We start from the raw sequence: 72,089 nt of genomic DNA, 5'->3' as shown, positions 1-72,089 counted from the left end.
TCTATTTGCCAGCGATGACTTCTTAGTCAAGTTGCTTATGCTACTTTGGCCTGGTTTTTCAAACTGTTAGTGAGGATATTATACTAACTATCCCATAGATTTTTTTGAGAATTAAAGTAATTAATATATGTAAAACACATTAAAGAATTTGCTGTACATAGAATTACATTAGCAGTCACTTTTTTCATATTTGATTTGCTCCTAAATTTTTATCCTCAGATTAGTAATTATTGTTAGTTTTTGAACAATTAATGCTTGATTAGATTTATTCATGTTTGTTAATTTCTTTGCCTACCACTGCTTCTTGCATCCTACAACTTCCTTTATTAACATAAATTTCTAACCTTCTCCTGAATGATGTCTTCTAATCATTTCTTTGAGTATGTATGCGTGATAAGTTTTTAAAAATTTGAAAATTTTTTTTCTTTACTTCTGAATTGTAGTTTAGCTAAGCATAGAATTTTAGGTTGAATATTTTAACTCAATATTTGGAAGATTCATTGTCTTCTTCCTTTATTACTGCTAATGAGCCATATTCTAACAGTCTGTTTTTGTTTGCCTGCAGATAACCTGTCTTTTTCCTTTGGGTGCTTAAAAGGCATTTTCTTTGTTTTAGTGTCTGGTTATTTCAAAACATTATGTTTATATATATACACACACATACTTAAATATAAGACTCCATGTTTTCCATTAATTGTGGGTTATTTTTAATCATTATGTCCCCCGCTTCCACAAACTAGTTTATCATATATTTCCTGTAACATAACAAACCATATATTTGAATAGTGTTAGTAGCTGAGGAAACTGAAACCCAGAAATACATGCTTTTTCTAACAGCAGAACTAATTTAAAAACATTATTATTTAACATTAATCAATAAGTGAGTAACTTAGTAATCATGATAATAATTATTATCATCACAGAAATGAACTCATTTTTTTCTGAGCCAAAAAAATCCATGATTTAGTTTTATTTTATAAAATGGCAAGCCAAAAAGAAAAAGTATTTGAAAGTGAGATTATCTTGAAAAAATAGATCTATTGAATGTTGTAAACGATTTTACTATCTCTGGTGTCAGCATGCTGGAGTTATCTCGGGGAGAGATTGATTCCAGTGGCAGGTTGTGGGGAGGTTTTATGAGGCCCTAGGAGGGAAGTCCAGGCTTCCCTGGTAGCTCAGGTGGTAAAAATTCTGCCTGTAATGCAAGAGACCCCAGTTTAATTCCTGGGTCGGGAAGATCCCCTGGAGAAGGGATAGGCTACCCACTCCAGTATTCTTGGGCTTCCTTGATGGCTCAGACAGTAAAGAATTTGCCTGCAATGTGGGAGACCTGAGTTTGACCCCTGCATTGGGAAGATCCCCTGGAGGAGGGCATGGCAACCCGCTTCAGTATTCTTGCCCGGAGAATCCCCATGGACAGAGGAGGCTGATGGACTACAGTCCATGGGGTCGCAGGGTCAGATACGACTGAGGGACTAAGCATGTGCTGCATGCAGGGGCAGCAGCTCTAAGTTTTGTGTCTGAAGACTCTGGCTAGAGTTTTTTTGATGTTCGTTAATGATTTGTCTTTAGGCAGTCCAATGATTGTCCTTGACAATAAGCTAAACGATGGTTCCCAAAAAGACATATCCATATTCTAATCCCCAGAACCTGTCAACATTACCTATTATGGCAAGAGACATGATCATGAATTTTGAAGGTAGGAGCTAAGCCTAGATGATCCAGGTGAGCTCTAAGTGCAGCCACATTAGTGATTAGTATAACTGAGAGGCAGAAGACATTTTGGGACAAGAGGGTAAGGCAGGGTGACTACAGAGTAACATGGTCATAAGCCAAGGAATGCCTGGATTCATCAGGGAAAAGAAGGAGTTTTTCCTTGGGATCTTCAAAGGGAGAATGGCCCTGGAAGACACCTTGATTTCATAATTGTGAACTTCAGAACTGTGAAAGAATCCATTTCTATCATTCTGTCATTTGAAGCCACCAAGTTTGAAGCAATGTGTATGGCAGCCGTAGGAAACCAATATATCCCCTCTCTGAGACACTCTGTGTCTCACTCTGTGTGTTAAATACACTCTGTGTATTAAATACTTTGGGGCTGGGGTTTGGCTATAGGTTTGAAGGTTTGTGTTTCTCCCCCCACCCCATTCATGTATTGTGACCCTAACCCTCAGTGTGGAGATTGAACCTTTGGGAGGTGATTAGGCTATGAGGGTGGACTCCTCATGCGTGGATTCATCCACTTATGAGATCCCAGAAAGCTCCCTTGTCTCTTCTGCCATGTGGGGTTACAGAGAGAAGACAGCCACGTATGGATCAGGTAGTGGCCCTCCCCAGAAACTAGAACTGATAACACCATCATCTTGGACTTCCCAGCCTCTAGAACCATGAGAAATAAAAGTGTCCTTAAGCCATCCAGCCTATGTTTTTGTTACAGTAGCCTGTATGGAGTACTTATTTCTTCTGTAGTTTTCCAGTGTTTCACCGTTACTCCTGGTATTGCTGCTGCAGTCTGGCACTGCTGAGCTTAGAGAAGGGGGTACAATATCAAATGGTGGGGGGAATCCACAACCAGGGGGCTTGACAGTAGGTCTGATATGAGGAGACTAGGTTGGTGTACACTGCGGTGTCTCTCACCCACATTCACACAAGGACACACAGGGTCATTCCACTGAGCAGCTGTAAGTTGTATTTGAAAGATGAGTCGATTTTAGAACTAGAAAGGGTAGGATTACAGGTAGGAGGAATGGAACACCGGCCAGTAGGGACATACTTGTTCTGTAGTTTGTACAAGGTCTTGGCTGCTCTTACTTGACTTGATCTTGTGTTTGGGGCTGATGTATCAGAGTGCACCTGCAGGGCATGTCTCAGACACTCACAGTCATATCAGAGGAGAAGAAAATGTCAGCTTCTTAGACTGCGGAGGTGGATTCATGAGTGTTATTGCATGGTGGTTGTGTCATATAAACTTTATAAATAATCATATATGTGTTCTGATTACATATTTTTAAAACATTTTCTACTAGCCAGGGAGTTACAAGCAAAATTGACAATAATTACTATTCCTTAAAATAAAAAAAAAATTAGTGCATGCCTTTAACTAGACTGCTCTGTATGCAGCATCTTTTGCATGGCGCTTGCCAGCAAGTTTAAACGAATAATGCTGAATAATGATATCCTACATCCTCCATCACTGCAGACCCCAGGTGTGGATTGACACTTTCACTTCAGTCTCTGATGTTGGAAGATCTCCCTGGCTCACCTCTGCAGTTATTAGGACAAGATCCCAGACTGACTTTAAAATGAGCATCATGCAGAACTGTTCACAAACCATGAGCATGATTTATCTACCTATGCAAGATGGTTTCATGGAGAGGCTGCACTGATTTCCTAGAAGGGTAGTATTGTATCTTGATCGTGATACATGCAGTGAGCCACTCTGGAGTAAATGCACATGATTAAATATAACTTTAGTCATCACACAAAGTATGAAATAAAACTAACAAAAACTATAGCATAGACATAACTATTCATTTTGACAGCATTGTCAAAAATCTATGTGAAGGGGCTCAGAATGTTTTCAGAGTGAAAAGGATATAAACTACCAAGGCGTGTGCCAGGATTTTTGGCACAGCCTATTGAACACCGGCATTTTGCTCTGAGATGTGACTAAGAAGACTTAGTATTCTTCGTATCCTTCATAGGGAAATTTGTGGATTGAGGCATCATTTTGGTGAGACATGTCAAACTGTTACTAGAAAAACCGGTTCATCCCCCTCTTACTATCAGATCTTTCCCAGTATCCCCGCTGAGTGATGACCCACTCTCTGTATGCATTGCCAGTCTTCGCAGTAGAGCTCTCACCGTTCATATTTCCATTAGTGAAGAGCATGATGCCTCTCCTTCAGTGAAGCAAGTCCTCCGATACTTTGTCTCACAGTTTCTGAGAGTCAAGGGCACATCTGAGCTGTGTCCTCTGCTCGGGGACTCACAGGCAGTAAACGAGGTGTTGTCCAAATGATATTCTTTTCTGGGGCATGGGGTTCCTTTGCAAACTTGTATGATTGTTGTCCGAATCAGTTTCTGGTGACTGTGGACAGAGGTTCTTGTTTCCTTACTGACTGTTGGCAGTGACTGTCAGCTAGAGGTCACACAATGATCCTTGCCACAGGTTTTGTCTCAGCATGGCAGTTTTCTTTCCCAGATCTGTTTTTTTAGACAGCGCCTCTCCATCATTTTCTTGCCTTTCTTTTTTTTCTGGTAATACCTGTTAGGTGTATATTGAATTTTTTTATTTTGTTCTCCTTGTGTTTTTATTTTGTTCTATCCCTTTTTATTTCTGGTCTTCATTCTGGACAATTTTTTTCTTATCTATTTCACAGGTAACTAATTCTGCCTTAGCTATATTTAATCAGTTTTTTTTTTTTTGTTAACCCTGAGTTTTTAATTTAAATGTCTATATTTTCCATTTACAAATATATTCTCCATTTGCTTTAAAATGGTCTATTATTTTTTTTTCTTATGCCCCATTCTTTTTTTTTTATTTCCCCTAAATATTTATATATTTCTTACCTTTAAGTATGCTTGTTAGTTTCTACTTCCATGATTATACATAATTTTAGACTTAGTTTTTAAGACAAGTAAATGTTAGTTATACAGTCATTAAATTGTTTCCTACTTTAAAGCCCCATACTGAAACTATTGAAGTAATAAATTTATCTTAATGATTCATTTGAAATTGTGTTTTATTTTGTCTAAATAAAAGCAAACTTACTATCTTCTGTATTTTCAAAAGCTCCTCTTTTGCCTAGATTTCCTCTCTTGGTTAATGGCAATATTATGAACTCAGTAGCTCAGCTAGATATGTTTAGGTCATCCTTAACTCTTTCTCTATATTTCTTGTGATGTCCTTTGTTGTCAACCTTTCCTGAATCCTTGTCTATAAAAGATAAAGGACAAGCTCTTCAGCATAGCTTAAAACGTCCTTCATAATATGGTCCCAAACATCTTCCCAATTTGTTTTGTTAGCACTTGCATGTTGTCTATGGCCTCATATGGTAAATATTCACTATTCTGTGTATCCGTCATGCTTTTGAGCATCACTGGCTTCACACTTGCTGTTCTCTTTGATGGAGATAGTTTCCTTTCTTTTCCAAGTGGTAAACTATCATTTATCCCTTTTTTGACAATTTTTTTTTTAATTGAAGTATAGTTGATATACAATATGGGTCTTCCCAGGTTGAACTAGTTGTAAAGAACCCACCTGCCAATGCAGGAGACATAAGAGGTATGGGTTTGATCCCTAGGTCAGGAAGATCCCTTGGAGGAGGGCATGGGGACCCACTTCATTATTCTTGCCTGGAGAATCCCTTGGACAGAGCAGCCTGGTGGGCTACAGTCCATGGGATTGCAAAAAATTTGAACATGCCTCAAACGACTTAGCATGCATGCATGATGTACAGTATAAGTTACAAGGGTACAATATAGTGACATAATTTTAAAAAGTTCTACTTCATTTGTAGTTGTTATAGAAATATCAGCCATATTCCCTGTGTTGTATGATATATCCTTGTAGTTTATTTTATACATAATAGTTGTACCTGTTAATCCCCATATCTCTATATTGCGTCTTCCCCTTCTGTTCCTTCTCTAAGATCCAGCTTAAAAAAAAGTATCTTGTGAAGCTTTCCCTAGTGCCTATTCCATTCTGTACTCACATAACACATATAAAGAATATTTTTTAACAGTGTATATTAGTTATTGATTGTCTATTTCTTCCACTAAACTGAAATACCACCATATCTTACTTTATTCACCTCTGTATCTCAACTTATTCATTTAGGGCTTCCCTCATGGCTCAGATGGTAAAGAATCTGCCTGCAATTCAGGAGACCCAGGTTCAATTCCTAAGTGGGGAAGATCCCCTGGAAAAAGGAATGGCAATCCATCTAGTGTCCTTGCCTGGAGAATTACAGGGACAGAGGAGCCTTGTAGGCTACAGTCCATGGGGTTGCAAAGAGTGGATGTGATTGAGTGACTTTCAATTTCACATGGTAGATACTCCATGAGTATTTTTATTAAGTGAAAAAAATGATAACATTTAAATCAGCCTATGTTGTGTCCAACTATTGTGACCCCATGGATGATAGCCTACCAGACTCCTCTGTCCATGGGATTTCCCAGGCAAGAATACTGGATAGGGTTGCCATTTTCTTTCCCAGAGGATCTTCATGACCCAGGGACCAAACCCATGTCTCCTGCATATGGGCAGATGGATTCTTTATCACTGAGCCACTAGGGATGCCAATTCTACAAAGTAATAGAGTACAATTAAATAGTTACTTTTATTCTGCACCCTGACACATTTCACAGAGATAAATCTCTTGAGGAAAATTGTTTGTAAATGAAATTGGAAATTGGACCATAACTCCATGTTTTCCAGGTTGCTAGATCTCTACTTTTGATAAATTCTCAATCATTCCTATCAGAGTTGTATCTGATCCATGACAAAATAAAAAAAATAATCTTTAAGAAAATATTTAATGCACTGTGGGATTTGCTATATTTAAAAATAACTGCTATGAATCCTTTCATAAACTTCAAAATTATAATATGAATAATTACCTCAAATTGTAGCTTCAGAACTTTTTAGGCTGTGGAATATAATAGCAAAATGGACTGCATTTTCTTTTTTTTCAGTCAGGACTGACTTGAAACAATTTTTTGCAATGATTGATATATTGAGGACACTGAAACTCTATTCAGTAGTTTAGAAATTTCTAACTTTATATCATAGAGTCTTTACTTATTGACGATAGTTGTTTTATTTCTCACTGTTTTTCTTCTTCAGGGCAACTTATATTAAATTGGATGATTCAAAGTTCAGGTTGAAAAGTTTTGTACTTATGAAATATCTTCTCTTGTTTCATTCTTATTTTCTTTCTTTTTCCCCACCTCTCTTTTAATTCTCTTCCAGATTCAATACCAAATATGATGCCATTAAAGGGAGATTTTTTTAAACAATTGTTAGAAAATCAAAGCAGGCAATTATATTGAAGTATTAACTTCTACTGACACTTAAAACATAAAATACCCATGTGTCTCCGTAGTCATTTGAAGAAAAGAAATATTTGAATATCAAATGAAGGATGATTCAGTACATTTTACATTAATGCAATACATGTTAATTAGCAGATAATACTTAAAATGACTTCAAAATATGAACACTAACATTAGCTCTTAGAAACTGGTAAAAGATGACTCATAAAATTAATCCTTAGGATAACTGTTTTTGTTTAAGTTCTTCTATATGTGTGAAAAATAGGGAACATTGCTTCCTAGCTAAAATTTACAAAATGGTCAAAGAAAAGTCTTTTTGTGAAAGGATAAACCCTTAAGTTGTTTAGTTAAAAAAAAAGTCAAGAAAATGAACTCATTGCTACTGCTGCTTCTTGTCAACTTTTCATGGAAATGAATATAGTTCTCTTATAAAAATAAACATGAGATGAATTGCAAGGTTCACTGTTCATTTCCTTGCTGTTGGAGGTGCTGTTGTTTTGTAGCTGTAAATGATGCTAAAAGAATGCAGACTCGAATATAGTGAATTTTATGCGAAGCAATCACAGAAGCAAGCAAACTTTCCCCTGTCATCCTATTTATGGAGGGATTTTTTTGAAGCTATTGATACAGAAAAGTCTATAGAATTCATAATATTTGAATCAATATGTCAGGCAAAGTCTATGTTTTTGAGTGTTACAGGCTCTAGTTTCTGTATCTGTGTTTATTTTGAAGATATTAGAAATTAAAAAGAAGGGATACCTTTTAGGTGAGCTAATACTACTACTAGATTATACTTATGGGTATCTGCATAAGCACAGATCTGCTGATAAAAGCCCAAGTGACTTATCACTCAGTACAAATATGCAGTAACAGCGTTTACTCTGAATACACTGCTTTAATATGTGAAACAAATGAAACAAAATTTATATTTTTAAATGGGGGAAGGCATTTTTATTTCCACAAAGAATGAAACCTAAAATACTAAGCTTACTTGTTTCAAAAAGGTCTCAAAGCTCCAAACAGCCTTTAGTCAAAAGTAATTGTTCAATACATAACCATGCCTCTGTGGCTTCTGTGAAGGGCCAGTCACTTGATCAAATATTTTGTGCACTCATCTTAGAAACAGAAACGGAAAATTGCTTCCAAGATATTATTTTTGGATGCTTTAAACAAAACCACAGACATGTTTTATATGGTGGCCATAATGTGCCTGAGAGAATATCTGTTTGCACTCAGGGGTATTCTTTAAATGGATTAAATTTAGTGTATTTGCATATGTAAAAATTGAAGAGGAATGGAAGTAAAGTTCTACACAAATGTCGGTTCTATGCACTGTGTTAAGTTACAATAAAATTTTAATATCTATTTTAGTTTTTTTTTTTTTCCAGTTAATCATATGTAGAGCATTTAGGTATGAGGCACTCAGGGAAAGTAAAATGGGAAGAATATGGTCCTGCCTTTGAGAAGTTAGTGATCTAGTTGGGAAGAGTCCTGCAGAATTGACTACTTTGCTTGTAAGACAAAGCTGGGCAGATGGTTTATAGGTGTACCAGTGGGTTTTGTAATGGCCACCAATTTATCAATCTCATTTGGTTTTTAGTATTTGGAAAATCATTAGTCAAAGTACACATGAGATTACAACAACCAGCATTTTGAAATCTTAGTTGTGTGGATCTAAAGTTACTCTTTTTTTAGAAAAAAATGAAGTTTAGTTGATTTACAATATTGTGTTAGTTTTAGGTATGCAGCATAGCAATTCAGCATTTTGCAGATTATGTTCCATTATAGGTTGTTAAAAGATAATGGGTATAATTCCCTGTGCTGTACAGTAAATCCTTGTTGCTCATCTATTTTATGTAGAGCGGTTTGCACTTGTCAAACCCATACCCTAATTTGTCTCTCCCTCTTTCCCTTTCCCCTTTGATAACCACATTTGTTTTCTGTGTCTGTGGGTCTTTACTGTTTTGCACATACTTTCATTCATATTATTTTTTAGATTTCACGTATAAGTGATGCCATATAATGTTTTTCTTTCTCTGTCTGACTTAGTTCACTAAGCATAATATTCTCTAGGTCCATCCACACTGCTGCAAATGGCAGTGAAATATTCGTCAACACTGCTGGAAGAACGATCAGTGCTGCATCTATATTTTTAGATTGATTTTGGTGTAAGTAATGAGATGGCAAAATTTCAGAGAGACATAAGTGGGTTATGTTACTAAAATGCATTGGAGCTGAGAATATTATTTCTAAAAACTCACTTTTGAATTAAGCACACTCATTGGTATTTTTTTTTTAATAAATAGTCTGAAAATGAATATTCAGCATTTATGTGACCATATGCTGCTTTTGAAAGACTGATAAAAAAGCCGAAAACAAATAAGATACAATTGCAAGTGTATATATTCTGCAAATGCTTACAAAACTGATTGGACGCCTAATGTTAGTGACTTATGAGTTTGCAACAAAAGAATCTACTTCAGTGTAGCATAAAGTCAGTGTAGTATTACGTGAGCTAGCTGAGAAGAGTGCTGCAGAATTGACTACTTGACTTGTACTGGGAAATGGTGAGGGACAGGGAAGCCTGGCCTGGCCTGCTGCAGTACACGGGGTCGCAAGGAGTCAAACACGACTTGGTGACTGAACAACGACCACAGTATTATGTGTGCATATACTATCTAGGCTTATTTCTATGAACTGGATGTCACGTTATCTATCATTAATGACTCTGGTCATTAATGAGGTTTGAATAACCCAAGAAAGTTTTAATAAACTAAAGGAATTCAGTTACCTTAACCAACATGATATCTAAATGAATGGACAGAATTTCCAGGAGTTGTGCTAATATAAAAGAAGATTCAAATCTCATAGTAATAATATTTGATAGTGTAGGAAAATGCTTTGAATACAATGGAAGGAGGGTAGGTATCATTTATCTCCTATTCTTGCTTTGATTTTGGCTTGTTTGCAAGAATGGTTTTGGGGTTGAAGTGGATTTTACTTACATAGTTGAGGTTTTTTGAGATGAAAAATTTGGTCTGGAAAGAAAATACATGTTTGATGCCAAAACAGCAACAATAAAAAATGAAAAATACCAGTTCTAGTTCATGTTAGTCCTTTATTATTTTAAACACATGTCACTTAAATAAATTGCTTTATTTTCTTTAGAGATAATTATTGAATGTTCATAGAATATCTTATTTGTTGAATTTATTTGCTGCTCTATAACATTATTTATTATTGAAAATGTTTTGAAATCAGCTCATTATGGTCTATAAACTTCCTTCCTTGTAATGTCAGAAGCAACTGTATTGGTTAAAGAATATTTTACCATGCATATACATTTGGTTGATTCATTATGAAGTAATGTGAAATTTTAATTTTATACAGTTAATATCATAATGCCTTAAAATCATCTTTGAATTATAGGATGAAAAGAAATGCTTTTATATTTTCTTACAAAGACTCTGAAGTTTAGCTTTTCACATTTAAATCATGAATTCGTGCAAATTGTGTGTGGAAAACCATCACCGTAAACTGAAGGCAATCTCATTTCCCCAGTGATGTGACATGCCACCTCTCTCATTTGTTTTTTCCATTTATATATGGATCTGCTTCTGGACTCTCTAGTTCATTCCATCAAGCAATTTGGTTTTCTCTTAACTTATATCCCATTGTCCTAATTCATCTAACATTATAATAAGCTCTATTTTTCCTGAGAGCAAGCCTGCCTTTCTTTTTCTTTGAGTGTTCTAGGTATGCTTGGCTCTTTGCTCTTCTATGAACATTTTAGAATTGACCTCAAAATTTACAGCAAATCTTATGGTGATTTTTATTGAGATTGCATTGAATCTTTGCGTCAATTGGGAGAGAATTGACATTTTAAAAACTGCCTGTTCATGCACACACTGTGTATGTTTTCATCAGTTTATCATATGTACTGTTTTTTGTACTTTTATAATTTTTTATCTGTGGGTCATGGAACAATGTTTGTTAGATATATTCTAGGAACCTTACAGTATTTGCTGCTGTTGTGCTATTTTTACATTTTATAAAATGTTATGTTTACAAGCAAGCCTCTTTCCTGTTTGTTCATGGGTTATAAGAATGATTTTTTAATATTAATCTTACAACAAACCATGTGGCTCTTTTCTCATCAATTCCTACAAATTTTGGATAGTTTTTTTTTTTTAAGTTTTCTTGATTAAATTATCTATGACTAATGAATTTTGCCTCTTTCTTTCAAATCCCAGCTACTCATTTGTTTTCAAGCCTGATGCTGCCAGCCAGATATTCTCACTAAATGTTGAACTAAAGCAGTTTAATCTTTGTCAAATGTTTGACTTTGAAAAAGATGCCTCTTAAATGTCACTCTTAACAATAACATTTGCAATATGCTTTTGTTAGACTTAACAGGTTAAGTTCATTTCTTTTGCTGTTGCTAAGAGTTTTTATCCTGAATCAGTGCCTATTTTTTTTCTCAAATGCTGTTTTTCTGCATTGATATGATCATGTTTTTCCTTTTCTGTAATTTTATTTATAATGTTCAGTCATTCTTGAATTTGGGATAGATCTAAATTGTCCTTAGTAGATTACAGAGCTTATCCATTGTTTGATTTTGACTGCTAGTATTTTGTCCAGAATTATCATCTCTGTGTATATAAATTGTTTTTTTTTTTTAAACAATATTTACTGAATCTCTATGTCAAGGAGAAACTTCCAGACCAGTACACTGGTCTCACTAATTTGGGCAGTAAGCACCCCTCCTTTTTTCCACAATATGGAAGACTTTATGTAAGATTAGATAGATTTAGAATGCATATTAGAAACATATTAGAAAGCATAATAGAACTTGCATGGTAAATCACCCGGACCTGGGATTTTTTCTTTTTAGTTATTAATCAATGTTTATGATAATTCTTGACTTTGAATTTCATCATAAGAGTTTTCAGTTCTTGGACATCCTTCTGATTGGTTGGTGGTGAAGTAACTGGGTGATGTTTCAGGAATCTCAGTCATCAACCTTCTGTTCCAACCTTTCAGATCTACATGCTAGAAGTCAGCAGTTAACTTCTTCCAGCTGAGAATTTTAGTCTCTGCAAAACAACTCAAGGATATGGCTCAGGATATTATCTGTAGCCTTTGAAGAGGAACTACAGGCCCTTGATTTGTTTTATGGCTAAACTATTATTATTTTGTCTTGCTTGACTGTTTTCCTTTATTTCTATGTTTACTTATTTCTGAGATTAAATTATTTGCTCTTTATAACTTGGAAAAGGCCTAGGAAGTTAAAAATTTTCTTCAAACAAGAGGCAGGGGACACAGGAGGGTTGTGTCCTTGGGAAGATCTCCACAGGGTCCTGCTCAGTTTCATTAAGACTCTAGTTAGAATTTATTGGATCTTTTCATTCCATCTTCCCTGTCCAGGTAAACCTTATTACCTCAGAGATATTGCAGGTTCAACTCCGGACGACCACAATAAAGTGAGTAACATAATTTTTCTGGTTTTCCAAAAGTTTACACTACACTGTAGTCTGTTAAGTGTACGATAGCATCATATCTGAAAAAAACCAATGTACATACCTTAATTAAAAATATTGTTAAAAAATGCTAACCATCATCTGAGCCTTCAACAAATTGTAATCATTTTTGCAATAGTAGTATTAAAGATCACTGACTACAATTCACTGTGATGCATATAATGATAATGAAAAAGCTTGAAATTTTGCAAGAATTACAAAAACGTGACACAGAGATATGAAGTGAGCAAATGCTTTTAGAAACACGATGCCCATAGACTTGCTCAATGCAGGGTTGTCACAAATCTTCAGTTTGTAAAAAATGCAATATCTGTGAAGCACAATAAAGGAGAGCACATTAAAACAAGGTATGCCTGTATATATTTCATTTTTATGTTTTCTGTCCCTTTCTATTTCTTTTTGTTGTGGAGAATTTTCAGATACACCTTTACTAATGTCTCTTTGGCTATGTTTATTCTGCTATTTAGCTTGTTTATTCACCTCTCACTGCTCTCACATCCAACTCAGTTTGCTCCTTTTGAGGGAGGGATGACGGGCTTCCCTGCTTCTTGTGAGTACTGCATGCATAGAGAACTCTGTTGTCCATTATCTAGTTTATTTATTGTAGAAGAATCTCTCAGACAATTTAGTCTGCCACACTGCCCCATGGAGAACGCTCACACTCATTCTGGAGGATGGTTGAACTAGTGTAGAATTCCTCCAGCTCTTTGCAGCTGTCATGTCACTTACTTCCTAGCATTTCGTTTTTGCTAATGAAAATTCTCCTGCTAATGCAATTATTATTCCTTGGTGAATAACCATCTTTTCTTTATGGTAACTTTTAATTTGTATTCTGTTATGCCATTTCAAATTGGTAGTCTTAAATTCTAGTTTGGTAATTGGAAGTCCTTTTGATTTGAGAGGTCTCTTTCCTTTCTTCATTTTGGGAAAAAACAATCAGCCATAATATCTCTAATATTGCTTCTCTTTCACCTTTTTTTGAGGGGTGGATAAATTCCTTTTCAACCTGTCTTGGAGACTCTCAATTATTTTCCATGTCTAGAAAGTTTCTCTCCTCCCTTTCTTCCTCCCATTGTTTTTCTTTCTTTCTTTCTTTCTTTTTTAATGTATTTTACCCTCGGCCCGTGTTCATAGTGAATATCACTCTCTTCTAATTTAATAATTTATTAACTCAAAATATTATATCTGGCCTATCAAGTTTTAATTTCAGTGACTATCTTGTCAATTATTAAAAAACATTGATTAGTCAATTTTCATTTCTACCTGCACATGTTTTATGACATATTTTTGAAGAAGTATTTGTTTTGCTTTGGTTTGTTCGGTTGTTTGTAGCGTTAGTCACCTTCACATATTGTGGGTTTTACTTCGCGCCCTGTCTTCCATGAGATACTGTTTTCCTCTCTTTGCTCTTCTTGGCTAGTAGTCTCGTGGCCGCCACCACGTGGCTCCTGGACCCTCTTCCACAAAGGGGGTCTTACTTCAGCAGTTCATTTTTTTTTTTTTTTCTGTGAGGGCTTTTGGAGAGTTTCACAGACAATGCGCCCCGTCCAGTGTGGCTTGGCTGAGGATCCAGTTTTGAAGCCATGACCTTCCTTCTTAAGTTGGTAGTTTTATGTGAACTGTCCCCACATACACCAGAGCATGTGCTTGATGTACAGTGAGGTCCGACAATACCAAAACGTCAGAGTTAGGAACAGAGAAATAGTTTCTTTTTTCAAGTTTATTTATTTTTCGTTGGGGGATAATTGCTTTACAACACTTTGTTGGTTTCTGCCATACATCAGCATGAATCGGCCATAGGTATACACATGTCTCTTCCCTCTTGAACCTCCTTCCACCTCCTGCCCTATCCCACACCTGGAACAGAGAAGTGTTTATTGCAGAGCCAAGCAAGGAAAATAGGGTGGGGGGTTCATGCCCCCTAAACCCCTGATATGTTTCAGCAAAGCATGTTTAAAGGCCAGGTGAGGGAAAGGGGCCTCTTAGGATATGTGAGCATTTTGTGCACAGTTCTCTGACTATTTTGATCTTGAGCTAACAGGGCAGTTAGCATCAATCCTTAGACCCCATAGTCCTGGGGGCAATGTGTTTATAATCATCAAATATTGTAGTTAATTTCTTCCGTTTTGTGGTGGTCTTTAGCCTCTGAAAAACTCAGGAAATATGCATGAGTTACTATTATCTGGGTCCTTCAGAGAGGAGCTAAAGCAGAGGATATGGGGGAGGGAGTCTGTCTGGGGAAGGCCCCATAGGATCTTGCCAGTTACATTTTCTGGAACAGTTTGCCTGCCTCCTCTTAGGCACCAAGAAGGCCAGTCCTGGCTCATTTCTAAGCGGTTACTCCGGTTAAGTTTCCCTTCTTCCCTTCACCATGTTTACTCCCTGGTGCTTGTTCCTGCTTCTGGACTCAGAGCAAGGAGGCCTGCAGCTTAAGAACTATTTGCCACTTGATGTTCCTCTTCCATTTTCTGTTCACAGAAGTATTTCTTAATTTCTGTGAAGGTATTTGGATTTAGTTATAGTTGATTTAAATATGTATATCCTGGGACATAGATAAACCATTTTTATGGCAATCTTTAATGCTTAATTTTATGATACTAATAAAATTATTTTGAAAGTGATGAAAATTAATTGACTGTACTTGCTGTGTTTAGTAAAAGTTTAAATTGCATACTACTTTAAAAAATATTTTCAAATGTTCTTTTTCAATGTAATTACCTCTAGAGGTATCTCATTATACATCCTTGGATAACTTTATTTTGGATGTTATCTAAATACTGCAATATGATGTAGTGAAAGCAAAAATGATTTTATTGCCAGGCAGAGGTAGGTTCTCATCTCAGTTTCAATAGCCAAGGGATTGAGGAAGTTTCTGTGTTTTCTTTCTGAAAACAAAACGTCACTTCAAATATGAAAGAGGAATTAGATCAACAGGCAATGTAATTCTCACTCAGCTTTAGTTCATAAAAAGACAGAAACTACTGTACTTGGCATACAGATCTTCACTTACTTATTCCTCTTGTGGTCATGGCAGGAGTCACTAGTTAAACTTTGTAGTTTCCATCTGAGCCAAGATCGACTGCAAAATTTTCAGCAAAGAGCTTCTACTAGCCGATAAGAGATGACACTGCAGAAAACTGATATATGATTTTAGCTCTATCCGATCCCTTTCACCTTTATCACTTTTTTTTCTAATATACTGCTTTTATTTATTGCTGATATGCATCTAGCAAATAAATGTATTCATCAGGCCAGGGAAATGTTGATATCTCATATGATTTAATTTCAGATGTGTCACTTTTCTTAAACAGACTAGGCTACAGAATAAATCATTTTACAGAATGCATTCTATTTGAGTGGCAATAATTATCAACTGGTAGAAAAAGATATGGATAAGAAATGGCTCAACAGAATAATAGTTTAGCATAAAAGCACTTGAGAGAGCATATTCTACCAACGGTGAATAGGTGTTGTCAGAAAAAAATTTTTCATGAGAAAATAATTTTATGATAAAAGTCTGCATTTAATGATGTTGAGATATATATATGTGTATATATATATATATATTTCCCTGATAAGAACTCCCAAGAGGAAGAAATAATATTTTCCCGAAGCAGTTTAGCCGTGAAACAATTTTTCTTGGGATTTAAATATTTACATGCCCATTATGTTGCGCTTGCCAATCCTTTCCAACTCCTGGTCAATCTTAATAGTTTTTGTCTGTTCCATACCACTTGCTAAGCATTTTGTAAATCACATTATACAGAATATATTTTAGAAAATGCTATTTGAAAGGTTGTGTCACTGATGAGTAAATATTATATAGGATTGGGGACATTCATTATATTTGTCTATTTTAAATCTTTTCAAATTTGTTAATTTTTGCAAAATAAGTTTAACTTTGTATGTAGGTTGCTATGTGACATATAGAGTGACATTCTAGGCATTTTGTGTGTGAAAATGCATTTATTTGAAACACAAGCAATTCACGTTCAGTAGAGAAATTTTGGAAAATGCAGATAAAGAAGAATTTAAAAATTAAAATTAAAAAATCATTTTGGGATATTTTGCCCCACTCCTTTTGATTTTTGCTGTTGTTCGGTCGCTAAGTATGTCTGACTCTTTGTGACTCTGTGGTCACTGTAGTTTGCCAGGCTCCTTCATCCGTGGGATTTCTCAGACAAGAATACTGGAGTGGGTTGCTATTTCTTTCTCCAAGGGATCTTTCTAACCCAAGGATTGAACCTTGTTTCCTGCATTGACAGGCAGATTCTTTACCACTGAGTCACCAGGGAAGCCCAGTACAGCTATTAATAAAAACACTGAACATTATATATTAAACAAACATAAGAGAACTCTGAAACATAGAAGGCGGAAGGCAGATTGCCAGGAATATTGAGACCCGAGAAACAATATAGTGATGAATTTCTTAGGAGAAGCAGGAGAAGCAAACCATTTGAAACATCAAGGGCAGAGACCTAATTGAAGATCAAACAACAACAACAAAAAAAACTTTTACTCTTTTAAATCTCTCAAAACACTGCAATCCCACAACTTTTCTGCTGAAGAATACCCTTCTTTCAAAAGCCATCAATGAATTCTATATTTCAAAATTCAACACATAGTGTATTAGTTTCCCATTCATGTTGTAACAGATTACCACAAAATTAGTGGCTTATAACAATGTAAATTTATTATTTTATAGTCTTAGAGGCCATAAGTATGAAATGAATCTGCAGGACCACATTCCCTTTCTCTAGGGGAGAATCCATTTCCTGGCGTCTTCCAGCTTCTGCAGGTCTTTAGTAATCCTTGGCTCATCTCTCTTTATCACCTCTCCCTCTTCACATCTCCTTCTCTGACTCTGATGCTTCTATTTCCCTTTTATAAGGACCCTTGTGATTGCATTGGGTTTGCCCAGATAATAATCCAATAAAATTTCCCATCTCAGGATCCTTAATCATAGTTATAAATTTCCTTTTGCCCTTTGTGAAGGTATCATATTCACAGTTTCTGAGAATTAATACCTGAAGATTTTTTGGGGCCATCATTTTGCCTATCAAAGATTGCTTTCCTTGAATTCCATGACTCTATACTGCCTTAATTTATATTTCTTAAATAACTGGTCATTTCTTTTCAATTTTCTTTCCAGGATTTTATCCCCTATTCTTTCCTTATTGGGTCTTTTCAGGTTCTCTTCTTCTTTTCAGGTTCTGCTCTGTCTTCTCCTGGGCAATTTAGATCATCTTCTATGTGAATCCTAAATATGTCTATATTTCTCACTCTGACATTGAAATTTCACACAAATGACACATCTCAAATATAGCCTATCTCAAATTGGGATCATTTTTGTATCATCAAAGTTAAATCTTTTTGCATCCTTAGTGAATGTCACCTCCATGCACTCTTTCCCAAGTCAAAGATAAGTTATCTTAGATTTCCTTGTCTGCTTCACTTCCCATTATCAATTAATCCACAAACTACATTGTTTAATTCTTCTATAAAGATCCACATAAATAGCCACTCCCCATTTTAGGTCTCCTTGTCTTTTTCTCAGATTTTGGCAACAGACTCCCAAGTTTTGTTGTTGTTGTTTCGTCACTAAGTCACCTCTGACTGCTTTGCAACCCCATGGGCTGTGGGCCACCAGACTCCTCTGTCCTTGGAATTTGCCAGGCAAGAATACTGGAGTGGGTTTCCATTTCCTTCTCCAGGGGATCTTCCTGACCCTGGTGTTGAATCCGCGTCTCCTGCATTGGCAGGTGGATTCTTTGCCTCTGAGCCACCAGGGAAGACCCTATCCAAGTTTGTTTCCTTCTAATTTGTTCTCCACATGGTAGCCCATGACTTTCCTATTTAAAACCCTCCAGTGACTTCTCAATGATGTAGGATAGAGATGAAACCACGTGCTCAAACTTGGGGTAAAAACTATATATTTAGTTCACTGGCTTTCTCTCTAGCCTCATCTCTCACTGTATTATTTCATTACAGGCGCTAATAATGGCTCTCTCTCTCGTTCTGCCACCATCTGTCTTTCCTCTTGAGGCTCCCGTATGCAGTTTATGCTATTTCTTCTGTCTAAAAGATATTTTTCTCACCTGACACCTAACTAACTAATATTTTCTTTTAAGTTTTCCAACTCTTCCAGGAAGCATTTTCGGCCCTGACTTCAGGTCACGTGTATTTTCTTAAAGGCTCCTGTAACACTAGTATGCTTGTACATTGTTATTCTCATGCCCTTTCATAACTGCCCATCAGCAGCAGTAGACTGTAAGCATTGTGAGGGCAGACATATAGAGGTTGTAATAAGCATGCATTCATTATCTGGTGAAAGAAGAAACACATTATAATATATTATGGAGTACTAATTGTGTATGAAGGATTGTAACTTTTATATACTATGAAAAATAGAAACGCTCTTAAGTGGAAAGTCTCATGTTTTCTTAAAAAGAGAGGCAGAGAGGAAAACAGCCAGGATGATCTTCAATATTACTTGAGATAAAGTGTTAATGCAAATGTATCATTGGTCGGTTGATATTTTTGATATTTTTAACCTTGAGAAATTTAACCGTCTATGGTCTTTATCAAGGAACTTTCATACAATAAAGTATAAATAAAATTCCATGTTGTTTTTAGAGCTGACAAACCTCATTTTGAATTGCCAACTATGTAATTATGACTACCTGTAAAATGGGGATGAAATGCTTGCTGAATTTAATTGTAGAGGGCTGAAAATAAGAAACTAGTTTATTTGGGGCCTTAAGGATTATGATTTTGGGGAAAAAAGCGTTGTCCTAGAAAGAGAAATAGTCAGGGGCTTATAAAGACAAAAAGCCACAAGGTGGTTAAGATTGTGTGCGTAGTTGCTCAGTCGTGTCCTACTCTTTGTTATAAGGATACTGGAGTGGGTAGCCATTCCCTCCTCCAGGGGCTGTTCCTGCCCCAGGGGATCCAATCCAGGTCTCCTACACTGCAAGCAGATTCTTTATGGGCTGGGCTACCAGGGAAGTCCAAGAGTACTGGAGTGGGTAGCCTGTCCTTTCTCCAGGGGATCTTCCCAACCCAGGACGCCTGGTGATAATTGTGACTGACTCTGACACAAGTTGGGAAATATTTGTCTTTAGTAATAATCATGATTGATTTTGGAGCACGGGCCCTGATAAGTATCTTGAGTTTCTGGCAGATATTCTGGATGCCTTTGTTAGGACGATAGTACTCAAAAGGTTTGATTCCATCCAGGCACAAAAGTCTTGTATGAGTCACACTTCCTCAGGGGCCTCCTGGTTCCATTTTAGAGAACTCTCTTGGCAATACTCCATTTTGACTTTCCTTTCATAAGACAAGATTCCATTGATTCTTATAATGATTAGAAAAAAGTTAAGGTTCGGTATTTGCATTTTCATTTCAGTAGTACCCTTTTCTGTAAGTGTTAAAGTGAAGTGAAGTCTCTCATTCGTGTCCGACTCTGCGACCCCATGGACTGTAGCCCACCAGGCTCCTCCCTCCATGGGATTCTCCAGGCAAGAGTACTGGAGTGGGTTGCCATTTCCTTCTCCAGGGGATCTTCCCAACCCAGGGACTGAACCTGGGTCTCCCGCATTGCAGGCAGACGCTTTACTGTCTGAGTCCCCAGGGAAGCCCATACACCTCTTAAACTGGACTTTTAAGTTTCGTGAGCTTGACAGAGTTCTAAATTGTGTGAAAATAGTCTGTATGTTAAAACTGCTAAGCTCTGAACATCTGTGTTCTTTGGTGCCCTATTTCCTTTGATTTGAAGTTCAGAATGAGAGATATTAAGTTCCAAATGTAAAACAAAAAGCTGAAAAAATATGCTCCAATATAAAAGCTGTTCAAAAAGAGTAATCATTCTTGAAACTCTGTAACTGTTTTGCAGATGATTTATTTGCTTCCTTTCTCTAATCAGAGAATTTTCTATACAGTCACAGAGTGAGACTGTTTCCTTGAGGCAAGAAAGAAATACAGAGGTCCTGACAAATAAGATGTTGCCTTGGGGAAGCGAACTACAGTAAGCACTCAGAAGTTTTTGCCTTAACAAGCAAACCTTTAAAAGTAAATGCAAATGGCAAAAAGTAGTGTGGGTTACTGGATTTTAACTACGTGACTTAACATTAAATGTTTTATTATCTGGTCATTTTAAAAAATGCTTCATATATGTTAAAATATGTGGACACAGAACATTGCCTGCCGTATCAGCGAACAAAGAATGTGGCTGCCCTCAGGTCATCAGCCACTGCAGCTGCCCCTTGCCCCTCGTGGGGAATGGTGAGTGGACTCAAGTGTGGGAAACAGCAGGATACTGGGCCTAGGTGGGAAAGGTGCATATCAACAAGTCCAGGCTCTTTATCTGCCCATGTATTGAAGCGTGCTGAGTCTGTTAACTCAAGAAGTCTGTGTTTTTTAATTAACAGTAATCTTAAAAAAAAAAAAAAGTCCTCTTTTGATGTTCCAACTATCTGGTTTTTGTTGCAAAACTCCTGTTATCCAGGCACCTCCCCTACTTCTGTGAGTTCTTTAGAGCTATCTGAGAGGCTGTCTTCCTGGCCCAAGTCCTCAGAAAATCCACTGAATGAAACATAATTCTCAGTTTGTAGGTTGCACATTTTTTTTCCAGTTGACAAGTAATTATTCCTAATAATTCTACTCCATTGTAGACAAAGATTATTTAGTCTTAAAATTTTATTCATAAATACACAAGCAAGAGTTAACTGAGTTTTGAGAAAGTCACTGTAAGTAAATGTAGGAAAGAGCTATATATAGAAAGGAATACAGGATACTAAGGGGCCTTTATTTTTATTTTTATTTTTTTTGTTCCCTTCTTATCCATTTATTTTTATTAGTTGGAGGCTAATTACTTTACAATATTGTAGTGGTTTTTGCCATACATTGACATGAATCAGCCATGGATTTACATGTGTTCCCCATCCCAATCCCCCCTCCCGCCTCTCTCCCCATCCCATCCCTCTGGGTCTTCCCAGTGCACCAGCCCTGAGCACTTGTCTCATGCATCCAACCTGGGCTGGTGATCTGTTTCACCCTTGATAATATACATGTTTCAATGCTGTTCTCTGGAAACATCCCACCCTCGCCTTCTCCCACAGAGTCCAAAAGTCTGTTCTGTACATCTGTGTCTCACTAAGGGGCCTTTAAAGTGAAAGAAATAATAAAGGCTATATAGAGGAAAAGACATTTTATTTTTAATCAAATCTTCATTACCAATGTTGGGCAAGTCATTTCTGTTTTTAAAAGTCAGTTTACATATCTGTAAAAGAGGTTTCTTCCTGGGAAAGCAGGAAGGATGCCTGTTTCAACTGATGCAGTAACCCCTTGTTGTCCACGGGGGTCGTTTCCAGGACTCTCACAATCCACTCAAGTATTCTTGCTTGGAGAATCACCAGAACCTGGTGGGCCGCAGTCCATGGGGTTGCAAAGAGTCAAACACAGCTGAGCGACTAAGCACAGCACACAGACCAACATCTGAGGATGCTCAGGTTCCTGATATATGGTGTAGTATTTTCATATAACCTACACATATTCTCCTGTATACTTTAAATCATCTCTAGATTACTTATAATTCCTGATACATTGCAAATGGTATGGAAATAGTTGTAAATACAATGCAAATGCTATGTAAATAATTGCTAGTATGCAGCAAATCCAAGTTTTTCTTTTTGGAATGTTCTGAAAATTTTTTTGAATATTTTCCACCCACAGTTTGTTGAATCCATGGATGTGGAAACTGTGGATACAGAAGTCTGACTGTATTCCATTTTCTTGTTGTATTCTAAGTCAGAATATCAAGGGGACAAGGAGTGGGTGTGGGGTTTCTCTATGAGAGGCAGTAAACATTTGCTAGATTCCAGTGGTAATAATCAAAGACATCAGTTCTCACATATTTGTTTTTAACAGTTGTGAGAAAGCAACAAAGTTAGTGTTAGCCCATTTTAGCAAATGTGTATAGACTCAAGTCTGTCTTCAGCCCATCTTCAAAATCTGAAATAACTGGACCTGTGAGTATTGTGCATGTAAACAGGTTTTGGAAGGGGAAAAAAGAATTACTAGTCTGGAGGGATAGTAAATAGAAAATAAATGCTTAGAGATATCTGAGATGTTTAAAAAATAAAACTTAGATCAGGTTCCATTTGATGATATTTTGGTTAAATATCAAAGTTTTTTCATAGCTTGAAATTTCTCAGCACACATCTCTTTAAAATGTCGTGGATGACAGGTTTGTAAAACTGTGTGAACCCATCATCCTCTTGAAATGCTAAACACTGATGGTTCTAAAGAAAGTAAGTGCAATTCTCTTGCAGTTAATAGAAAAAAAATTTTTTTTTCTTTTTAAGCTTAATACATCATTACATAGAGGTTGAAAATTCTTAAAGGGAAAGGAAATATCGAATTATGCCAACTTATCTCAAAAGAGGATTAACTGGTATATGAAGAAAGATGTAAAAATGGATGAATGAAGAATTAGATGCTTAAATGTGATCGGAAATCACATTTGTGAAAAAGAACTGAATATTGAACCAAGAGTGAATAGCTGTAGATATTGAGTTTCTCAGACTGTGAATCTCTATCATATAACATGAATGATTGTGTGATCACTTATCTGACAGCTTTGAAACCAATACATTCTTTAACCTAACATCATAGAAAAAGAATAAGAATTTCTGAATTTTATCATAATCAGGCCACTCTAGTTCTAAATTTCTCTGGGGTTTTTCTTCTTTTCTAATTGTGCTGGATGGTACCTTTAATTTTGGACTGAAACACACTGAAAATTTTCACATCTTTTTTCTCTTACTGTTGTCTTCAAGAATAGTCTTAGAGATGTTTTCAAACTATATAAATCAAAGACCTTGAACAAAATCTGTCTCACACCTTCTCTTTGATCCTGTTTTCTATGCCCTCAAATGTGTCTGTCCATTTCAGAAAGAAGATGGGGTTTCAACTTTGTTTTCCAATTTTCCAATATGACTTTCAAAGACATTAAGATAATCCTTTGCATTTCGCTAAAAGTTATTTTTGTCCTGTTTTTTCCTCCATTCTCAGTTATTATTATAAATATTCTGAATCATTAAAATTTTTATGTGTAATCTTACTTTGGTATTTAGCCTTACTTGCAAAAGTGGTGAAAATCCTAAATTTTTTGGGAAATAAGGAATGAAGATTCCAGCCTTGAAGGGCATTGAGGTTTCCATCATCATAACAGTTTCTAACTTCTTAATATACAGTAGTTAATTAAATCATCAGCTAGACATATCCTGTTTATTGCTCTTTTAGATTAAAATAAATTAAAGTAGAAAAGAAACACAATTTAATTGGCCTGAGATAAGTTGTTACATTGTTAGCACAACAGTTCTCTTGGAATTTAGTAATCATAATTATGCAAATCTTAATTAGGTAATTATTGTTGTGCAGTTTTTCTCAACTTAAGGGGGAAAATTCATTGGAACAATCAACCATATCATGCTGTGTCAGAAACTTTAAATCAGAAAAAATTTTAAAGTAAGTTGTAGAGTGCTTTGTTATTTATAGAGTATAATGTAATTCCCGAATCAACTAACAGAGAAAAAGTCTGAAATACTCCTGCTTCAATATTTGTTCTTTTTTGTGGTTGCCAAAGTGTTTCTCTGATTTGCCACTATAAGACTGATGGAAGGAAGACAAGTCATCATGCATGGGTTATTTTTCATCAAAGTAGACACCTGATAAAAGAGGCTCGCTCATGAAGTCTTTGTTCTTTCACGAATAAATTTTGAATATATTTGAATAAATTTTTGTGTTGGTCCATCAGAAATTGAGTTCAGAGACTGGATCTGAATTTTGTTTCTACTTTTGATATATAAAAATCAAAGAAGGAGAAGGAACTGAGTGTTTATACCGTATCATTATATGCATTCTTAGAAATTTAGATATTTTGCAAAATAGAAGAATGTACAATTTTGAAAAAAGTAGAGTTAGTTAAAATAAAAATTTCTAACCAAAGTAGTAGCAAAAGCAATGAGAGGTATTTCAGGAGATAACTTGAATAAGCCAGAAAGGCAGTTCAGCATGGATAGGGACTACTTCAGTAGACAGGGTAAAATGGCTTGTGACATTAAGACAGTAGATAGCAGTGGATGTCTGAGCCAGTAGAGCATTCATGGAGATGGTCAAAGAGGAAGATAAACCTGCTTAGAGATTGGATCTGGCAAAGCTATAATAATGCTTTTTAGGAGATCTGTGTTTAGACATCACTGAATTTTTTTTTTTTTTCATATAGAATTAATGAATTTATAGCTTCTTGGCTTCTTCATCAATAACATATTTTTAAACATATTTTCTTGTTTATTCTAATTCATGTTTCTAAATTTTGAAAATCATACTTTGATTTTTTTTGGAGATTGTACTAAAGATTTCCAAGTAAGTACGCATTCCAGAGCCCTTTAAACTACCTGGTGGCTCAGATGGTAAAGAATCTGCCTGCAATTCAGAGACGTGGGCTTGATCCTTGCCTTGGAAAGATTCTCTGGAGAAGGAAATGGAAACCCATTCCAGTATTCATGCCTGGAGAATTCCATGGACAGAGGAGCCTGGTGGGCTACAGTCCATGCAGTTGTAAAGAGTCAGGTATAACTGAGTTACTAACGCTCAGCCCGAAAATAAACACATTTTCTTGGCTCCTGAAGCAGATCCCAAGGAGCAATAGGATTTTACCTTCATTGACTCTTTGTTTCTCCTTGCACCCCTGATTCTGTGCCTTTGTATTATTTCTCTTTCTGGTTTCTTACAACCTGGAAGTTATTCTTCATTTGCCATTAATGTATGTGAATTTGGTTTTGTGGGTCTATTAGTTGGTCTTGTAGAGACAGAAACCTATCCTGTTGGGTGAGGGATGACAGAATATTCTGTTTGTTTTATTCAAGAATACATCAGCCTTCCACTGAAAAGATAAATAGCATTCTGAGATCCACATTTGTGAGCACTTTTGTTTGCCATGTTTATTTTAATCAATGACTAAGAGTGTAGAACTAAAGCCACAAGCTGTGTGTCTATGTGTCTGTAATTGCAAAAAGTTTTTATCCTTTATTTTGTGTTAGAAATAGTCTCTTCTTGAAAAATAAATAAACTAGATTTAAAGATTTCATAAATTAAGGAGTTCTATATTGATTGGTTTGTAGACGCTAATAAGGTATACATAAATCAAATATAAAGAAACTAAAATTTCCTAGAGAATAAAGAAAGTAAGTATTTCATACTTTAGATATGGCAACCTTATAAAACAAATAACAGAAAATGCCAAAAGAATTCTTTTCATTGAAAATGCCCATTTAAAGCACTTTTTAAAAAACCACAGGAATCCCAACTTCAATAATTAAAGCAAAACTTTAGACAATTCTGACTACTTTGACAATGTTTTTTTGCCTATCTCTGTTAGTTTATTTTTAATTGAAGTATAGTTGATTTACAATATTGCATTAGTTTCAGGTATACATCATAGTGATTCAGCATTTTTATATATTATACTCCAGTTAAAATTATTATTACAGAATAATGGCTTTGTTTCCCTGGAAGCAATATACCCTTGTTATTTATTTATTTTATATGTAATAGTTTGGATCTCTTAATCTCCTACCCTATCTCATCCCTCCCCAATTCTTTTTCCTCACTGATCACCACTAATTTGCTCTCTGTATAAGTGAGTTTATTTCTGTTTTGTTATATTCATTTGTTTTATTTTTTAAATTGCATATATAAGTGATTTCATAGAGTATTTGTCTGTCTTATTTTATTAAGCATAATACCCTCTAGGTCCAACCATGTTGCAAATATCAGAATTTCACTATTTTTTTGTGACTGAGTGATAGTCCACTGTGCGCACACACATGCATTGTGTCTAATGATGAACATTTATGTTGCCTCCATATCTTGACTATTATAATAATGTTGCTGAGAACATTAGAGTGTATGTATCTTTATGAATTAATGTTCTTGTTTTCTTTGATGTCTAACCAGGATTGGAATTGCTGGGTTATATGGTGATTCTAATTTTAGTTCTTTGAGGAAGATCTATACTGTTTTCTAATGTAGCTGCACCAATTTATTTTTCCACCAATAGTGTACTAGAGTTCTCTTTCCTCCACATCTTTGCCAACATTCGTTATTTTCTGGTCTTTTTGGTGATAGACATTTGGAAAGGTGTGGGATGATATTTCATTCGGCTTTGATTTATAATTCTCTGATAAATGGCATTGTTGAGAATCTTTCATGTGCCTGTTATCTATCCATATGTCTCCTTTGGAAAAATACCTGTTCAAGTCCTCTCCCCGTTTTTATTCTGGTTTTCTTTTATATTGAGTTGTATTAGCTGTTTGTATGTTTTATATATTAACCCCTGATCAGTTATATCATTTACAAATATTTTCTGCCATTTAGTAGGCTGTCTTTTCTTTCTTTTTTTTTTTTTTTTGATGTTTTTCTGTGCTGTGCATAAGCTTTTAAGTTTAATTAGGTCTCATTTGTTTGTTTATTTTGCCTTAAGAGACAGATCCAAAAAAAAAATTATTGCTGTGGTTTATGTCAAAGAGTTTTCTGCCTATGTTCTCTTTTAGGAAATTTCTGGCCTTATACTTAGATCTTTACTCCATTGTGGGTTTATTCTTTATATGATATGTGAAAATGTTCAAATTTCATTTCTTAACATGTAGCTGTCCAGTTTTTCCAGCATCCCTTATGGAAAAGGGTGTTCTTTCTCCATTGTATATTTTTGCCTTCTTTGATGTGGATTAATTGACCGTAGTGTGTGGGGTAGCTTCTGGGCTCTCTGTCCTGTTCCATCGATTCATGTGTCTGTTTTGGGCCAGCACCAGCTGTTTTGATTACTATACTTTTGTTCTATAGTCTGAAGTCATGGAGTATGCTGTTTCCAGCTTTTAATTTTTCTCATGATTGTTTTGGTAATTCTAGGTCTTTTGTGGTTCCACATAAATTTTAGTATTGTATATTTTATTTTTGTGGAAACTGTTATAGGTATTACGATAGCATGCATGCATGCTAAGTCACTTCAGTTGTGTCTGATTCTTCGTGACCCTACAGACCCACCAGGCTCCTCTGTTCAGGCAAGAACACAGGAGTGGGTTGACATGCTCTTCTCCAGGGGATCTTCCTGACACAGGGATCAAACCTGTGTCTCTTATGTCTCCTGCATTGGTAGGTGGGTTCTTTACCACTACTGCCACCTGGGAAGCCCTGGTTCAGTTCAGTTCAGTTCAGTTCAGTCACTCAGTCGTGTCTGACTCTTTCTGACCCCATGGCCTGCAGCATGCCAGGCTTCCCTGTCCATCACCAACTCCTGGAGCTTGCTCAAACCCATGTTCATCAGGTCAGTGATTCCATCCAACCATCTCATCCTCTGTCATCCTCTTCTCCTCCTGTCTTCAATCTTTGTCAACATCATGGTCTTTTCAAATGAGTCAATTCTTCTCATTAGGTGGCCAAAGTACTGGAGCTTCAGCTTCAGCATCGGCCCTTCCAATGAATATTCAGGACTGGTTTCCTTTCAGATTTCCTTTCATATTGACTGGTTGGATCTTCTTGCAGTCCAAGGGACTCTCAAGCGTCTTCTCCAACACCGTGCTTCAAAAGCATCAATTCTTCAGCGCCCAGCTCTCTTTATAGTCCAACTCTCACATCCATACATGACTACTGGAAAAACCACAGCTTTGACTAGACAGACCTTTGTTGGCAAAGTAATGTCTCTGCTTTTTAATATGCTGTCTAGGTTGGTCATAACTTTCCTTCCAAGGAACAAGCATTTTTTAATTTCATGGCTGCAGTCACCATCTGCAGTGATTTTGCAGCCCAAGAAAATAGTCTGTCACTGTTTCCACTGTTTCCCCGTCTATTTGCCATGAAGTGATGGAACTGGATGCCATAATCTTAGTTTTCTGAATGTTGAGTTTTAATCCAACTTTTTCATTCTCTTCTTTTACTTTCATCAAGAGGCTCTTTAGTTCTTCCTCGCTTTCTGCCATAAGGGTGGTGTCATCTGTATATCTGAGGTTATTGATATTTCTCCTGGTAATCTTGAAATTAAAAGACGTTTGCTCCTTGGAAGGAAAGCTAAAACAAAACTATATAGCATATTAAAAAGCAAAGACATCACTTTGCTGATAAAGTCCATCTAGTCAAAGCTATGGTTTTTCCAGTAGTCATGCCTATGGATGTGAGAGTTGGACTATAAAGAAGTCTGAATGCAGAAGAATTGATGCTTTCAAACTGGGGTGCTGGAGAAGACTCTTGAAAGTCCCTTGGACTGCAAGGAGATCAAACAAATCAATCCTAAAGGAAGTCAACTCTGAATATTCATTGGAAGGACTGATGCTGAGGCTGAAGGTCCAATATTTGGTCATCTGATGTGAAGAGCCAACCTATTGGAAAAGACCCTGGTGCTGGGAAAGATTGAGGGCAGGAGAAGAAGGGGATGACAGAGGATGGAATGGTTGGATGGCATCACCAATTCAATGGACATGAGTTTGAACAAACTCTGGGAAGTAGTAAAGGGCAGGAAAGCCTGGTGTGCTATACTCCACGGGGTTTTGAAAAGAATCAGACACGACTTAGTGACTGAACAACAACACAGCATCAACTAAATACCAGAAAACAAAAGTAAAAAAAAAAAAAATCCCATTTGAAATTGTATTTAAAAAAGATAAAATAGTTAGGGGGAAAGCCTTACAAATGAGGTAAAAGACCTTTATGCTAAGAACCATAAAATGGTGATAAAGGAAATTGAAGATGATTCCAAAAAAATGGAAAGATATCCCTTGCTCTTGGATTGGGAGAATTAATATTTTTAAAATGGCCATACCACGTGAAGAAATCTATAGAGTTAATGTGATCCCTATCAAAATACCCATGACATTTTCATAGAACTTAACAAATAATTCTAAAATTTATATGAAACCCTGTAAGACCCAGAATTGCCAAAACAATTCTGAGGAAAAAGAGCAATGCTGGAAGCCTAGCCCTCTACATGTAGGTTAGTGAAACAAAACAGAAATTCTGGAAATGCACCCACACACCTACAGTCAATTAATCTTTGACAAAGGGGATAAGAATCTAGTCAAGGAAAGACAGATTCAGCAAGTGGTATTGTGAAAGCTGAAAAGCCACACCTAAATCAATGAGATTAGAACACTGCCTCACTTCATACCCAAAAATAAACTAAAAATGGCTTAAATACTTAAATATGAGATGATACCATAAAGCTTCTAGAAGAGAACATAGGCAAAACATTCTCTGATATAAATTGTAGTAATGCTTTCTTAGGTGAGTCTCCCAAGGCAAGGAAAAATAAAAGCAAGATTGAACAGTTAAGACCTAATCAAACTTAAAACCTTTTGTGTAGCAAAGGAAACCATAAACAAACTGAAAGACAGCCTATGTACTGGGAGAAAACATTTGCAAACAATGTGACTAACAAGGGCTTAATGTCTACAAAATGCAAACAGCTCATACAATTTAACAACTAATGACCTATTCAAAAAATGGGCAGAAGATGTAAATAGACAGTTCTTCAGAGAAGACATATAGATGGCAAATAGGCACATGAGAAGGTGATCAACATTGTAATTATTAGAGAAATGCAAATCAAAAATGCAATGGGATACCACCTCACATCAGTCAGAAGGCCATCATCAAAAAAACTACAATAAATGCTGGAGATGGTGTGGAAAAAAGGGAGCACTCCTACAGTGTTGGAAGGTATGCCATTATGGAAAACATTATGGAGTTTCCTTAAAAAAGTAAAAGTAGAGTTGCTATATGATCCATCAATCTCACTTCTGGCCCTGTATCTGGAGAAAACTCTAATTAAAAAAAATACAATTTTCTTTAAAAAGTCAACTAAAAAAAAGATACAATTTTCACAGCAGCATTATTTGCAAAAACCATGGCATGGAAGGAGCCTAAATGTCCATCAACAGATAAATGGATAAAGAAGATGTGGTATAGATATAGATATAAGATATACTATATCTTATATTCCCCTGGAGAAGGAAATGGCAGCCCACTCCAGTATTCTTGCCCAGATAATCCCATGGACGGAGGAGCCTGGTGGGCTACAGTCCATGGGGTCGCAAAGAGTCAGACACGACTGAGCGACTCCACCACCACCACCACATATCTTATATAGTATATCTTATATGTAAATATTATAAGATATAGTATTAGAATACTACTCAGCCTTAAAAGAAGAATGAAATAATACCATTTGCAGCAACCTAGAGATTATCATATTAAGTGAAGTCAGACAAAGACAAATATATTCATTTGTGAAATCTAAAATATGATACAAATGGGCTTCTAAAACAAAAACAAACTCACAGGCATAGAAAATGAATTTACATGTATCAAAGGGAAAAGGGAGATGGGGAGGAATAAATAAGAGATTTGGAATTATGTATGTTTATATATATATATAACATAAACAGCAAGGTATTGCTGTATAATATAGGGAACCCTATTCAACATCCTGTGACAAAGCATATGGGCTTCCCTGCTGACTCAGCGGTGAAGAATCTGCCTGCCAATGCAAGAGACATGAGTTCAATCCCTGATCTGGGAGGATCCCACATACCATGGAGCAACTAAACCCGTATGTTGCAGTTACTGAAGTCCGTGCTCCCTAGAGATGGTGCTGTCAACAAGGGAAGCCACGGTTATGAGAAGCCCATGCACCACAACTCGAGAGTAGTCCCCACCTGCTATAGTTAGGGAAAAGCCTGTGCAGCATCCACTAGAGCCCCAGCGTAGCCAGAGATAAATAAATAAAAATAAGTAAAATGATTTTAAAAAAGCATCGTAGAAAAGAATATGAGAACAACATATGTTTACCTTGGTATAACTGATCTCCTTGCTGTCTACCAGAAACTAACACAACATGGTAAATCTACTATATTTCATTAAAAAAATTAAAAAGAAATTTAGAAAAACATGTCCTACATTAAATGCTAATTATTTTTATGTCAATAGAAATTATCTTCACAACAGCTGAAACATAATTTTTCAGGATTTTTAATTTTAAAATATCAGATTTATATTGTTTTGTTAGTAGTTGATAGCCTTTGGACTTGAATAAGCAATTTTAAGCAGTATTCTAAAATACTGAAACATTCATCTTCATGCATGGTTTTAGTGTTTATACATGGTTTAAATATACATATAATTATATATACATATATATTTAATATATGTTTTATATATATATAGTATAATTCTTTGCTTAATTTTATATGTCACAGAGTTGCTATATGTTCATGTGAGAATACTGTGATATGCCATTCAGATCTTTCTTTAGGAATAAAATGCTCATCTAGGAACAGAGAGTGATACCAAAAAAAGGCTTACACACAATTGCCCCTCCCCCTCCCCACTGGTAATCACTAGGCTCAAGGATATATTGTGCAACATGAGTGTATCAGTCACTCAATCATGTCCGATAATGCGACCCCATGGACTGTAGCTACCTCCAGGTTCCTCTGTCCATGGAATTCTCCAGGAAAATAATACTGGAGTGGGTTGCCATGCCCTTCTCCAGGGGATCTGTCCAACCCAGGGCTTGAACCTCCATCTCCTGCATTGCAGGAAGATTCTTTACTGTCTGAGACACCAGGGAAGCCCCTACAATATGGGGAATATAGCCAATGTATTGTAGTAACTATAAATGGAAAATAACCTTTAAAATTTTGTGTGTGTGTGTATGTGTATATATATATATATAAACTTAGCCCATTTGGAGAAGTGCCTCAGCTAAAGGCGCCTGACTTGTCCTTGGTCATACCTTCCAGAGGCAGCTTACATTCAGTGACTAATCAAACACGAGTGTCAATCCGGGGCGTCTCTCAGTGGCCGTCCTAGTCTTGAGCTGCGTGAGCAGCTGTAGCCCTCCGTGCGCCTGCATCCCAGCACTTCTCCTGCTCAGTACTGCCTCTCTCCCTCTGCTTCCCCAAGTCTTGATTCTCACAGCACTCCTTGGTAGTTGTTCTTCACGCTCATCTCTGAATCAGGATCTGTTTCCTGGAGAATCTAGACTAGGGTACTCTGGGGCTATTGAGATACCTACCTACTTATTATCTTTAACTTCATTATCTATTAAGCTGGCTATGCAACTACCCACTCTAAGAAGGTATAAAAAGGATGTGTGCATTTATAACTTTTGACATGCCAAGTGTTTGTTTATGACAACACTCAATTACCTGTTGTCTGGTTCTCCTAAATAAAAACCAGTTACTTCATTAAATGTTGTAATATACATGAGTTGATTACAGCCCTATGAGCAATAGTACCAAAATTTTTTGACTGTGTATGTTGGGTTATGAGATGTCTTTTTGTTTATCAAGAGAAACTAGGAGCTAATTTGTCTTATAGAAACATGTGTTGATGTAGAACAGTTTGTACCCAGTAGATCTTGAGAACGTAAAAGAAAATTTTACTGAGGAAATTGCAATTAGTAATGTAAAGACAATACTTGGCAGAAACTTCTGAGATAGAATTCTTTGGCCCCTTAGCAGCAGTTTATGAAGGACGACCAGTGTTAATTACAGCTGAACAGAACTTTCTTATTTCCCAGTCTCTGTCAAAGGAGGGCCATCAAGCAGTATTTATTTTTCAAAAGACAGAAAATAGATCCAGTTGGCTGAGGCTCCAACTCTGATTTATTTCTTCAGTTCAGTTCAGTTGCTTAGCTGTGTCCAACTCTTCACGACCCCATGAACCGCAGCATGTCAGGCCTCCCTGTCCATCCCCACTCCCGGAGTTTACCCAAACCCCTGTCCATTGAGTCGGTGATGCCATCCAACCATCTCATCATCTGTCATCCCCTTCTTCTCCTGCCCTCAATCTTTCCCAGCATCAGGGTCTTTTCAAATGAGTCAGCTCTTCGCATTTATTTCTTACTGTTTTGCATATATCACACAAATCCAGATCTTATGACTTTCACCAATTTTATTGGAATCAATAATGATAGTTTTATAATTTCTTTTAACCCGAGTTTCTTCATGGCCTGCTCTCTGTTTATCACCTTGCTTTATCTCTTGCACTCTTCTTTCTGCCACACCCTGCCACGCACACCACAGACCACCTGCGTCACTTCTGATAGTGAGTACTCCGTGTTTTACCTCCAGTAGGGGTAAAACTGGAGTTTCACCCAGTGGTTAAGAGGTGCAGTGGTTAAGAGGTAGACCCTGCTTTCGGCCCAGCCCTACATTCACTCTTCCACTTCTGGTAAGTTACTTTCCCAGCTGTGCCTCAGTTTCCTCAACTGAGAATAATGTTAGAACCTCACTTGAATGTGGAAAAATTAAGTGCAGCGTGCTTGGTTCACAGTAGCTTACATACTATTGGATGCTATGTTATTTGATAGAAATTACATATTCTTGTTTAGGGTCTGTTCTGTTCCGTTTTGTTCTTCAAACCTATTACTGTGATTGGGGGTGTATTAAATGTGTGTGCTTAAACATTTCAAGTTCTACTTTATGAATATGTATGACAAAAGGAATTCATCTTGATAGAGTACTTGTACATGTAGATCAGTACATAACTGTTGAGAAATTAATGAAAATTTTATTAAAAATGTTCCTGTTGCCTAGAGACAACATAGAGGCTTGAACATATCTCTACAAACTTTGCATTGAAGCACTGAGGTTTACGTGTGGACTTGTTTCTTCCTATTAAAAAAACAATTAAATGTGTGGAAGGTCCCAAGGCAAGTCTCTTTCTTTTTACCTTGACTGGTCCACTACAGGGAGATCTTGGAATTATCTGGTAATCGGGTCTGAGTATGATTCATGAAGAGGGACTGCCCTGTGTGCGGAGACTGAAATGCTGGGTCACAGTCAGTTCCTCACTCTGGCTTTTGTTACCACTAATGCGATCACTGTGTGTCCAGCCCAGGTGTTATGTCCGTATCTCACACACTGCGGAAAGGCTACAGGAAGCCTTTCAAAAGTAGGTATTTGTTTTTCCAGGGGTTAGTGGCACCCTTCTTTGTCTAAGTAATGGATCTTACATTGTGTATGTTAAACTTATTGAGCATTACTTAAATCCCATAACACATACCAACAATGTGATTAAAGCTAATTTCTGTTGGATCGTTTGTCAGATTAATTGGTTAGCTCCCCAGGTGCAGAGTTCCTCTTCTAAGCACTAAAAATAGCATCGTTACAGAATCTTAAAAAATGCAGTATGTAAGCCAGTTGCCACATCCAAAACCTGAATTATTTATTCAAGTATTTCATTTGCAACTGAATGTTTGACAGTTGTGGCAAATAGCAATGTAAAAATATGAAGAAATGTTTTGATAGTAATTTTTGAAGTTTTTGAATTTTTTGAAGTAAGTTTTGAAGTAATTTTTCCTCCTTTGACCTTTAATTTGCTGTCATACATTGACTTCAAAGCCCTCAGTGTAATATACAGAATCCCCAAACATTCCTTTCATTTGTTTTCCTTGATCCCATGTTAGCTTTTCCTGACGTCTTACAGACACTGTATTCGATTTACATTTCTTCATATCAGATTTTTATTTTCCTAATTCCTGTAGGAAAAAGTGAACATGCGACATAGCATGCATAAGGTAACTAAAAGACCACCCTAATGTAAAAATGTATGCTTATATAAACATATAAACCCGAAGACTCATCACTTGTTTTTTTCTGCCCACTCAGCAAATCAGTCAGTATATCCTCATATTGATTATTTCTTTTCATTCTCTCTCTACTGTCTTGGTCTCGACTACATCATTCCCTGCCCACAGTATTTCAATAGCTTCTTAATCGGTTTCTCTGTCTTAGTTCATTATTTCTATTGGCTCTTCTATTTAGTATGGTCAGTATAATTCTCTACTCTCATCTTTGTCACTTTTTCCCCTTAAAAACTGACAATGCCCATTATTTATTTGTCAAAGTGAAACTTACCAGCCTTTCTAACTTAAATTCAAATACTGAGCTCTGGCTAGCAGAGTGTGGGCAGAGGTGATGTTCCCATCTCCATGCCTGGACCACAAGACCTCCTACACCACTGGCTTCATGCTTTCTCTCTTCCATCATCTCCTGACAGTGTCAGGAAAACAGTGGAAAGCTTTGAAATGATAGAGAATGAAAGAATCGATAGATTAAAAAGAGTAGGGTCTTTCAGTAACTTCATGGTGCAAAGCTCTTTGTCCCTAAATCCCACTCCTGTAAGCAAGAAAGAGAATTCCATTGTTTTGTGGGGGAGGTATTTGTTGAAGCAGTTGGCCAGCTATCCTAATGTGTTTCAGTTTTGCAGTAGCAGTATTATTGGTACAAGTCAAGATTAATTAATTTGCTGGGGGGTTATTATTTGGATTTGGGACGCTTTGTGCAGTTTTTTCATTAGTTCCTTGCATATGGTTTTTGAATGTAATTGTCTTTTTGTTTGACAAAAAATAATTCATCTTGATAGGGTACTTGCATCTATTTTGTCCTAGGTACAAAGAGGAAGCAAAGAAAAGGTTATTTCTTTAATATACTTCTAAAAGGCTTATGGGTTATATTGTAGTCTTACCTTGAGCCCATTTTCTACTAAATTTTTACACTCAGCATAGAACCTCAACAACATTGTCACTCCTGTTAGAATACCAAGTGATTAGAGTCATTTTCAGGTCTTATCTGAGACACCCAGAATTGTTCTGTCGCCTGATTGTTCCTAGGGTTTGATGCTAACGGAAGAGTTTTTGTTTATTTTTCCTTATTGCTTCTAAAGGAAAATTCTTTTACTGAATTCCCACTGTTGTACAAAATCAATGTAAGCTTTATTTTGCAAGCACCCATTACTTCAGGCAGTCCTTTTCATAGCTTGAGCACTTTGATGACAATACCTTGGTAAAGAAAGCGCCTCGCATCATTCCTAGAAGTTGAGTTTCTGTGGGGTGACTAGGCCTGCAGACAGAAGGAAATCCCGTCTTGTGACGTGGCCCAGCACTGGAGCGTGTCATTTGTGGCCACTTCTCTTTCAGCCATCCTTCTCTCTGCCATCTGACAAAATCTCTCTCTTATCTGAGGACTAGAAAATGACATTTACTAGATCACCACTTCGGAATTCACGTTTTGGATAAATGCAGGATGTCAAGAGGGTCCTGACAATTTATTTCAAAATCTTGTTTTGCTTCCAAATAGCATCAGTTGTTCATTCTTCACATTTTCTGCTCTAGGAAAACATGTATGCAAGAGGTTTGTTTACTCCTAGGTTATTTAACATAAAATGCTGAATTAACAGGTGACCTTGGTCAATGCCATTCTCGGATATGTGTAACAATCCCTGATAATATATTTTATAACCTTTCTGGGTGAGTAGGGATTGAGGCATGTCAGAAAGGTCAAAAGAGGGGAGAAGAGGATAAAAAGAAACCTGGTGTTTGGTTTCTAAGCCTGTCTCTGGAACTGGACTTGAAAGCTTTAGGGACCAGCAACCACAGAGACCACACTGCTAACCTCGTTTGCTTTTACTCTACATTAATGGGCTCACTAAGATGATGACGCTTCACATCGTGTTGTCATTGCCTGCTTATGTTTCTCTTCCATGCATGGAGGAAAGGATCAATCACGTGTTACTTACCTTTGAATCTTGAAACAAACACATTCAATAAAAGTTTTGGTAACTGAGAGAGTGAATAACTGAAGTGACCTCTACATTTGACTGTCATTGTAGTATAACAGGATATTATAATCGAGCTATAGTCCTGATTACATATGAACCCTGATTTACCATTTAGGCTTTTTTTACAAGATAAAAGTAGTAAAGGAAGAAATTAGTAGTGAGAAAGAGGAATGAAGGTCAGGATCATGTAGATGAGGAAGAATGGGTAAAGGTTAATCATTAGAAAACAGAAGGGATTTAAAAGTAAGAGGTGATAGGATTTATAGATGGAGATAGGGAAAGAGTTATGAAAGAGATGAACATGTTGGTGGAATCAGCCGGTGAGCATCCAGAATTATAGTCAAGTAGTTCTCCGACTCACTGACTAGGGAGTTGTGAAGATGTAGTACAGTAAGCTGCAGAGTTTTTTAGAGAGAATCTGTTCCACAGATAAGAAAGTCTTTTTATTCCGTATTATTATTTTCCTTTCATGTTGGGAGGATGTACCAGTGACAGTTGGTCTCCTTTCAGCCAAATAGCTCCCATATGCTACATAATGCTGCTGCTGATTAAAATCCTATGGAAGAGTCAGCCTGTGTCTGGAACAATAGCAGCCTGAATTCAAATGTATCCGTCTTCTGGGGAAGCAGAGATAATCAAATTCCCCCCTTCAGCAACTTTGGGAACACACCATTTGACAAGATACAATGGGTGTGAGTCACACACTTTCTGTCTGTATACCTGCTGCCTATTGATCACCAGGTTCTGGCATTTTGTGAGTTTTTCTCTTCCCTATTCACGCCTTATAGTCTTTGTCATTGAAAGGCAGGGGCACTTCTGTGAAAGCTGTTACTGACACATGTATGAAAACTTAGGAGATTAGTAGGGAGACAAAGTTGTGGGTGATATGAGGAAAAAACCATCTTTAGTCAGAGAAATTTGGGTTTCAATATGCTTTTCACCTTTTTAGTATGTAACCTGGACAAGTGATTTAAGTTCCTCTGAACTTTGATTCCCACATCTGTAAAATAGGGATAATGATATATGACAGAGAATTGTCTTGTGGGTTAAATTACATAATTTATGTTTGGCTATGCATTCTGGAAAAATCTAGGTGATGAGAGCTACAAGGAACCCTCAAACACTCCATTTAAACCCTTGCCCTCAGAGACTTGACCAAATCTTTAACGCGGCTTCTAGAAGCCTAAGGCCTCGTGTCCCTGGGACAACCAGCCCTCTTTGGAGTTCTCATTTGGAAAAACTCAGGGATGTTAGAAGAATTTACTGTTTGCTCTGCTGCTGCTGCTGCTAAATCGCGTCAGTCGTGTCCGACTCTGTGCGACCCCATAGACGCAGCCCACCAGGCTCCCCCGTCCCTGGGATTCTCCAGGCAAGAACACTGGAGTGGGTTGCCATTTCCTTCTCCAATGCGTGAAAGTGAAAAGTGAAAGTGAAGTCGCTCAGTCGTGTCCAACTCTTAGTGACCCCATGGACTGCAGCCCACCAGGCTCCTCCATCCATGGGATTTTCTAGGCAAGAGTAACTGGAGTGGGGTGCCATTGCCTTCTCCAACTGTTTATTCTAGCCAACACCAAATCTCTTTTTAGAGCATTTACTATCAATTGTGAATCCTCTCTCTGAACCTTTAAATATAGATATGTCTCCTATAACTTGGATGTATCTTTCTCAAGGACCTGAGAACCATTCCTTTGAAATATAATAAACAGTAAGGCCAGGGTCTCTGTCTCCTAGACTTGGAAGCATAGAATCCTAACTTTAATAATTGCCAGGCAGCAGAGTCAGTTGGCTGCACCAATCATGTTTGGCAGTTTTGAATTCCTGCCCACTTCCCTTTTCTACACCCTCCTTTTGCCTTTAAAACCCCCAGTCACAGAGCTCTTTCTCCTACTATCTATCAGCATTTACTGAATAAAATCTGTTTTTATCACTCTAATGCCTGGCTTTGTTTCTTTTTGTTAATAAAGACTGTCTTTCAAATCTCTGCCCTTAGATCTTTTAATGGCGTGTGTGTGTTTTCTCCAAAGGAGAGGGTGAGGTTCAGTCTTGTCAGGAAAGGTCATGGGAAGAAATTGGGAAAATGTTAGAAGGTTGTTGTATGGTTCCTGACTGTCTCTGGGGAATAGGCCTGAGGGTTAATTTCTGCTCATAAATTTTTCAAAGGTCAGAAGTATAACTTAAACAAGCTTTCACTAGTTTAGCTTAAACTAAAATGGAATTTAAGGATGCAGATTATTTAAAGGATGGAATGCAGATATTTAAAGAATGCTTCAGCCACCTGAAGTGTGGCTAATAGCAACTGAGGAAATGAATGTTTTGACTTAGTTTTAATGAATTCAAGTATAAAAAGCCACACATGGCTGGTGGTTACCCTGTTACAGGGCACAACTCTAAATCATGCTGTGTTGTCTCTCCTTGGCTTTGTAGACTGTCTCCATGTGATGTCAGTGGCTCCTGGAAGCTGCAGAGTTAGCTCTTCCTCAAATAATACCATCTCACAGAAAGAAAACCGTCCCTTCATCAGCCCTGTCTACCCCTGAAAAGGACTCAAGCTGGCCTTGATGAGGTAAGTCCTGAAGTGCGGAAGGTTGGACACTGATGGTCTACACTGAGTCACATCCTCTTTTGGGCCATTTAGTTCATTGCCTTCGAGAACTGCTTTGAGTGTGGGAGCAATAATTATCAATGAGTGGTTAAAGCAGACGTTGACGGATGTTTTGAGAAGGGTAGAAGCAATGATACCTTGTAGCCCTGATGACAGCCTGCTGCACAGGGTGAGAGGGTGGGACATTTCTTCTTAATCACAGAGAGGATTTGGCCCTTCAAGTCCTGGTCAAGCAGAAGTGGAAACCATAGGATTTAAAAAGCAGTGTTTTCCACACAGCAGCAGCAGCATCCATGACGCATTCAAGAAATCTTGTGTACAGGGAACAGTAAGAAGGTCGGAGAGTAAGGACAGGAAGAGCAGGGCTGGAGCTCCATGGCTCTGTCATGGGCATTTTGACAGACACTGTTGGAACTCTGAGAATACTAAAGATGATCTAATAGGGGGTTGGAATACCCGCAAGTAAAGGGGGAAGTTAAATACAGGAAATAAGGCTTTACTATTAATGTTATAATAGCTGTGCCCAAGGACTGGTAAGGCTGAGGTATTCATATCTAAGCACTCAGAACTACTAGGTGCTCAAATTTTACCTGCATTACCAGTGTATGTGCCCTTGAGTAAGTACACAGTTTTCCTCTGCTTTATTGATACTGGTGGCATGAAGAGTGATGCTAGAGTTCAGGATTTAGCATATCCTGTAGAACTGTGAAGGTTCATTTTCTGAAACCCAAATTATTAGAAAAGTCTGCTGTTGAGAATGTTGGAAGCAAATTTATAGATAAGGACTGACATTCAGCATTGTACAACATATAGCCATATCATTTGTTAAATTATAAATTATAAAATGATTTTGGATCAGATTTATATAGCAACTTGTCTCATGTTTTTCCCTATCCCTTATTGCTTTGGCCGCGTCTGCATCTTTCCACAATTTAGCAATCAATGGGTTGATTACATAGGCTGGGGTCTCCAGGACCAAGATGCTCTAAACCAAGTTATGTTCAGATTGGTCAGTGTTCCTGCCAGTCATTTTTTTTTTTCCTCTAAAATCTCAATTGCTATGCACCACCTTTGGCCTCCCAGGAAAACCCGACTATTACCTGTTCATGTTCTACTAGCATTTTGCTTATGTCTGTTCATTCACCTACAGTGTTAATGATTTGTGTTTTTTTTTTTTTTTTCTCTCTCTTTTTAAAGCATTTTTGTTTTTATTTATTTATTTTTAGTGGCCCTGGGTCTCTGTTGCTGTGCGTGGGCCTCCTCTAGTTGGGGATCACAGGGGCCGCTCTCTAGTTGGGGGGTGCAGGCGTCACACTGTGGACGCGTCTCTTAACATGGAGCGCAGGCTCTGGTTGCGGGCTTCAGCAGTTGCTGCGCTGAGGACTGCGGCTCACAAGCTCTCGAGTGCGGCCTGGGCGGTGATGGTGCACAGGCTTAGCTGCTCCTCAGCATGTAGAATCTTTTGAAACAGGGAACCAAACCCATGTTCCCTGAATTAGCAGGCTGATTCTCATCCACTGTACCATGAGAGACATCCTCTGATTTGTTGATTACATAGCTTTTACATCCTCTGGTGATCAAACAGGGACAAAATTTTTAAGATATGTTGCCTTGTTTTAGGGAAGCTATGAAGCCTTTGCTTTATCTCAGATGAATAGAATGAGAGAAAGGTGTTGAAATTTGATTTTGTAATGATGTAACCTACAGTGAGAATATGAAAAATATGTTGCAAACATGTCAGGAGACCAAGTCTTTTCTGAAGAAAGTTTGCCATTGGTAGCTATAAGTTAGTCATGATTGAAAACTTATGGATGTATAGGGCTTCCCTGATAGCTCAGTTGGTAAAGAATCCACCTGCAATGCAGGAGACCCTGGTTCGATTCCTGGGTCCAGAAGATCTGCTGGAGAAGGGGTAGGCTACCCATTCCAGTTTTCTTGGGCTTCCCTGGTGGCTCAGCTGGTAAAGAATCCACCTGCAATAAGGGGAAACCTGGGTTCGAGAATGGAAAGGCTACCCACTCCAGTATTCTGGCCTATAGAATTCCCTAGACTGTATAGTCCATGGGGTTGTAAGCAGTCAGACACAACTGAGTGACTTTCACTTTAAGAATCTGCCTGCAGTGCAGGAGATCTGGGGTCATTACCCAGGTCAGGAAGCTCCCCTGGGGAAGGAAATGGCAACACACTCCAGTATTCTTGCCTGGAAAATCCCATTGACAGAGGAGCCTGTCAGGCTCCAGTACATGGGGTCACAAGAGTCGGACACGACTTAGCAACTAAACCATCACTGCCATAGTGGGTACAAGCGACTGGGACAGAAGCTGTAATCAATAGGCTCAATCATTTGCGATGTAATCGCGTCAAGTCTTTGCCTACAGGTGAACACGTGGATCACAGGTAGAGAAACTTGTATTAGGCTGGCCTAGGATACTCACATCTTCTCTGTCAAGAACTTATATGTCAGTGGTTTGGGCTTTCCTTCAGGAAATAAATGTTCTCCTTCTTTACCACAAAACCAATTTATATCCATGGTTTTATTTTTATGATATATAAACCAATGTCTCCTCAAATACACACACACATACACAAGTTCCATTATAGTTATTGGCATACATAGGTCGGTTTAGCTAAGTCATGCTAAAATTATCTATGGAGATTTCTGTGGAGGCTAAGTAATTGAAAAGTTTGGAAAAATTTGTGGCCTTAATTCAAGGCAGATTGAATCAATAATTCTGAAGGACAAACTATAGCTATTAATAAACCTAAAACCTTGAGAGAAACAGAATTTTTCAACTTTAGGCCACAGAGAATAAGAATATATTGTTTGGCTGTATTTTTATGGTTTAAATTTTAGAGGGCTTCTGCAGTGTAAGTTAAGACTCAGCTCTTATTGGGTGATAAACTCATCGTGCTGGAGATGAAGCAGTCAATTCAAATAGGTTTTTGACTTCTTTAAGCCATCTTCCCATTTGGCTCAGATATGGAACAAAACCTTGAAAAGTGACTCTTGATTCCTTTGCCTCATTACCCTAAAACTGTGAAGAAAATTTTAATTTTGTAAATTCCATATGTGACTATCACAGAGGTCAAATCTAACTCAAAATCACGTCATAGAACAATAATACATATGCGAGCAACTCATGAGATTAGTAAAATTTCTTTATTTAGATTTGTTTACTGAGGAAATTTTGGCATCTGCTATGACTTCTGAAAGTCCAACCTCAGCATTTGAGAGCATTTGGTGTTTAGCCAAGTAGCAGAGCAGCAAACTCATTTTGAGTAAGTTATTTAAAGAAGGGAGAAATGTCACATGTCATCAGCTGGCATAATTTAACTTGCAAATCAGATGTTGGCAAGAGCTAGTTGGCAGCAGATGGCTGAACTCGTCTGTGTTTCAAACCCTGAACCTATCTTTTCCCATTTTGTGTTGGAAATCTAATTAAAAGCCTTTTTATCACCATCATATTAATTATAAACATGCCTTTTTATCTGGTAGGAAATTGACCTGGGCTTATCAAATTTCCCCTCAAACCCTCTATTTTCCAAGATTTTCAAGAAAAAATTTTTCTAAGCCAATTTATTCCAACTAAATGCACCTAATATTTATAGGGTAAATCTCACTAGCTACTATTTAGACCAAATATGAAATACAACTGAATGAGTCACTTACTTACTATTTAGGACAAAAACTGGTATTAACTTAAGAGTACTTGCTAGTTTATTTATTTATTTATTTTTACTTATAGTTAAAATTGATGAAATTCATTGAAAGACAACTTTTTTCCAGATAAATAATTTTCCATGGCAAATAGAATCTTATAAAGCTTAATTTTAAAATCTTTTATCAGATGGTGATACAATTAATATCAGGGAAAAAAGACATGTGTTTCATTAGCTTGTCTGTCACTCCATGAGTTTATGATGTGAGAACTGACACTTCTGCGCCATCTGTTTATATATGTCCGTAATAGAAGCCACACATACCAGCAGACTGAAGTATTTTGATAGAGTAAATCCACAGGTATGGGCACAACATTTCAATAAGTGTTAGGTTATTTCCCACAAATAATTTTGTCATTATTAGACTAATTCTTATGGTAAAGCTAATGCCATAAAAAGTGTCAGGAATTAGTATATTTCTTCAATATACCAAGGAACTGTGTATTTTAGTGGTTAAAAAAAGAGAAGAAGTGATCATCCGGCTTTTGCTTAAGAGTAGAAAGATGGAAACTTCATCACTCCTACCCTTAAAATAAAAAAAGAGATTATCTTTGCACACTTGTCCTTGAATTTATCAGAGAGCTGAGGTTGTAGAGTAATCAACTATCCAAAATCTGAAGAAAGCTATTTTCCTGGAAGGAGAAACAAAATATGAGCAATTTTTACCCCCTAGGGTAAATGTTGAACTCCATACAAACTATTCATGAGAATTCAAATAAAATTTCTGACAAATTGCTTAAAACTGACTTTGGACTAGCATGAGTTTATTGAATACCTGGGAGTTGTAGCTGCAAGGAGAAATTGCACATATGTGCATCATCTTCTTCATAGACCTCACCATGCCCTTATAAGAGAGGCCAAGGGCTGGGTGGAAGACCTGGGAAGGCCTCTGTGTTGGTGAAAGTATAGGGGAGGAGAACAGCTGCTCTTGTGGAAAAGATGGAAAGCCTCACCTAGAATCTTCTCACTCGTCTTCTCTATGGGGTAAAAGGGTAAGTTGCTATGGGAAGGGCACAGACACTGTCACCTTCCAGCCAGAAGTGAGTATTCATTGCAGTTAGGTGAAGGAAAGAATGAAATAACCTCTGCCAGTGGGGGAGAAACAGGAAAACACCCTGAGTCTAGACCAGTTAGAGCTGTACATTTGGGGAAGGGATATGACTACAGAAAAGATCCAATCATTAAGGAATCACAGTGCCTTCCTCAGAATGAAGTTAAATCAGAGTAGAGAATGACTCCCTGTTCCCCTTTGTCCATCCTTCTTTAACAGTATACCAGCAGAAGGGTAACGTGAAAAGAGAGATCATTTCCAGGCATAAAGGAAAAATCTAAAATTGAGAGGTGAGTAGATCTTGAGAAAAAACTGAAAAAGGCTTCCTCATTCTAAGTATTATACAAGTTAAAACCAGAAAATCTGAAGCTTGTGGTACCCTGATGGCAACCATAGAAACCAAAATAATAACAAATAGACTCAGCTCAATTCCTGACTAACCTGATGCAGAGTCTTGTAATCTGAAGAGAAAAGACACACATGGTTCCAGGTATAAACACTGTGTACAGTCATCTCTTCTACGTGAGATATTCAACCTTCAGCTAAAATGCAGGGTAAACAAAGAAGCAAGGCGGAAAAAGCCAACTATATGCTATCAAGAGACAACACAATCAACATAACCAGGTCAGATGACTCATTTTTTGGATTTAAAATTACTCTGAATAATGTGACTAAGATTTTGGAGGATAAAGTGGACAATATGCGTGAATAGATATGAAATTTCAGATGAGAGATGAAAACTATGATAACCAAATAGAAATGAAATAAGTTAAAGGCATGATTATAGAAGGGAAGGAATGCCTTTGATGAATTCATCGGTACAGTCAATACAGTAAAAAACAAAACAAAGCAGCAACAAAACCAGTAAATTTGGAGATAGGTTAAGGGAAATTTTCCAAACTGACGAGCATGAAGCAAGCAAACAAAAAAAGCGTAATTCTCCTAAGACCTAAGGTACAATAGTAAATGGTATAAAATAAATGCAATTGGAATTGTAGAAAGAGAAGGGAGACAGCAGAGGGAATTTTTAAATAGATAATGATGAAGAATTTTTCTGAGTCAGTCAATTATAAAATATACAGATTTATGAAACTCAGAGAATGCTAAACCATAAATACTTCCAAACACAGCAAAAAACATAACTTTTTCAAACTACGACAACCTGAAGACAAATAGAAAAAAAAAAATGTCAGCCCAGATTTCATACTCAAAGAAAATATTTTATAGAATTGAAGGAGAAAGAAAGACTCTTGCAAGAAAAGCAAGAACTGAGAGAATTTCTTACCAACAGTCCCATTATTTGTTCCTTAAAGGAGATTCTTCAAAAATAAGGACTAAGATACTAAGATATCTTAACAATAAAATAGCATTAACTGTGATCTACACAAAGAAGAGTGCTGGAAATGGCATTCATGAAGAGAAATATAAAGTTTATTTTTCTTATTGTGAGTTTCTGTAAAGAATAACTATGAAAGGCAAGCATTGTATCAAAGTATTGCATATTATGGTATGTATAAAGTAAACTGTGTGACAACTATAGCACCAAAGACAGGAAAGGAGCTAAAGTTCTGTTGTTATAAGTTCCTTATTGTGAATAATTAATTAAATGTGGATATGGGTTAAAGCGTCTGCCTCCAATGCTGGAGACCCAGGTTCGATCCCTGGGTCAGGAAGATCCCCTGGAGAAGGAAATGGTAACCCACTCCAGTATTCTTGCCTGGAGAATCCCATGGATGGAGAAGCCTGGTAGGCTATCGTCCACGGGGTCGCAAAGAGTTGGACATGACTGAGCCGCTTCACTTCACTTCATTGTAGTCTCTAGGGCAGTCATTGGTATGTGTAAAACTTCAAAATAACAACACCAAATTGAAGATAAGTTAGTAGGTTTAAAACAAATCATTTAAATAATTACATTAAATTTCAGCTGTGAAAACATATCAAATAAAAATTAGAGAAATTTTCAGATTGGATAAAAGTAATACCCAATTATATCCTGATAAGATTTAGTTTAAATATAATGAAATAGATTAAAGTAAAAATATGAAAATGTGTGTGTATTAGTCACTCAGTCATGTCTGACTCTTTGTGACCCCATGGATTATAGCGCACCAGCCTTCTCTGTCCATGGAACTCTCCAGGCAAGAATACTGGAGTGGGTTGCCATTTCCTTCTCCAGAGGATCTTCGTGACCAAGGGATATGAAAATATGAAAATAATATAATGTAAAACCCCTAGCCAAAAGAAAGCCAGAGTGTCTATATTAATATCAGACAAAGTAGACTTCAGATTAGGGAATATTATTGGGAAGAGTATTCATTTGTTGTTGTTCAGTCAATAAGTCCTGTCCCACTCTTTGTGACCCCATGGACTGAAGTGTGCCTGGCTTCCCTGTCCTTCGCTATCTCCCAGACTTTGCTCAAATTCGTGTCCGTTGAGTCAGTGATGCCGTCTAACCATCTCATCCTCTACTGCCCTCTTCTCCTTTTGCCTTCAGTCTTTCCCAGCATAGCGAGGATAATTCAATAAAGGATTGTAATCTTAAATATGTATGCATCAACATTAGAGTTTAAAGTGTATGGAATAAAGCTGATAGAGCTGCTAAGGAAAATAAACCCACAAGCAGAGTTAGAGACTTGGTAAAGAAATAGATTGTTTCTTTAGATAAAGTTGGTATAAAGTTGGTAAAGAAATATAAAGTTGGTAAAGAAACAGATTTTTAACATTATTTATTTAATGAATCTGTTAGATACACACAAAACACTTCAAATCACAGTAGTATAATACACATTTTTCTCAAGAGCATATAGGACTTTCACCAAGATAGATATTATTCAATAGACCAATAAATAAATAAATAAAGAATCAAAATCATTTAAGGTATGCTTTCAATTCAAATGGATTTAAACTAGAAACCATTGACAGAAAGATATCTTAAAGATTTCCAAATATTTGAAAATAAACACTTCTAAGTAGCCCATGATTCAAAGAGAATGTCACAAGGGAAATTCAAACATATTTTGAATCAAGTGAAAATAAAGCTCAACATGTCAAAATTTGTGGGATGTAGCTAAAAAACAGTTTATAGTTAAATTTATAACTTTTAATGCTTTTCATTTGAAAAGCAAAATTTAAAATCAATAACTTAAGATTCCACTTTAAGAGACTAGAAATAAAGGAGGAAATTAAACTCAAAGCAAATATCAAGGAGGAAATAATAACAGCAAGAAGGAATAAAATTAAAAACAGAAATGTATGAGAGAAAAATCACTGTAAGCGAAAAGTCAGTTTCTTAAAAATGCCAAAGGAATTGATGAACCTTTAGTCAGGTTAACAAAGTAAAAGTAACTGTAAATATTGGAATGAAAAGGGGCACATGGTACATCACCACAGACCTTCTATACATTAAAAGAATAAGCAGCAGATACTTAAATAATTCATTCCACATGAGTTCAACAACTTATATAAAATGGACAAATTTCTTGAATAATAAAAATTTCCAATTATCACTCAAGAAAAATAAATAATTTGAATAGGTCTATAGATCTCTGTAGATTCATGTCTATGTATAGAATACATCTACATCTTTTAAACAGCCTGCCCTTTGCTCCAGAGACAGACACTGTCTCTTTCCTCCATGGTTGTTCATTATAAAAATGTTCTTGAAAGATAGTATGAAACAGACAGTGGATTCCTCTACTTAGCAGATATGAATGAATACAAGAAAATCATGAAGAATTGTCTCCTAAAAGGACTGAGAATACTTAGGAATGGTTGAAATTCTGTGGACTCTCGCTCTCTCTTTATCTTATATGTAGCTCTCCAGAAGTTCCAATGAGAGCCTGGGAATTTTCTAGGTCTCTTGTTTTTTGGATGGTTTTGACAACAATTTCTGTCTCTTTAGCAGTGGAAGATTACAGAAAAATAAATTCTGCATTTCAGCTGTTTTGTATCTAGCTTCATTTCTTGCTTCATGTTGCTTCATCAAGTATATCAAAGTGAAACCCGCAGCATGTGGCTCAATTTTCTGGATCTCCTTTCTCTCCAGGATCTGGGATCCTTAACTCCTAGATACATGGGCAGCCATAAGTTTTTGGTGTCTTTTATCCCATGAGATTTTTCAAAGCTCTGTTGACTTCTCTGCCTCTTAACAGAAGTCATGAAACTTCTGGATCAGAGTCAAAGGACAGATTCTTTTAATAATAGCAATGAGCACGGTATCATAGCACAGTTTTGTAGATTTAATTCTCCGGACCCTGTCACTCAGAGGTGGACTCAAAGAGGGCCAGGTGACACCTGCACACACAAATGGATGTGTAGTCCCCTGACTTAATTCTTGGCATTTAGTCTCACTCCAAGAATTGCCTGAGAGAAGAAATGACCAACAGGGTATCTGCTCACCTCTCTGTGGTTCCAGTGTCTCTGTGATTTTGGCTCCTCAAGCTTTTAATGCCTTAAATCAAAAGCTTTTTTATTTATTTATTTATTTTTATTATTTGGGTCTTCTACTTTTCCCTAGAAGACTGTTAGTTTCTGCAAGTAATTCTGCGTGAGCTGCTTGTAAGACTTCTTCAATTTTGTCATACTTTGAATTCTATTACATATTAGTTTCTTGTTTATTTTCCATCCTCTTTAGGATTATAAGCTCTGTGAAATTCTTCAGTGAATCCCCAGTGCCTTGACGAGGACATGGCAGCTGGTAAGCATTCAATAATATTAAATAGGTAGACAGCTGGACTCATTAAGGTGAAAAATAATAAAATTATAATTAAAAATTTTCTAGCTGATGTCTACTGACATACCTAGCAATTTTTCCTTCTACCTATATCTCTATTAGTATATATTTTCTCAGTAAAAACAGCTCATATTTTAGCATATAAATTTATTAATGCACAGATATATCTTTAGCGGAGCTTCCCTGATAGCTTGGTTGGTAAAGAATCTACCTGCAATGCAGGAGACCCCAGTTCGATTCCTGGGTTGGGAAGAACCGCTGGAGAAGGGATAGGCTACCCACTCCAGTATTCTTGGGCTTCCCTTGTGGCTCAGCTGGTAAAGAATCTGCCTGCAATGCGGGAGACCTGGGTTGGGAGACCCTAGTTCACTGCCTGGGTTGGGAAGATCCCTGGAGAAGGGAAAGGCTACCCACTCCAGTATTCTGGCCTGGAGAACTCCATGGACTGTATAGTCCATGGGTCACAAAGAGTCGGACACGACTGCACTAATTCAGGCAAGGTGCATACATATTCTGTGAGTTTAGAAGTAGTTACTTCCTTCTCTATGCCCTAAAAGAAGGTGTGAATAGAGATTATTTTGTGCATGCATTCTGTTTCTTCTCCTACTTGCATCCTTTCAACTCTCGGCAGCTTCATGCTTGCTGTCTGTTTCCTCTGATCAAAATTGTACTCATTTTGGATCCATTTAAAAAGTCACCTTTTATAAGAGGTCTTCTGAGAATTTTACACAGTGACTCAAACATTCTCATTTTCATGCTCCCATAGCTCTGAATACGTTCTTCTGTTACACCCTTTATTACACTGTCTTTTAGTTGATTGCTTACATGGTCTAGGCTCCTATACTGAGCTCCTTTCATAAATATCTTCATATCCGTAACACCTAACACATGGTCAGACACAGAGAAGTATTTTAGAAAATGTTGGTTGGATGTTTTATTAAACTTAAAATTTTATCTCTCTTAGGAGTATGCACATTTAAAAAATACAACAAAATGAAACTAATTTTGGAATTTTGACTAGCAATCAACTATGTACGGAAGCCACTTAAGGAAAGAGGAGGCCTTCCTGGAGTCCCTTGACTCAATTATTCTGTTTATTCATGAACCTACACACTTTAAATCCTTTTTTCACAACTAATATTCTTGGAATCAGGTTTGAGTTGGGGGGAAGGGTGGCAATAGGGTGTCATCTATATGGTATAACTTTAAGAAAACCAGCAAAATTTTCCTCCATTTGTGCTTGGAGTTCTTCATCTAGTAAACCACTGCCTTGTTTTAGTTTTGCACTCATGCTGTAGACTCATCTTTAAAAATACTTTATGTAGGGAAAGATATCAGTTTATGAAATAGATAATTTCTCTTTGTGATAGAAGAAATCTGGTCAGGTGAGACCATGCATATCTGGAGAGCGGTTCAAGCAGCAGAAAGGGTAGAACAGGGTTAGCAGGGATGACAGCTGGGGAAATCAGAGACCAGTGGTGAGTAACTGGCACTTTTGTAAAAATTTAATCTGTTCTTGAGATGCTATTTTTATATTGTATTTTCCTAATCTGCCAAAATAAGAAACAAATAGTGCTCTAAATGTCTCCTTAAGTGTTTATTTAGTAGACTATTATGTGGCTCAGATTTTGAAACAAGAGTTTTGAAAATCATATGAAGGCCATTAAATATGAGAACAAATTTACAGAGACATGAAAATATCCCAGTATTTTCTATTTCTGACTTAACTATTCAAAACACACAGGAAAAAGGTAGTTTTTTTTCTGATTTTTACTCTTATTACCACCAAATGTTAAGGATTGTGACAGTTTTAATGCAAAATAATCTATTTTGGTTTGTTTTTTTATAGGTTGATGGCCGTTTAAGTATCTTGGACCATGGGTATTTCCATTTGGCATGATGCTGCTCTATACTTATAAAAGAATTTGCTTTTGTAAATAGACTGCTATGTCTCTCACCAACAATATTTAGAAGCTATAAATATAGCTAAAAGGATGGTGATGCTGAAAGTGAAAAGTGAAAGTTGCTCAGTCGTGTCTGACTCTTTGCAATCCCAAGGACTGTAGTCCATAGAATTCTCCAGGACAGAATACTGTAGTGGATAGCCTTTCCTTTCTCCAGGGGATCTTCCCAACCCAGGGATTGAACCCAGGTCTCCCGCATTGCAGGCAGATTCTTTGCCAGTTGAGCCACAAGTGAAGCCACAACCAAAATTAATATTTATGAAGTTTTTTCTTTACCTGTGTTTGTAATATGGAGCCATTGTGGGCTACAATCCATGGGGTCACAAAGAATCAGACATAACTGAACACGCAGCATGTGTTCCATACATATGATATGATTAAATAATCCTTGACTTCTGTGAGAAATACATCTATATTTTTGCATTGAAGAGTTTATCAACATAATGAGCTATCACCTCACACCTGCTAGAACGGCTATTACAACAATAACAAAAAAGATAATATGTGTTGGTGAGGTTGTTGAGAAATTAGAACCTTTGTGCACTACTAATGGGAATATAAAATGAGGCAGCCACTATGCAAAATAGTATAGAGGGTTCTCAAAAAAATCACAAGTAGCCTACTATATGATCCAGCAATCCTTCTTCTGTATGTATAGCCAAAATCATGGAAATTGGAATCTGGAAGTGATATTTTTACACTGCCATGTTCATTGCAGCATTATTCACAATAGCCAAGACATGGAAGCAACATAAATGCCCAAATGGGTAAAGAAAATGTATTAAGCACACTTAAAGTGTTTTAACAGAAAAAAAATGTTTTAACAGGGTAAATCTCATATTAAATGTTCTTACAAAGCACACATACATACAAAACAAAACATACATACCTACATACACACATACATACAAAACAAAAAAGCAGAAGGACAAAAAACTTTTGGAGGTGATGGCTATGGTTATTACCTTTATTGTGATGGTGTCACAAGTGTTTGCCTATGTTCAAACTCATCAAATCATATACATTAAATATATGCAGTTTTTTGTAGATTAATTATGCCTCAATAACATGTGGGGAAAAGAAGAAGATGCTTATATAAAAGAGTTTCTCTAACAGTGAAACAGTGGAACTAACTATCTGGGTGGAGGATGGAGATTACAACCAAGCCAAGAGATTTTGTTAGTTCCCCTGCCCCTCTGATAATACATGAGACTTGAGCTCACTTCCTTACCAGTTTCTTTAATTTCTCTTTTCTCCTTGGAGTTCAGAGGCGCGCACAGCCCTCACCTGCAGGAGGCAGAAGGCATTAGAGGTTGAAGCACAAACTCCAGACTTTGGCTCCTCATAACTACGTAACACTGGACAGGAAACCAATCCTAAGATTCTGTGTACTTCTCTGTGAAAGTGAGGTTTAAAAACAACACCTATCTATAAGATAGAATGTGTGCATGCCAGTGCACAATCGTGTGTGTCCGAATCTTTTCAACCCCATGGACTGTAGCTCTCCAGGCTCCTCTGTCCCTGGAATTTCCCAGGCAAGAATGCTGGAGTGGGTTGCCATTTCCTGCTCCATAAGGTTGTAATGACGGTTTAATCACATAATACACAAAGCATCATGCTGGTAGACAACAAATGTGTAATAAAATAATACTTGCCATTATTATTATAGTTAACAATAATATTTCCCCCTCATATTTCCACAAAGGATAGAAAATTAAAACTTCACTGTTCTAGAGGAAAAGTCACTGTGGGTTTAGGGGAAGAGCCTCTGTCTTTTTTTCTGTTCATTGCTACCTGTGGATGAAAGACTAGATAACTTTATGTTAGGAACATTTAATTCCTAGTGTGTCCAGCCAGACTCCTTACCTTTGAGAGCCTGTTTGTCCACAGGTTATAAAATTCTGGTATTTTCTCGACCATGCCTGCCTCTTGCTTGCCGTTGTCCAGCTGTGCCAATGTCTAATATGCTGCTGCTGCTGCTAAGTCACTTCAGTCGTGTCCAACTCTGTGCGACCCCGTAGACGGCAGCCCACCAGGCTCCCCCGTCCCTGGGATTCTCCAGGCAAGAATACCGGAGTGGGTTGCCATTTCCTTCTCCAATGCATGAAAGTGAAAAGTGAAAGTGAAGTTGCTTAGTCGTGTCTGACTCTTAGCGACCCCATGGACTGCAGCCAACCAGGCTCCTCCGTCCATGGGATTTTCCAGGAAAGAGTACTGGAGTGGGGTGCCATTGCCTTCTCCGAATGTCTAATATAGGATGAAGTCTAAGCAATATCATTTAACTGCAGATCTTAAGCCACATTGTGCAGTCAGATTTATCAGTACTAAGTGTGATGATTTTATGTCCATCTGTCGGACTTGCCTCTTTCTGTTTTGAAGTTGAACAGAGAAACTGAGTTATTTACTTGTCCCCTAGCCGCAGCCCCCCGCCCCCCAACTTTCACTCTCTGAATTGTTGCTATGTCTTCAGTGCCGTTAACTGCAGCTGTCACTGTGGGATTTCTTTACATTTTGAGCCCTAGGCATTGTTTCTCCATCTGCTGGCTGCCCTCTTGCCAGGCAATAGCTATTGTCCCCGTCGGACGGCTTCCACAAACGCCCTTGGCCCTGGTCCCATCACAGCTGCAGGCTGGTGTGCAGGATGGTGCTGCCTTGGACACGTTCTCAGTGCTCGCTGCTGCCCAGTCCACTACTGCCGTCACAGAGACTTGGGCGCGGCCAGCCTCAGGAAGGCACATTCCATGCATTTTAAGGAGCAGTGTCTGTTAGTCTCAGGCATCATGAATTGGCCTTGGGAGCTCTCTTGTGCAAACAAAGTAAGGCACTTCTCGAAATATTCGCGGTACTATATAGCTAATCTACCCACACTGTGAGAACGGTTGTTTCTCCATATCCATGAAGATTTCCTCCTGATTGAATATACAGATTTCCTCCTTAGAAGTACTTCCATTATTGTGTATCAACTCTTAATCCTTCTCTTTTAGGGTTCTTTTCCTCTATAGTGAGAAAAACTGTCTTCTCAAGGTTTGGTCAACAGTTGCTGAAATGAATGCCCAGTCAGAGACTGCGTGGCTGGAAGCAAAAGCATGTCAGTCATGTAGGAGTTTCTTGGCCTATGTTTTGTACAAACAGCTGCCGCATTTTCAGTTTTGAACTTGGCAGACCTTATTTTAAATATGCATTGCCAAAAATTATGGCTCATTTACTGTATTTTCCTTCTCCCAATTGGAAAACAAAAAAGGGTCAAATAGAGATCTAAAATGGGGTCAATATGGAATTGAACCTCTAACAAATAATTCTATTTATTTATCAGTTTCAGCTGTTTTGGGGGTATTCATGTGGCCCACTCCATTTATGTATGTACGTGTGTGTGTGTGTGTGTTCAGTCAGGTCCTACTTTTGTGACCCCATGGACTATAGCCTGCCAGTCTCCTTTGTACATGGAATTCTCCAGGCAAGAATACTGGAGTGGGTAGCCATTCTCTTCTCCAGGGGATCTTCCCAATCCAGGGATCGAACCTGAGTCTCCTGCATTGCAGGTGAATTCTTTACTTTCTAAGCCAGTAGGGAAGATATGCAAATGTTTGTATGTATATATTATGTAGCACATCAGTCATAGGTTTTTACAGAGTAGACAACCACTAAACTGTTTTTTGATGGTTTACTAATGTCTAGCAAGATTTATGGTCTAGTAAAGCATATGATCTCTTATAAGCTTGGAATAGTATTTGTCTCCTTTACTGAATTTCTTGTACCAGGTATTACTCTTTCAGTTATTACCCACCAATTCATTTGCATATCTTATTTAAAAATAGGGATTCCCTGGTAGCTCAGATGGTAAAGAGTCTGCCTGCAATGAGGGAGACCTAGGTTCGAACCCTGGGTTGGGAGGACCCCCTGGAGAAGGAAATGGCAACCCACTCCAGTATTCTTGCCTGGAAAATCCCATGGATGGAGGAGCCTGGCGGGCTACATTCCATAGGATCACAAAGAGTGACTTCACTCTTTAAAAATAAGGGAGATAATTTTTGATATTCGGGACTCACAAATCCTCGTCATTTTTATTGTCTTTCAGTTTTGATAACTGTACCTGGTATGGATGTGGTTCTGGTGGTCCACATTACCAAACCTCTTTTGTACCTCAGCACCTCCCTCAGCATTTTCCATGTTACCATTCGTGATACAGATCAAAACGTAAATCTGACTATATCATACTCTCCTGTATTCAAACTCTTGCTGGTTCCCTATTTCCTATGGAATAAATCTCCTACTCTTTCTCTTAACATAAAGGGAAGGCCATTCAATATCCAGTGTGAAGCTAGCCTTTTACCGTAGAGCTCTTCTTGCTAGCTTCTTCCCTGCTTCTTCCTCATCCGTTCCTTCCCTGGCAACCCCAATTCACATTAAATACTCTTTTGGAACAACCATGCACTTCCATGACGCTGAGAATTTCTTCATGATATTCACATAAGATCTTAACCTCTAGATTCCTCTGTCTCCCTTGTCTGCTTTGGAAGAATTCATACCTGTCCTTCAGGGCTTCCCTGGTGGCTCAGATGGTAAAGAGTCTGCCTGCAATGCAAGAGACCCAGGTTCCATTCCTGGGTCAGGAAGATCCCCTGAAGGAAGAAGTGGCTACCCACTCCAATATTCTTGCCTGCGGAATTCCATAGAGGAGCCTGGCGGGTTACAGTCCATGGAGTCACATAGAGTATGACCGAGTGTCACAGAGAACAGGACTGAGTGACTAACACTCACTTTTTCCCCCTCACTTCAGGACCGAACATAAGCAATACCTTTTATGAGATTCTCAAGTTAATTGTACAATATTTCTTTGTTTCTATGTTTGTTGAAACAACTAATTATGAGGTCTATACGGGTGGAGATAATACTTTATTCATTAACTTTTCCCCCCAGATTTATGCCCACTGTATTGGAGCCGGAGGAAGGAAAGAATAACATATATCTATCTCCTTAAAGAACTGCCTGAGCAGTGGCCACAGTATTGGCAAAGGTCAGTTTTCATTCCAATCCCGAAGAAAGGCAATGCCAAAGAATGCTCAAATTACCACACAATTGCACTCATCTTACATACTAGTAAAGTAATGCTCAAAATTCTCCAAGCCAGGCTTCAATAGTACGTGAACTGTGAACTTCCAGATGTTCAGGCTGGATTTAGAAAAGGCAGAGAAACCAGAGATCAAATTGCCAACATCTGTTGGATCATCAAAAAAGCAAAAGAGTTCCAGAAAAACGTCTATTTCTGCTTTATTGACTATGCCAAAGCCTCTGACTCTGTGGATCACCACAAACTAGAAAATTATTCAAGAAATGGGAATACCAGACCACCTGACCTGCCTCCTGAGAAATCTCTATGCAGGTCAGGAAGCGACAGTTAGAACTGGACATGGAACAACAGATGGGTTCCAAATCAGGAAAGGAGTATGTCAAGGCTGTATATTGTCACCCTGCTTATTTAATTTATATGCAGAGTACATCATGAGAAACGCTGGGCTGGAGGAAGCACAAGCTGGAATCAAGATTGCCAGGAAAAATATCAATAACCTCAGATATGTAGATGATACCACCCTTATGGCAGAAAGTGAAGAAGAACTAAAGAGCCTCTTGATGAAAGTGAAAGAAGAGAGTGAAAAAGTTGGCTTAAAACTCAATATTCAGAAAACTAAGACCATGGCATCTGGTCCCATCACTTCATGGCAAATAGATGGGGAAACAGTGGAGACAATGGCAGACTTTATTTTTCTGGACTCCAAAATCACTGCAGATGGTGATTGCAGCCATGAAAGTCAAAGACACTTACTCCTTGGAAGAAAAGTTATGACCAACCTAGACAGCATACTAAAAAACAGAGACATTACTTTACCAACAAAGGTCCATCTAGTCAAAGCTATGGTTTTTCCAGTGGTCATGTATGGATATGAGAGTTGTACTATAAAGAAAGCTGAGCGCCAAAGAATTGATGCTTTTGAACTGTGGTGTTGGAGAAGACTCTTGAGAGTCCCTTGGACTGCAAGGAGATCCAACCAGTCCATCCTAAGGGAAATCAGTCCTGAATATTCATTGGAAGTATTGATGCTGAAGCTGAAACTCCAATACTTTGGCCACCTGATACGAAGAGCTGACTCATTGGAAAAGACCCTGATGCTGGGAAAGATTGAAGGCAGGAAGAGAAGGGGACGGCAGAGGATGAGATGGTTGAATGGCATCATCGACTCAATGGACATGAGTTTGAGTAAACTCTGGGAGTTGGTGATGGACAGGGAGGCCTGGCATGCTGCAGTCCATGGGGTTGCAAAGAGTTGGACACGACTGAGCGACTGAAGTAAATTGAACTGAGAAGACATTGTTTCCTCCTTCACTTTGTCATCATAACAGGTCTAAATTATTGCCTAAGGGCCTAGCCCGTGTGGTGTTGGTGGCCTTATCAGGTCCTACTGCTGAGGTACTGAGACCTAAGCGGCTTCCTCAGGTATTGTTAGCCCTTGAGTGATGCTATGTCATCTTCTGGCTGATGGTGTCCTGCTCATGTTCTTGCCTCTGAGGCTAAGCTCTGGCCTGCTTTCACTGGTCTGTGATTAGCCTGGAGGTTCCAGTCTCATCTTGTCTTTATATCTCAATCATGTGGACTAAAGGCATTGCCTGTCTTTACTTAAGAGCTGGAACTCCATGCAGCTTCCTCACTTGCTTTCATATTGACTGATTTCCTAGATCCTTTCTCCTCAGTACAGATTAATTCAATCTACAGTCCTAACAATCCTGTGCAGTATATACTATTATTAACCCATTTTTACAGAAGACGAGACCGTGGAAAAGTGACACAAAATCAAAACACCCAAGTAGACACCAGATTTGTGGTACCAGACTCCATGCTCATAACCAGTATATATTTCAGTCTTTTATATTAAACTAAGTGCTTAAAGTGGGAGATGATCAATTGCATTTTGCCTACAATATGACAGTTAATTATATTAATATATGCATATATATGATATATATGAAATGTATATATATTTCATTGAATCATTGAATTCTCCCAGCAAACTCCCAGCATATTCTCCCAAGTCATGGTGGAGTCATGATTCAAATTCTAGTTTTATCACACAAAAGTAAATAATTTTATCACTTAATACAACTCTTTTTGTAGTTTGTATGCCAGAAGTAGTTTTTGAAGATTTATTTTTAAAGAAGGAGTACCTTCTCGATTCTATAAAATTATTCACAGAAAAGGTGACTATAGTAAGGATGGTGAATAACTGTCGGGCCTAAAAGATTTTCGTGTATACTGACATTTTGTCTTTTTTTCCAGCCATAGTACCAAAAAGCCTGACTTTTCTTTTTTTAAGGCATAATGAATGAAAGTATTACAGTTTTTGTTCCAGTGACTCAATCCATATTGTTTGAAGTAGATTAGAATGAATAAGTTGAACTCTGTATATTCAGCACCTCGATTATTCAGAGATCTGCTGTCAAGTTTACTGTGTACATTGTTAGTGCTGCAGGTATGAATGTTTATCTCTAATTGTTTTAGATAGATTATGGTTGTTAGCACCTAAATGGAGAGATGTTTCTGTAAAATTTTAATTCTCTGTTTTGTGAGGCCTGCTCCTGTAAATTTTTTTTTTTCTATTAAAAATTTGTTAGGTCACAACATCAGTTGGCACCACAATATTTCTTTTTTTTTTTTCATTTATTTCTGGATACTGATTTTTCAGACTAATTGGCTTTCCTGGAAACTGTGACTCTGGCTACAACATGAAGACTGAAAACTTTCCTTTCTCTACTTCTGGAGGAGATTTTAGAGCACTCATGGAGACAGAGCCAAGGACCAGACCTTTGGCCTAACTGGCTTTGATCCTGTGAATGAATGTTTCCCGAGCATTGGAAAGCTGGTGGCAAGATGCTAGAACCACAGATGAGCTGTGGGGAAATGCATTCAATGAAGAAAACAAAATCTCTAAGAAGCCCTAACACATGACAGATAATCTTAGCTTCTGTTGTGACTTCTAAACCCAAATAAGGCACTTCTTTGGGTTCTCTGGCATCTTTGCAACTGATGATTTTGCTTGAATGAATATGTGGCAGTGGATTCATTGACTATATAAAAACAAACTGCTTCTTCCTTATCTCAGTGCTGAAAGGTCATCTGGCTTGTACGTCAGTTGAGACCTCAGGGATGTCAGCCAATATCCTGGGGTGCACCCAGCCCAGTCACTGCCCTGTCAGTGAGTCATGCAGTTCCATTCAGCAGAGGTGGAAGTTATTTTCACTTTAATTTTTGTAGTTTTCAAACTTTCAAGGATGCAGCCAAATTGTATTGGCTTATAAGAAACACACCTGGTATGCCTTGGGATGGGCACCAGGTATTTCTACTCTTGAGTTTTTATATAATTGTGTAAGTTTCAGCATTTTAGAATAAATGTGCACTTGATAACAGTGACTTCTCTAAAGTATTAGGGAGCCTCTTTTGTTTAGATGCTACCCAGTACTACAGATGACATAATGACTATAAGAAAAGTTAGCTTTGATTCATGGTTACACAGCTAATCTCTGGTAGGTTTGTGATAGTATTTCGGCCTTCTGTGATAGTGTTTTTGATAGCTTTTAACCTTTTGTCAGGTACTCTTTCCTTTACACTATGCTTTTAAAGGATGTTAATTGCATTTTAAAATTAAATTATATTAGATATAAGATAGGCTACAAGGACGTATTTGAATCTTCTTAAATCAGTGGCAACTAACTGTTCTTAGCAAATCTGGAAAACTCAGCAGTGACCACAGGACTGGAAAAGGTCAGTTTTCATTCCAATCCCAAAGAAAGGCAATGCCAAAGAATGCTCAAATTACCACACAATTGCACTCATCTTACATACTAGTAAAGTAATGCTCAAAATTCTCCAAGCCAGGCTTCAACAGTACGTGAACTGTGAACTTCCAGATGTTCAAGCTAGATTTAGAAAAGGCAGAGAAACCAGAGATCAAATTGCCAACATCTGTTGGATCATCAAAAAGGCAAGAGTTCCACAAAAATGGCTATTTTTGCTTTATTGACTGTGCCAAAGCCTCTGACTGTGTGGATAACCACAAACTGTGGAAAATTCTTCAAGAGATGGGAATACCAGACCCATCTGACCTGAGAAATCTGTATGTAGGTCAAGAAGCAGTTAGAACTGGACATGGAACAACATGGTTCCAAATTGGGACTGGTTCCAAATTGGGAAAGGATTACATCAAGGCTGTATATTGTCACCCTGCTTATTTAACTTATATGCAGAGTACATCATGAGAAATGCTGGACTGGATGAAGCACAAGCTGGAATCAAGATTGCTGGGAGAAATATCAATAACTCCAGATATGCAGATGACACCACACTTATGGCAGAAAGTGAAGAAGAACTAAAGAGCCTCTTTATGAAAGTGAAAAAGGAGAGTGAAAAAGTTGGCTTAAAACTCAACATTCAGAAAACTAAGATCATGGCAACTGGTCCCATCACTTCATGGCGAATAGATGGAAACAGTGGCTGACTTTATATTTTGGGCTCCAACATCACTGCAGATGGTGACTGCAGCCATGAAATTCAAAGGCACTTGCTCCTTGGAAGAAAAGTTATGATCAACCTAGATGGCATATTAAAAAGCAGAGACATTACTTTACCAACAAAGGTCCATCTAATCAAAGCTATGGTTTTTCCAGTAGTCATGTATGGATGTGAGAGTTGGACTATAAGGAAAGCTAAGTGCCAAAGAATTGATGCTTTTGAAGTGTGGTGTTGGAGAAGACTCTTGAGAATCCCTTGGACTGCAAAGAGATCTAACCAGTCCATCCTAAGGGAGATCAGTCGTGGGTGTTCATTGGAAGGACTGATGCTGAAGCTGAAACTCTAGTACTTTGACCACCTGATGCGAAGAGCTGACTCATTGGGAAAGACCCTGATGCTGGGAAAGATTGAAGTCTGGAGGAGAAGGAAACCACAGAGGATGAGATGGTTGGATGGCATCACTGACTCAATGGACTTGAGTTTGAGTAAACTCTGGGTGTTGGTGATGGACAGGAAGGCCTGGCGTGCTGCAGTCCGTCAGGTTTCAAGGAGTCAGACATGTGTGAGCGACTGAACTGAATTGAACTGTTCTTAATATTCATTATCCTTTTCTTATCTAATAACAGAGTTTCTAATTTTAACTTGGCACATGTTTGCTCAGAATAAAGACTGTCTGTCTCAGCCTCCCTTTCAGTTTTAGGTGACTAAGTAGTCTAACTGTGTCTAGACTTAGTCTGTGACTTAACTGTGACAGTTAATCACTTAACTGTGACTAAGCAGTCTCCAGTGGGGTTAGGAGAAGAAATGATGTGTTCAACAGCCTTGCCCCACCTTTATAGGAAAGGTATAACCTTACATTTTTCTTTTTCTACTCATGAGAGTAGTGATGCAATCATATTCCATTTTGGACCACATTTATAAGGGGAAAATCCTTAAGACAGAAAAGAAGTTAGATCCCTGATACTAGGATATGACTATGGATCCCTGATACTAGGAACTGACTTACCAGCCCTGGTTTGCTTATGCCTAGACTTTTATATGCAGAGAAGGCAATGGCACCCCACTTCAGTACTCTTGCCTGGAAAATCCAATAGGCAGAGGAGCCTGACGGGCTGCAGTCCATGCGGTTGCGAAGAGTCGGACATGACTGAGCGACTTCACTTTCACTTTTCACTTTCATGCATTGGAGAAGGAAATGGCAACCCACTCCAGTGTTCTTGCCTGGAGAATCCCAGGGACGGGGGAGCCTGGTGGGCTGCGTCTATGGGGTCGCACAGAGTTGGACAGGACTGAAGCGACTTAGCAACAGCAGCAGCAGCAGACTTTTATATGAGAGAGAGATACATATTTACTTTGCTGTAATCACTGATACTTAGATCTCAGTTATAGCAACTTAACATATAGTGCAATTTAATAACTTGCAGATTTAATGCCACAAGTTAATATTTTATAACCACCAAATTTAAATGCAATACGTGGAGAGTATGCTTCTGTAAATGTCTAGCAGCCTTGGAATTAAACTGCTGCATCACATGTTACAGGAGATGGCTTTCACTTTCACTCAGACTTCTTACAATAGCATTCACAGTGTGATCCCTGATGTTGCCCCTTTCACATTCTCTACTGCTCTCTCCTCTCCGTGGGCTCCAGCCATACCTACCACTTTGCTGTTCCTAAGCATTTCAGGCATGCTTCCTGTTCCTTCCTCAGGGTACATGTTGTTTTGTTGTTGTTATTAGCTTAGTATTCTTTTAATTTCTCTTCTGCAGATCTCTCTGCCTAGTAATCTGTGTATATCTGTTTCCACAATTTTAGAATTTTGCTCAATTGTGACTTTTTCATGAAATCCTTCCCTGACTACTTCAATAAACTTTCTCCTCAGTTGCTTGATATTTGTACCCTGTTTGCACACTTACTTTTTCTTCACTTATTTATTTCCATTTTTTTCTTCTCCTTGCTGCAATTCTAGCTCTATGAGAGCACAGACTTTGCCTATTTAGTCCATTGCTGTGTTCCCAGCATACTGTGGCATCTAGAAATCACTGGATAGATACATGTTGAATGGGTATATGACTCAACCACTAAGTATGTGGATAGATAAAATTGATGTTACATCTATTTCAGGGTGATAATATCATCCTGATAACTCATGTTGTTTTCTGAAATATCTATAGTAGAAATATGCTGGCTTTCTACAAATGCGTTATCTTTCAGTGGCACTATGAATGATGAAAATTTCATAGACTGATAGGAAAAGCTCATTCACACATATATTGTTAAATTTCCTTAACAGATTACTAACCTCTGTTGTTATTTGGTTGCTAAATCATGTCAGATGCTTTTGAGACCCCATAGACTATTCCACCAGGCTCCTCTGTTCATGGGATTTCCCAGGCAAGAGTGCTGGAACAGGTTGCCATTTCCTTCTCCAGGGATCTTCCCTACCCAGGGTGGAACCTGCATCTCCTGCAATGGCAGACAGATTCTTTATCACTGAGTCACCAAGGAAGCCCGTACTAAACTCTAATCTTGAAATAATTAGAAAAAATCCTAAAATTGTAAGTCTTTTAGGGAACAGTTTATTATATGTACTCTACAATACAGTTACATGTTTTAATATTATATTTCCTATCTTTATTTTCCGAACTATGAAATCTGTGCTAAATCAACCTTGAAAATGAAAGTACATGCTGAATAATCCTTTCTTGTAATGCCACTAACCAAAGGCTTAACATTATAGTGGGAATGGATTTATTATACTATATTTGAGTTTCAAAAGAGTCACATTATTCTACTTTTAAAAGTCAAATGAAGCCAGCTCTGAGTCCTGTGGTTAGAATAAAATTTAGTATCAGGCTTTTAAGATTCCTTCCTCCAGTCAAGAACTCTGGGCTTACATGGATCTGGAAAGCTAGGAGTAGGGCTCATTTACAGGCCATGGGAGTTGCAATCCTGGGCAACTCAGCTGCTCAGCTCCTGCATCCACTGCTCTGCAGGAATCAGTGCTTTCCCTCATAGCCATGCTCCCTGCTAGCACAGGCCCAACTGTACCCCTTGGTCCTCTGCTTTCAAATCGTGCGGTTAACTTTCCCACTTCATCAACACTGATTACCTTTTCCCCTGTGAGCATGTATCCACCCTTAGGGGGAACTCCCCAAATCTTGTTCTCTCTCTTATATATAGGAAACTACTTTATTTTTCCAGTATACTCTATAAACTGTGTTAGCGTTTAAATGCCATCCTATCACTACTTATAGTCTTCAAAAATAATTAAGACAGATGTTTAAGGAGTTTAATAAGACTTTTAAGGAGACATTTTAGTGTCAGAAAAACGTTGTGAAGGACTTTGAAATGGCTGAACAAGTTTGCTAATTGTTCTGCTTAGTGGAGTCCTCTTGGTCATCTTTACCTTTGTCTCCTTTGAGCTGTTTCACATAGCTACTTTCAGAAAACTGATAATACACATAATTTTTGTCCCCAGAAATGCAAGTGAGATGTTTCAGGTTGAATTTAATTGATTATTGCCCTATAGATATTTAACCAGTTTTGCATCTATTTGTAAGTTCAGAATTCCCCATTGCCTGGATGTGACAGTTTTGAGAATTCAAAATTACTGGTTCCCTCATTTGTGAAGGAGTTAAACATAACATTGACATGCATTAGTTTTTTATTTGTATGAGACCCATGACTTTATCTTTAAAAAAGTCCTTTTACCATAGAGGCACAAAGGAGATCTCTCTTTCTTATGATGGGGTCATGGGAAGGAAATGCATGAATATTATTTCTTAGAACATATAGTATAGACTAAAACAAACAGAGCAAAAAGCATTAACTATAAAGAAGGACAGAAGTTAGTCAGATTTTTATCCTTAACTCACTATTATGCAGTCTTTGAATGTCTGCCAACTAGAGAATGTCTCTCACCATCTGGCTCTGCAAGGATTGAGTCCTTAGCCACTGTAGCTACTAACCTCCAACACATCCTGAAAGAGATTCAGGGTGGAGATCAGGCGTGAGGCGCTCTGTGCTTTGGTAAAACCTGGCAGAACCAGACTTTCAGATAGATATTTTCAGGGGGAAAATTTTATGAACCTGGATTCTTCTATCTTCCCACACTTAGAAAAGTTCTAAAACCATTAACTAAGTTATCTGTTGCTTGTGACTAGTAGCACCCTTCTACTGATAAGTATGCTTGGTTACATATAACCCTTTTGCCAAAATCATATATGTACTGCATTTCCCCCTTACCTCTTCAGAACAGTTTCTCAGAGCTCACTGGGAGGCTGTCTCCCAGGCTATAGTCCTCAGTAAGAGATTGAATAAACTCTACTCACAGATTTTACATTGTTTTTTTTTTTTTTTTCTTTCAGTCAGCATGTCAGAATTCTGAGCTTTAAGAATGCTCATAAAGACAATTGGATTAAGGTATTTTATGAAAAGAACAGTTATGTCTTGCTGATCCTTTGCTGCATACGAAGAAAAGTTTAGACTCTATCTACATGTGGAAGATAAAGACTAGCAATGTTGAATAAAACCCTACAAAAATCTATAGTTAATTTGAGTTACATTAAAATGGAACATGTGGAATTTCATTCCAAGTCTGTGCTAAATTTTACATTTGTATATAAAAGTTAACATATTTAAAACATTTTTAAAAAGAAATTTCTTAAATATATTAATGTAAAAATGGCTTTAGCTCCAAGCAGCTCTTTAAAGGTAGTTAAAGGCAGGTGGCGAAGGGAAAAGGGGAGAGCAGGTGACCTCATCGTCCTTTGGTTGGTGGCAAAGGACCTGTGTGGCACATTACCTCGCTGTTGCTGACCAGAAGATTCCAGACTGATGGGTTAAGTCTGCATTCCTGGAGGCGGCTGTAGCTGCAATTGTTAGGTATTAAACCTTAGTCTGGTGATGTGTGCTTAGCACAAGGACTCTGTTTTGGGATTGTTATCTCTTTTTAAACAACACTATAAGGAATAGAATGGGGATTAGTATCCTAAGAAATCTCTCTTTAGTAATATGCTTGTATGAATAATGTGATATGTCACCCCTGATCTGCTCATGAAATATGTTTCCAAAGCTGAATGTTTGTTGGTTTAATTTTAGTGCAAAGTAGAATTAAGGAATTACATATGTTTTTTTAAAATTTTCTTAAAATTTTATTCTTTCTGTTAATGTCTATGCAGCCATGAACAACTAATACAACAGTGTTTTAGTTGAATATAAATATGGCTGTAAATTCACTTAGAGTTTTTGCCATCATTTTATATGAAATCAGAAATGAATTGAAATATCTCTCATAAATAACAGATATACTTTTCTATGTATAGATATACACAATATAAAAACAAATAAAATTAAAATAGAGCATGCAGAGTTATATATGGTAAAAAAAAATTCATTTCCAAGGTGTACCCTTCCTTTTAAAGTAAACAAAAATTAATGATGTTATATAGGGAGAATTTATCTAAAGATATACATTTACTTATCTACTTGTTTTTCCAAATGAAACTAAAGCATATTCTCTTGACCATGTGTCATTTTTTTTTTTTTTTTTTTCATTTTCAGGAGTTATTTTCTAAATAGAATCCACTGATGTATTAAACATACAGGACAACATATCCTTTACTTACACCAAAAAGTTTGTTTGGAGGTCACAAAGATCAGAGAAACATAAGTACACTGTCCTAAAATTGAGAATATTTGTTCATCAAAGGTATTTCTTTTTTTAAAAATGTAGTTTTTTCATTGAAGGATAATTGCTTCACAGAGTTTTGTTGTTTTCTGTCAAACCTCAACATGAATCAGCCATAGGTATACATACATCCTGTCTCCTTTGAACCTCCCTCCCGTCTCCCTCCCCATCCCACCCATCTCTGTTGATACAGAACCCCTGTTTGAGTTTCCTGAGCCATACAGCGAATTCCCGTAGGCTGTCTATTTTACATATGGGAATGTAAGTTTCCATGTTAGTCTTTCCATACATTTCACCCTCTCTTCCCCTCTCCCCATGTCCATAAGTCTATTCTCTATATCTGTTTTTGTGTTGCTGCCCTGTAAAAAAGTTCTTCAGTACCATTTATCTAGATTGTGTATATGTGGTTTAGAATACGCTATCGTTCTCTTTCTGACTCACTTCACTCTGTGTAATAGGTTCTAGGTTCATCCACCTCATCAGAACTGACTCAAGTGTGTTCCTTTTTATGGCTGAGTAATATTCCATTGTGTATATGTACCACAACTTCTTTATCCATTCATCTATCAGCAGACATCTAGGTTGCTTCTATGTTCTAGCTAATGTAAATAGTGCTGAAATGAACAATGGGATACATATGTCTTTTTCAATTTTGGTTTCCTCAGGGTATATGCCTAGGAGTGAGATTGTTGGGTCATGTGGTGGTTTTATTCCTAGTTTTTTAAGGAATCTCCATACTGTCTTCCATAGTGGCTGGATCAATTTACATTCCCACAAACAGTGCAAGAACATTCCCTTTTCTCCACACCCTCTCCAGCATTTATTATTTGTAGACTTCTTGATGATGGCCATTCTGTCTGGTGTGAGGTGATATATCATTGTGGTTTTGACTTGCTTTTCTCTAATAATAAGTGATTTTGAGCATCTTTTCATGTGTTTGTTAGCCATCTGTATGTCTTCTTTGGAGAAATGTCTGTTTAGGTCTTTTTTCCACTTTTTGATTGGATTGTTTGTTTTTCTAGCACTGAGTTGTATGAGCTGGTTGTATATTTTGGCTATTAATCCTTTGTCAGTTGTTTCATTTGCTGTTATTTTCTCCCATTCTAAGGGTTGTCTTTTTACCTTGCTTATAGTTTCCTTTGCTGAGTAAAAGCTTTTAAGTTTAATCAGGTTTACTTCTGTTTTTATTTCTGTTACTCTAGGAGGTGGGTCATAGAGGATCTTGCTTTGATTTATGTCATCAAGTGTTCTGCCTATATTGTCCTCTAAGAGTTTTATAGTTTTTAGTCTTACATTTAGGTCTATATTCCATTTGAGTTTATCTTTGTGTATGGGGTTAGGAAGTGTTCTAATTTCATTCTTTTACATGTAGCTGTTCAGTTTTCCCAGCACCATTTACTGAAGAGGCTGTTTTTGCCCCATTGTATATTCTAGCCTCCTTTGTCAAAAATAAGGTACCCATAGGTGCATGGGTTTATTTCTGGGCTTTCTGTCTTGTTCCATTGGTCTATATTTCTGTTTTTGTGCCAGTAGCACACTGTCTTGATGACTGTGGCTTTGTAGTGTAATCTGAAGTCAGGGAGGTTGATTCCTCCCACTCCATTCCTCTCTCTCAAGACTGCTTTGGCTATTCGGGGTCTTTTGTGCTTCCATATGAAATGTGAAATGTTTTGTTCTAGTTCTGCGAGAAATGCCATTGATAATTAGATAGGGATTGCACTGAATCTGTGGATTGCATTTGGTAGTATAGCCATTTTCACAGTGTTGATTCTTCCTACCCAGGAACAGGGAATATCTCTCCATATGTTTATGTTGTCTTTGATTTCTGTTGTTAGTGTCTTACAGTTTTCGGTGTACAGTTCTTTTGTCTCCTTATGTTGTTTATTCCTAGATATTTAATTCTTTTTGATACAATGGTGAATGGGATTGATTCCTTAATTTCTCTTTCTGATTTTTCATTGTTAGTATATAGAAATGCAAGTGATTTCTGTGTATTGATTGTGTATGCTGCAACTTGCTAAATTCACTGATTAGCTCTAGTCATTTTCTGATAATATTTTTAGGGTTTTCTATGTCCAGTATCATGTTATCTGCAAACAGTGAGAACTTTACTTCTTCTTTTATGATATGGATTCCTTTTATTTCTTTTTCTTCTTTGATTGCTGTACCTAGGACTTCCAGAACTATGTTGAATAATAGTGGTGAAAGTGGACACCCTTGTCTTGTTCCTGATCTTAGGGGGAATGCTTTCAGTTTTTCACATTGAGAATAATGTTTGCCATAGGCTTATCATATATGGCCTTTACTATGTTGAGGTAGAGTCCTTCTATATCCATTTTTTGAAGAGTTTTAATCATAAATGGGTGCTGAATTTTGTCAAAGGCTTTTTCTGCATCTATTGAGATGATCATATGATTTTTATCTTTCAATTTGTTAATATGGTGTATCACATTGATTGATTTGCATATATCGAAGAATCCTTGCATCATTTGAATAAACCCTGCTTGATCATGGTATATGAGCTTTTTGATATGTTTCTGAATTCTGTTTGCTAAGATTTTGTTGAGGATTTTTGCATCTATGTTCATCAGTGATATTGACCCGTAGTTTTCTTTTTTTGTTGTTGTGTTTTTGTCTGGTTTTGGTATCAGGGTGATGGTGGCCTCATAGAATGAGTTTGGAAGTGTTCCTTCCTCTGCAATTTTTTGAAAGAGTTTAGAAGGTAGGCATTAGCTCTTCTTTAAATGTTTGATAGAATTCTCCTGTGAAGCCATCTGGTCCTGGGGCTTTTGGTTTTTGGGAGATCTTTGATCACAGCTTCAATTTCAGTGCTTGTAACTGGGTTGTTCATAATTTCTATTTTTTCCTGGTTCAGGTTTGGTAGATTGAGCTTTTCTAAGAATCTGTTCATTTCTTTCAGGTTATCTATTTTATTGCAATATAGTTGCTCATAATAGTCTCTTATAATCCTTTGTATTTCTGCATTATCTGCTGTAACCTCTCCTTTTTCATTTCTAATTTTGTTGATTTGATTCTTCTCTCTTTTTCTCTTGATGAGCCTGGCTAAAGATTTGTCAACTTTGTTTATCTTCTCAAAGAAACAGCTTTTAGTTTTATTAATCTTTACTATTGTTTCTTTCATTTCTTTTTCATTTATTTCTGCTTGGATATTTATGATTTCTTTCCTTCTACTAATTTTAGTTTTTCTTGTTGTTCTTCTTCTTTTTCTGGTTGTTTTAGGTGTAAAGTTAGGTTCTATTCAATGTTTTTCTTGTTTCTTGAGGTAGGATTGTATTATTATAAACTTCCCTCTTAGAACTGCTTTTGCTGCATCCCATAGGTTTTGAGATGTGTTTTCATTGTCATTTGTTTCTAGAAATTTTTTTGTTTTCCCTTTTGATTTCTTTAGTAACCTGTTAGTTATTTAGAAACATGTTGTTTAATCTCCATGTGTTTGTGTTTCTTACAGTTTTTTTCTTGTAACTGATATCTGTCTCATAGCATGGTGGTCAGAGAAGATGCTTAATATAAATTCAATTTTCTTAAATTTACTGAAGTTTGATTTGTGACCCAAGATGTGGTCTGTCCTGGAGAATGTTCCATGTGCACTTGAGAAGAAGATGTATTCTTCTGCATTTGGATGAAATGTCCTGAAGATATCAATGAGATCCATCTCATCTAATGTATCATTTAAGACTTGTGTTTCCTTATTAATTTGTTTTGATGATCTGTCCATTGGTGTGAGTGGGGGTGTTAAAGCCTCCTACTATTATTGTCTTACTGTCAATTTCTACTTTTATGTTTGTTACTGTTTGTCTTATGTTTTGAGATGCTCCTATGTTGAGTGCATAGATATTTACAATTTTTATGTTTTCCTCTTGGACTGATCCCTTGATCATTATGTACTGTCCTTCCTTATCTCTTGTAATTTTCTTTATTTTAAGGCTCATTTTGTCTGATATGAAGATTACTACTCCAGCTTTCTTTTGCTTCCCATTTGCATGGAATATATTTTCCCATCCTCTCACTTTCATTCTATATGTATCTTTACGTCTGAAATGGATTTCTTGTAGACAGCATGTATATGGGTCTTGTTTGTGTATCCATTCAGCCAGTCTGTGTCTTTTGGTTGGGGCATTTAATCCACTTACATTTAACGTAATTATTGATATATCTGTTCCTATTGTCATTTTCTTAATTGTTTGGGGTTGATTTTGTAGATCTTTTTTCTTCTCTTGTATTTCTTGACTATATAAGTCCCTTTAACATTGTTGTAAATCTAGTGTGGTGGTACTGACTTCTCTTAACTTTTACTTCTCTGAAAAGCTTTTTATTTCTCCATCAGTTTTGAATGAGATCTTTGCTAGGTACGGTAATCTTGGTTGTAGATTTTTCCCTTTCAGTACTTTAAATATGTCTTGCCATTCCCTTCTGGCCTGCAGAGTTTCTGCTGAAGAATCCACTGTTAAGCGTATGGGGTTTCCCTTGTATGTTACTTGTTACTTCTCCCTTGCTGCTTTTAATATTCTTTCTTTGTGTTTAGTCTTTGTTAGTTTGATTAGTATGTGTCTTGGCATGTTTCTCCTTGGATTTATCCTGTATGGGACTCTTTGTGACTCTTGGACTTGATCGACTATTTCCTTTTCCTTGTTGGGGGAATTTTCAACTATAATCTCTTCAAAAATTTTCTCATACTCTTTCTTTTGCTCTTCTTCTTCTGGGACCCCTATAATTTGAATGTTGGTGTGTCTGATATTGTCCCAGAGGTCTCTGAGACTGTCCTCAGTTCTTTTCATTCTTTTTACTTTATTCTGCCCTTCAGAAGTTATTTCCACCATTTTATCTTCCAGCTCACTGATTCGTTCTGCTTCAGATAGTCTGCTATTGATTCCTTCTAGAATATTTTTAATTTCAGTAATTGTGGTGTTTGTCTCTGTATGTTTATTCTTTAATTATTCTAGATATTTGTTAGATTCTTGCATTTTCTCCATTTTATTTTCAAGGTTTTTGATCATCTTTACTATCATAATTCTTAATTCTTTTTCAGGTAGTTTGCCTATTTCCTCTTCATTTATTTGGACTTCTGTGTTTCTAGTTTGTTCCTTCATTTATTTAGTATTTCCCTGCTTTTTCATTTTTTAAAAACTTATTGTGTTTGATGTCTCCTTTTCCGAGGCTTCAAGGTTTCTTTTTGGTTTCTGCCCACCTAAGGTTGGTCCAGTGGTTTGTGTAAGCTTCATATGGGGTGAGATTTGTGCTGAGTTTTTGTTTGTTTGCTTTTCCTCTGATGGGCAAGGCTGAGTGAGGTGATAATCCTGTCTGCTGATGATTGTATGGTTTGTAGTTTTGTTTTGTTTGTTGTTTTGATGAGGCATCCTGCACAGGGTGCTGCTGGTGGTTGGGTGATGCAGGGTCTTGTATTCAGTTGTTTCCTTTGTGTGAGTTTGATACTATTTGATACTTCCTAGGGTTAGTTTTCTGGTACTCTGGTGTCT

At 37.3% G+C, this 72,089-nt stretch overlaps 1 long non-coding RNA gene across 1 annotated transcript; it reads left to right on the top strand.

Annotated features, from left to right (window-relative positions):
* Nucleotides 1-39,757: 39,757 nt before the first annotated feature.
* LOC133050199 (uncharacterized) lies at nucleotides 39,758-56,651 on the top strand. Its single transcript, XR_009691549.1, has 3 exons — nucleotides 39,758-39,840; nucleotides 49,284-49,346; nucleotides 56,264-56,651. It is a non-coding gene; the product is annotated as an uncharacterized LOC133050199 (long non-coding RNA).
* Nucleotides 56,652-72,089: the final 15,438 nt, after the last annotated feature.

Source organism: Dama dama, chromosome 31, assembly GCF_033118175.1.
Source record: "Dama dama isolate Ldn47 chromosome 31, ASM3311817v1, whole genome shotgun sequence".
NCBI classification, from domain to species: Eukaryota; Metazoa; Chordata; class Mammalia; order Artiodactyla; family Cervidae; genus Dama; species Dama dama.
The sequence above is the reverse complement of the archived record's forward strand: the minus strand, read 5'-3'. Positions and strand labels throughout refer to the sequence as shown.